The sequence below is a fragment of the Anomaloglossus baeobatrachus genome, chromosome 5 (assembly GCF_048569485.1).
Source record: "Anomaloglossus baeobatrachus isolate aAnoBae1 chromosome 5, aAnoBae1.hap1, whole genome shotgun sequence".
NCBI classification, from domain to species: Eukaryota; Metazoa; Chordata; class Amphibia; order Anura; family Aromobatidae; genus Anomaloglossus; species Anomaloglossus baeobatrachus.
In genome coordinates, this window is record NC_134357.1 from 84,201,956 (window position 1) to 84,274,044 (window position 72,089).

Below are 72,089 nucleotides of genomic sequence, written 5' to 3' on the forward strand. Positions count from 1 at the left end.
AGGTCATTCGCCTGCTCAGCCTCAGGCCCTGTCCCCAGAAGTAACCACATGACATTCCAGGAGGGATTTTCCGGTCGTTGATTCCTGTATTATTCCCAATTACCACTACCCCGTATAAATAATACACAGACACTGATTATGACTTGGTTGAATTGGCCAAAGCAGCCCTTTATTGCTTATTGTTAACACACTAACACAAGGGGGCGCCGTCCAACAGGCTAACAATAGGTAATATCATAATAATACAGTACATAATACAATACGTAACCCTGGGTAGGCCCGGCCAGAAACCACCTTCCACCACCAAAACATGATCCCTGGCCGCAACACACACCGGGCCGGAGATGAGGTATTAATCACCTACGGATCAATACCCCAACCTTGCAGAACCCCATGCATACAAGATCCCTCTAACCGGAGCCACAATATCCTACAAGTGACTCTCCAATCAAATAACATTATCCGTTAAACCGCCTCTGGACCAGACCTACCATCACCATAAGTCCGGTCCAGAAGCCATATTCCACCACCAGAATATGATCCCTGGCTGCAACACAGCGACCCAGAGAAAAGAGGCATTAATCACCTACGGATCAATACCCCCAACCTTGCAGGACCCCATGCCTGCAAGATCCTTGTAAACCGGAGCTATTATATTCTACAAGTGACTCTCTAATTAAATAACATTGTCCTTTAAACCGCCTCTGCACCAGACCTACCCCTGCCATAAGTCCGGTCCAGAAGCCATATTTCACCACCAGAACACGATCCCTGGCCGCAATACACTGACCACACTGACCCAGAGATACGAGGTATTAATCATCTACGAATTAAAGTCCCAAGTAGCATCAACCATTATATGCCTCCACCCCTACACCTTACTATTTACCTCCATCCCAACATCATCCTTGGCCGCAAACCACCAGCCCAGAGATATGAGGCATCAATCACCTACTGATCAATCCCCATGTGCATACAGTAACTGTGAACTCAAAACCTTAAAGCCCGTTAGCGACTTTAATCTAATTAACATCCCCGGCCGCAACCACCAGCCCGGAGATAAGAGGTATTGATCACCCACGGACCAAAACCCCCATACCGTGCAGAACCCCATGCCTACCATGTTAACTGACACCAGGGCCACGATACCCAACCTGTAACTCCCCGGCAACCACCAGCACTTTAATATAACCTTTGGCCACAACACTGACCCATACATGAGGTATTGAACACCAAAGGAGAAATACCTCCTCCCTGCAGAAACCTTGTCCCTGCATGTTACTAGTAATTGGAACCACTGAACCTTCCCAGTGGTTCTCCATCCAACCACCGGTAACCATTAGAGCTCCTCTGGACCAGACCTACCCCCGCTGCTGTGACAAAAAGGGGGCATAATCCCCATTATATATGCTGACCATACACATATACCTCATATACATATACATATACTCCCACGTGACCACCCATTTTGTTCACCCACTGACATGAATCCCAAAATGACAATATAACAACATAACCACAGAGCAAGATTCTCTCTTTTCTTTAATTTTTTTTTTGTTTTGTTTTACAATGCCCTTTTAAAAAATTGAATAATTATACATGAATATAAACACAACAATAATAACAATAGAAGGGAGGGTGGGTGGGAAGCTGTTGTCCAGGAAGTGCAAGTGGAGGTAACTGACCCCGCCTCCTCTTATATACCCCATGCCGCTTCCCCTTTTTCCTCCCGTGACGCCCCTGGACTATCAGGTCGTCACAGGGTACTGCACAAACTGCCCTTCTGTGCGGTATTCCACCTCCCTCTTGGTTCTGGGTCCCTATCTTAGTGGTGTTGCCTCCAACAGCAAATCAAATCCTAGATACACCCTGCACCACACCCACCAGGCACACCAGTGGACAGCTTGAGTGGAATAGAGTCGCCCACCTGGGGGGTCAGGGAGGGGAGGTGAGGTGTATAGTTGGAAAAAAGTAGGAGTAGGGAGAGGAAGTCGGGAGCGGTGGCTCCTGGAGAAGTTATCTAGGTTGCAGACGGTGGTCTGGGCCTAGAGGAGTCGGACCCCCAGTCGCAGGGGATTGTGGCGAGGTGTCTGGATCTGTTTAGGAGGACAGCCAGCAGCCTAGCCCTGTCACCGGTCTGGGACCGAAGGCACGACCGGGTACACGGAGTCTAGGTCGGGGAGTAGCTTCAGGCACCCCGACAATTCACCTGAGGAGAACGGAGCATTTATGATCTGTTTCCACCTGCTCCAGAATCGGGGCACTAGCGCAACGAGGGGGATAGGACTTTCCAACCCAAAACGGTCCAGAAAATCCCAAGCGTGAGCCCTGACAGCAAGCTCCTACACTTAGCCACAGTGGGGAGCAGGGACCGGCAAGTTCCATACTACCGGGCCATCAAGTTGAAGTTAAACTTAGTGCCAGGAGGCAGGTCACGGATCACCAGGCAACACCACAGGGGACGGGACCCGACGAGCTCCCCTCAGCGGCAGTGGTACTTAGAGAATTGGTTTGCCCAGTTGTCAGCATCTGCTTATGGACTGAGTGAGTACGAGAGTGACCCCTGCATCAAACGGCACTATCACCATCCCACACCGAGTCCCGGGGCATTCTCCCCTAACCGTGGAGGGCTACGACACCTTGCTGCCCCACTTCATCACCCCGGGTACTCCCAACGGCAGCGGCGGAACTCCCAAATTACCGTACACCACGGGTGACCCTCAAGCCACAGCAAACCCGGATCTGAGCAGTTCGGCTGCTCCCACGGGGGCGGCACACTCCCACCATACTTCACTCCCTAACCAATCATCTTCTGCTTCCACCTTCCTATAATAAATATCACCATTTAACCCCATCAACTACCTACCTTCCAGACTGTCATGCCGCCCCTACACCCTATGGGTTCCATGGGTTTCTTGACATTCCAGGAGGGATTCTCCGGTCGTTTATTCCTGTATTATTCCCAATTACCACTACCCTATATAAATAATACACGGACACTACTTATGACTTTGTTGAATTGGCCACAGCAGCCCTTTATTGCCTATTATTTACACACTAACACAAGTGGACGCCGTCCAACGGGCGTTCCCAACATTTAACAATAGGTAATACCATATAATACAGTACGTAACACAATACGTAACCATGGGTAGGCCCGGTCCAGAAACCACCTTCCACCACCAAACATGTTTCCCGGCCACAACACACACCGGGCCGGAGATAAGGTATTAATCACCTATGGATCAATACCCGAACCTTGCAGAACCCCATGCCTGCAAGATCCCTGTATCCGGAGCCACTATATCCTACAAGTGACTCTCCAATCAAATAACATTATCCATTAAACCGCCTCTGGACCAGACATACCCCACCACAGGACAGGCTACGTGACACCTTGCGTGGCCTGGACCCCCCCACAACCAACGCTTGCTCCTCCAACCTGCAAGCCAAACCAACCATTAAACCCTTCCATCCATCAACTTAAACTCTGAGCATCCCATATACGCACCAGCCAACGTTCCCAGCTCACCTTACTGCACCGCACTCCCCTCATCCTTTGGGCACCACACGCCACCCCAAATCCCTTTGAACCTAACCGTGTCGCAATCTGTTTATTTATTTTTTAAATATGGGCCATGCTGAACGACACACCATGACCACCCCATAACATGGTGACCACCTAGTACCAAAAACACCCTTGATACCACGATTCGGCTCCTGTTATGATCCGGAACCATGGAAGATCACAATAGATCATTGGCAAAAGGTGACAAGAGCATTGGCAACTAATCTGGCCGCCATCCCCTTACTAACCATCAACACTAGAAGTAGCTGAGGGGTGAACCAACATCCTATGCACCGCAAACCAAGCCGGAGAACTAGCTATCCTAAAGGAAGGAAGGATGAATAACTGTCTGCCTCAGAAATAGACCGCAAAAGGTATAGCAAGCCCTCCACATACAAAGACTATGGTGATATAGCAAAATACAAAACACAGATGGATGATAGGATCAGCAAAGGTGAGGTCCCACTGACTAAATAGGAAAGGATAGGAAAGGGACTGATGGTGGCCAGAGAAAAACTCTACAAAAACCCAAATACCTGATAGTACAAAAAGGTCCTCAGATCGCACGATCTGCACTCCGTCCTATATCAGGCGCTCTTGTCAAACCAATGAACAGAAAACAGGAACAATTACAAATTCAAAAAGCAACAAACACAAGGACTTATAGGAGCAAAACTCCAAACATAGCTGCAGGGAGCTTCCCAGCAAACCAACAGAGAGGGAAGATTCCTGCATGCAAATAAACTGAAAACAATCACAATAATTGACAACCCAGATAAGAACAAAAAGAACAAAAACAACATAAGAAAGAACCAAGCACTTATCTGGGGTAGATGTGGTCAGAAGCAAGATGAAGAGGCTGGAGAGCTACAGGACAATGATAACCGGCTCAGCCTGCCTGGAGGCCAGGGTTTAAATAGGCAGAGAGTTAGCAATGGAAACGCCCATTGCTTCAGCACACCTGGTCTCTGTCCAAACCATTCCTGGCCACAAGAGGGAGCCTCACAGCAGCAAAAGCATAACTGATATTCACAACAGGCGCCCAAGACAAACGTTCCAGAAACCCCCTTCTTGCTTTCCACACCATCATACTTAGAAGCTGGTGCCACCCCATAATACTAAACAACTTTTAAGTAGCTTTTAACTTTTAAGCAGCTCGACAGGGACCCAGCCACGTCACTGGCTCCCTCTGGCTCACTGACTACCTCTGACGGCCACTGTCTCCCTCTGCCGGCCTGACGGCCACTCAGGTACACCCCTGCACCATGTCACAAGCTCCCAAACCATTCCTAAATGCCCGCCATGCCCCACCAGCATCAGTTAAACCAATTAAATGCAGTACTGACCGTACCATCGGTCTCCCTATTACCAACCAAAGAAAAACTGTACAGTCACCCTGCCCCTCTTCCTGTCTCCAGCTGGACTCAACCGCAACTGGGGTTGAGATACAACTAACAGGATCACACTCACACTGCCTACTCGACTAGGCCACTTCATACCCTGAACCAAGTTCTCCCCAGGAAACGGCTAAATTGGCTCCCACTTGGAAATGATTGAGATCCATAGCCTTCAAATCTCCCCTAAAGACCTTGCAGCCTAACCAAGAGGGGAGGGAAATAGGGAGGCACCGTCCTTGCCCCCCCCCAGACTCATTAACACATGCATTAGACATGCCGCTTCCCCAGAGCAAAATATTACTACCGGTCTTCCCCGACCGATGTATTCCATCATCAAACACTCTGAAAACAACAGTGGCTCAAGCTGTCTTACCCAGAAAAATTCCAAGAACCTTCCCACGTACTCAACCACCACACTAACGGACATTCTTCATCCGAATTCAGGCCCACTTATTTTTCATGAAACCCACCCGGCCTAACGTAACCATGTCCACACCAAAGTTAACATGCCCTCAAAAACAAAACGCAATCACAACCATCACCCTGCACCCATTGCTGAGGCGAAGATGTCGAAACATTACTTTCGATCCCCAAGGTCCCCAGCAACACCTCCGAACCATAATTCACGGTCCGCCTCCCTCCGCAAACCGCACCAACAACAAGTTCCCTGTACGACAATTCACACCGGAAAATTGCCCCCACACCACTAGCCCGATTGACTCCATATGCAACTATGGGTATCAGGAGACACAAACTTTACCACATACCGTGTCCGGGCATTGTATTCTTAAAGGAAACCCTATAACACACAACCCCCTTTGAGCCCTCATATCACACCCCATGATAAATTAAAATATGGCAACACCGTAGTACCTGCTCAAAGCCGACCACCATAGAGTGCAATACTTTTTCCCGTAACGGACAACTACACCCTCCAAACCAACTACCCTTCTGCCGTGAGACCAAAGCACCACGACTCCCTAAGCAAACCCTTACCAAGATCCCCATACCTACCAACGGGCCGCTCATTTTTCACTTTTTTTTTTGTTAAATGTATATAAATATATAATAGAACTCCACCAGCCCAAATATGCCATGAGCTCAACCACACTAAACACATAATAATACCAGATGGCCTTAAGCCACACGACTTACACTTCATGCACCACAAGGACCCAATCCTGAAGTCCAAACCATAACTCGCATAGCCCCCCCCCCATAATCACGGATGTCCTAGAAACTCCATTGTTCCATCCGCAGCCCACCATTGCTGATTAACCGAGTTCACCCGCAGCAGCCCAAAGCTGCCCACCACCTATGGTAACACCAATTCAGGCCCACTAGACCCTCATTCCTCCCAGCACCAAACTCCATAATGGGATAACATGCTGACTACCCACGAATTAACCACCATGCTACCATCCACTAACACTATCACTCCAGCTCCCAGGACCAAGCCATGCTGCCCTCGTACTAACAATACCCCAAACCTTAACAAACAAGCCGCACCCAAGATGTGGTTTCAAACCCTCAAACCCATTACAGCAACCAACACCTCACCTTCTCCCAGATTTCCGCTCTCCTTTATTCAATTATGCACAGCAACCCTTACGCTATACCAGAACCCCGCACCCACACTCATCACTCGCGAAATCCCCTGAAAATCCCCTCGCACACTCCGTACTGCGGGACCCCTCGCCCCTTTACCTTACCCATCATAATTCATCCAATATGAACCACCATGCATTAGAAGATTCCCAATAAAAACACACCAGCGAACCTTCAAAATAAATGCTACGTCTCCTCCCGCTCGCGCGTGCCGCAAACGTCAGCATCCGTACCCAAGTCTCAAATTACCTAAAATGCAGCGAAAGCTGGACCTCTCCATCCCCCATCCTGAAACTGTGACCACCGGACCTGACGACCCCTGCACCTTCACGGCTATACTGCCATGACACCACCCCGTGCATAACTCTGCCCCCGGCCTCCAGGACATGAACCCACCCCACTACGAACTAACCACATGCCCTGTTTGGGCCGATTATTGCCTCCGCAATGCTGGGCTCTCCCCCTCCTGGGGGAAACTGCTGCTGGGAACTGCACCCAGTGCCTGCTCCAGGAGAGACAGCAGGCCTCCTGTCTCACCTCCTCACCACCGCCTGCTGAGCACCCACGGGAAGGGGTATGTATAGCCTCCACCGCCGCTGGGCGCACTCCCGGCTGGGAGCCGCCGCTTCGCTCCTAAATCCAGCGAAAGGCCTCAAACCGGAAGTAGGCCCCCGGTCTGTAGACGCCCCCTTTTCAGCCGCTGCGGCCCGGCAGGAGATTCCTCCCGGTAGCCTGAGCGGGCGCACCAGGCTACTGCCACCCGCCCTGCCGCGAAGGCTCCCCACGGGGGGGCTCTCAAGTTTGCCTCCTCACCCCCACCACCTCCAAAAGACCCCCGGCGGGGTCTAAAAAAACAACCACCACCACTGCAGCTTAGAAGGGGGGGAGAAGGGATGGTACCTAGGAGACACCCAGGCAGCCTAGATCTGGGACTGCGCTGCCTGGGCACCATGCACTGCCATGCTGAGCAAATCTGCGATGTCCACGGATCTATCAAGCTGTCGTCCAGGAAGTGCAAGAGGAGGTCACTGACCCCCGCCTCCAATTATATACCCCATGCCGCTCTCCCTTTTTCCTCCCATCATACTCCACTCCCTAACCAATCATCTTCTGCTTCCACCTTCCTATAATAAATATCACCATTTAACCCCATCAATGCCCTACCCTCCAGACTGTCATGTCGCCCCTACAAACTATGGGTTCAATAGCTTTCTGGACACCTTTAAATCTCTCCCTGCCTGGGAAAAAGCTCTCCCTATATTACACACTGCAATAACAGACCATATGCAGCACTAATAAGAGGATTTATTTTTTTTTGCCAGTTTAAAACAGGAACGGCTTTCACCTAACAAAGTAATGCACGAACACAATAGCTGGTTCTGTGATTTCTTCAGCTGCTAGCAGCTAATGCACACTATCTTCAGCCCTTACAAGGACTATTTAGGATTTTGCAGCAGGAATGCTATCTCATAGAACACACTGCACTGTCCCTATACCTGGTTCTACGATTCACACAGCCGCTAGTCTGACGCCATGGACTATCAGGTCGTCACAGTTTATTGTGCAATCTGCCCTTGTGTTCAATATCCATCTCCTCCTTGGTTATGGGTCACCAACTACGTGGTGTTGCCAACATCAGCCAAATAAAGTCCTAGGTACACTCTGCACCATACCCACCAGACACACCAGTAGACGGCCTGAGTGGAATAAGGTCGCCCACTTGGGGGGTTTGTTAAGGGGAGGTCAGGAGTGTCAGGAGTAGGTTAGTTGGAGAGTGGAGACTGAAGTGTAATAGGGACGCCTACTTGGGAGTGTTGGTTGGGAGGTTCAGTGAGTGAGTTAGTGGAAGGCGAGGTTGAATTTGGAGTTGGGAAGTGTAGGAAGTGAAGGAAAGAGGAGGTCAGGAGCCGGACTCCTTGGAAGTAATTAGGTGGCAGACGGTGGTTTGGGCCTAGAGTTGGACCTCCGGTCACAGGGGATCGTGATAAGGAGCACGGAACTGTCGAGGAGGACAGCCGGCGACCTTGTATTATCACCAGGCTGGGGTCAGGGCACGACGGGGTACGTGGACTCTAGGTCAGGGAGTAGCTTTAGGCAACCTGACAATTGACCCGACGAGAACGGAGCCTTCAAGATCCGCTCTCCACCCTCTCCAAAAGCGGGGTACTAGCGCAACGAGGGGGATAGGGTTTTCCACTAAAATGGTCCAGAAAATCCCAAGCATGAACCCTGAGAGCAAGCTCCTACAGTTAGCCACACTGGGGAGCGGGACCCAACTAGTTTCATGATACCGGGGCCAACCAAGAAGTGAAGTAAGTGCCAGGAGAAAGGTCACAGATCACCAGGCAACACCATCGGGGACGGGACCCAAACTACCTCCCCTCAGCGGCAGTGGTGTCCAGAACTTTGGTTTATCCAGTTGTCGGTGTCAGCTTTATGGACTGTGTGAGTATGACAGTGTCCCTCTTGGCTCCCCATGGCACCCCCCTACTCCCGTCACCGAGTCCTGGGGCATTCCCCATACCCGTGGAGGTTTCTAATACCTGGCTGCCCCATTCCATCACCCTCGGGTATTCCTAACTGCAGCGGTGGTACTCCAAATTACCACATACCATGGGTGGCATCAAGAACTCTACAACTCCCCTTGTAAATAACCCCCCTTCATTTGAGTGGCCGCACGACCCCCGGGTCCGGACGCCCCTCGAGCTACCGTGGATCCGGATCCGAGCAGCCCAGCTGCTGACACGGGGGCGGCACACCTCAAATTCCTGGCGTCACGAACAGGATACGAGCAGGACCCACTTACCTGGGTGCCGTGTGCCTTAGAAGTCGAAACCGTGAGTCAAGATCCTGTTTCCCGCCAATTCCGCCATTTTCCGCCATCTTTTGGCGCCAAAATGCTGTCCTCCCCGTGAAAGCACTCAAAGCCGAAGCCCCGCCCTTCATCCTGAGAGTGAGCCCGGAACCGGAAGTTCCCAGAGGGTCACAGCATCAAAGAGAGTGATGATTGAAATCCGAGGGGGCATGACGGCATGTAGCAGCAGTGGAAGAGAAGCAGGGATGCCAGGACTCTGCCATAATGTTCCTGGACAGCGCAGAGGCAAGATGACGGAGCGGAGCTGGTCACCGGAACGTGCCGTTCCCGGGACCGCAACCTGGACGCGAACGCAATTCCTGTTTATACTGGACCACTGGAGGGAAGAGATGAGGAGCCTTGCGATGGCGGTGCGAGCCCGTGAGATTGGAATCCCACGTGAAGAGAGGGTAAGCGGTTACCCAGTCCCTACTGATTGCCCTAATCCGGCCGATGCGGCTGAGGGATCCGCACCGCCTCCGCTCCCGGTGAGCACTCCGCCGCCACCAACCCCATCCTCGGCGGATGCCGAGCTGCCTGCTCCCACCATGGCAGCGGAATCTTCAGCTTCTGTATATGAAGCTACAGCTGCAGAACCCCCGCTTCCATCCCTCGACCCGGTCACGACAGTGGTCACCCCGACACCGGCCCGACCAGACCTGGCCGCATCACCGGGCCCGTCCTTCGAGGTGGAGCACCTGGACTCTGCAACCCCGGCTGCGGAGCAGTCGGTACATCTACCCGATGTAGAGGAGGTGGAGCCTGAAGAGCTGCCGGTTCCACCGCCGCGCGGCATCCCAACGTCTGTTGGGGCCCCAAGAGTGCACCTAAAGCCTATGCCAGCTAGGGAGCTGAGGCCGGACGCTGACGCCCCCTACTGGGAACGACACCACCAGAAGTTACAGATGGAGATAACAACCCAAGACCGGCGATGACGGGAGCTTGCCACCCGTACACATCAACAGAAGGAGCAGGTGAGGAGCGCTGCTTTCCGAGTCCGTGGGCCACTGTGTCGTGGTCTGGTGGATCAGTTTGACCCTGTGCAGGGATGGGGGTTTATCCGGGAGGCAGCCCTCACAGCCGGGGTGTTCGTGTCCCGACGGGATGTCGCACAGCAACTCCCCAGGGGACATCCCGAGCAGAATTTAGAGCCTGAAGACATGGTTACCTACAATCGGCATTATGGAGAGCAGGACTGGTATGCCCTGGTGGTGACCAAGCATGTCATGTTTGAAGAAGAGTTTGTGACGGCGTCTGTGGTGCGTAGACGCAAAGAAGCATGGCTACGGGACCCTGTGATTTAAAATGTATAATGTCCTCATAGTATATTAGGTATCTGTGTTTTCGTTTGTTGTTTTTCAAAGTTTATTTTTTTTCATATAGAAAATGTAGAAGATAGGCACTTAATCAACAAGGTTTAAATGAACGGAAGAAGTTACCAGATTATCGAGAACATTTGTTATAGTGTGTACGCCGGTACATGGACTTCGTTATATCTATATAGTAAAAATGGACCATAACCATGGGACTGGTTGTGACCAACACAAACTTGTGTTCTTGTAAATAATTGCACCTCCTGTGCCCACCAGAGTCATCTATTACAACACCCGGGACCTTAACCTGGTCACGGACCCACAGTAGGTATGCAGCGGGAGTGGAAGAAGTGGCCGACACTGCAGAAGACTAAAGCGGGCTTTACATGCTGCGATATCGGTTCCGATATCACTAGCGTGCGTACCCACCCCCATCGTTTATGCGACACGGGCAAATTGCTGCCCATCGGGCACAAAATCGCTTACCCCCGGCACACGGACTTACCTGTCCTGCGACGTCGCTCTGGCAGGTGATCCACCTCCTTTCTAAGGGAGCTGGTCATGCGGTGTCACATCGACGTCACACGACAGCCGTCCAATAGAAGCGGAGGGGCGGAGATGAGCGGGACGTAAACATCCCGCCCACCTCTTCCTTCCGCATTGCCGGTGGAGGCAGGTAAGGAGATTTTCCTCGCTCCTGCGGTGTCACACACAGCGATGTGTGCTGCCGCAGGAACGAGGAGCAGGAACAACATCGTTAATTAGAAGAGAACTTTTTTTGTTTTAGGATGACCTCTCCGCGGCAAACAATTTTGGCCGCTTTTGCGATCGTTTAAAGTTACACAAAAGTGTCACACGCTGCGATATCGTTAATGACGCCGGATGTGCGTCACTAACGATGTGTCCCCGACGATAACACATTAACGATATCGTAGCGTGTAAAGCCCCTTAAGGAGCAGGAGCAGCCTCAGATCTTTCCTGGTTTTTCAGGTGTCTTCTCCACTGCAGCTCGTGCTTTGCATACAGATGCCTTGTCATGCAAGTGGGGCTCAGGTTAGGAACACTTATGCCTAACTTCAGGCTTCTATGGCACAGCATGCAACCTACCCCTGTCTTGTCGTCAACACATTGGCTGAAAAAATGCCATGCCAGTGAGCTCTTTTGAGCTGGCTTTGGTGTTGCCAGTTCATCAACGTGGTAAGCATTAGCAGCCGAAGTACTGGTTAGGGGCTGGTCGCTGTGCTTTTGCACCCTGTTCCCTCTTTTGCTGTACAGCTGGTGCAGCGTGACCACCTCCTCATCACTCGGATGGCCTTCACTCCATCTAGGGTCTGGGACCTCATCATCCCCTACATCATCTTCTACCCAACTCTCATCCCTGCCCTCCTGTGCACTAGCCCTCCCTCGTACTGATCGTCAAACACAACAAGTTTTTGGGCATCAGCGCACTTCATCTCTTACACTTCTGGGACAGGGCCAGGTGGATGTGTCGCGGGCAGGGGCGCAGACCACCTCAGGGAGGCTACTCGAGGCACTCGGATCCGGGCTGAGGGCTGCTGCTGCCCACAACAACAGTAAAAAGGGGGTATTTACAGGGGAGAAAGTCTGTCAGTGACGACACCTGTGGGTCGCGGTGATGGTTGGTGGCACCGCCGCTGCCTTGGTATAGGGCGCCCGGGGCTGATGGAGGTGCGCAGCAAGATGGTATCCCCTCCACAGGTAGGGGAGGTGTTGTCCCGGGGCCCGGTTGCGCTGAGAAGGGAAATGCTGCGGAGAGTGTTCTGCAGGGCTGGACCGGGTGATGGTGGTGTACTCACCGTTCCAGAGAAATTCACACAGAGTCCAATGGTAAACCAAATTGCCAGTAACTGGTAGCCTTTGGCAGGTGTATTCGGGTCCCACACCCTGGTACAGCAAGCAGGGTTCCCTTCCTCCTGTACTTAAAGTTTGTGTTCTTGGTTTGACTACTCCGCTTGGAACGGGGAAGTCCACTCCCGGTGATTCTATGTGTTGGGAGCTGTGGCCCGCAAGATCTGACCCTTGGGATTTCTGTTGCGGACACCCTATCCCCTGCGTTGGGCTTCCGTCTCACTCTCTGGGCTTACTGGTGGAACAAGGCCTGAAACCTTGTCCCTGGCTGGCAAATTGCAAGGGGCTTGAAGCTGTCCTCGCCCTAGGGTCCAGGCACCCCGACTGTGCACAGCCTCCGGACTGGATTCCCGCTGTCGGCACCAGCAGGCTACAACCCTGCCCGGGTCCACTCTAGGTCTCCCGCGACCGGATCTCCGTCGCTTGTGGTCCTCCTTGCCGCCTGCCAGCTAGTCACTAGTCCGGCAGTCCAGGGTCCCCAACCCCTGACTCCGCTGTCACTCCACGCTCCTCTCACTTCAACTGTCTAGACTTGTCTGTCTTGTTCCCTCCCCTGACACCTCAGAACCCCTAGGTGGGCGTTCACATCTGCCTGATCCCGCCCTCTGGTGTGTCCCTATTGTCATGGGGGGTGACTAGGCTTTGCTGGCTGGTGTGATGTACCATGGATGTGGGTTGTGTTGGTATACCAAAGAGGATGGAGTACTGCACCTAGTGGATTTGTGCAGCATCTGTGACAACCTGGTTTTGCCAGGGTGTCACAGATGGTCTACAGAACCCCAATCAGTAGAGTCGTCAATAAGATGAAGTGACTAATGCATGACTTGTGGCTCAGACAGCTTGGTTGATTTACAAGGGGGTGAGGTGGAAGACTGATGGCCATGGGCCACAAGCACAAACTCTCCCCTTTCAGCAGGGAACTGGGTGGAAGTGTGTCGCCCAGGGGAGGGGGTACTCGGTCCCGGGCAGTAATAAATGGGAATGTCACTCTGGTGTCCGTTGCCCGGTCCAGTGCCCTGGGCCCCATTTGGTAATGGGGGTATTTACAGGGAGATAAGAGCTTTTGTCATGTGACGCCACCTGCGGGTTGCGGTTAAGGATGAAGAACCTCGGCTGCTGAATGTGGGTACTCCCAGAGCTGGTGGTAGTGGCAGCTGTGATGGTAGGCCCTCCGCAGGTAGGGCTGTGACTGGGAGATGTAAGAGGGGTAATGCAGTTCCCTGTAGTGCCCTGAGGGTCTCAGGGGCGCTACAGAAGACCAGTCTAAAAAATTGAAGGCACCCTAGCCATCCAATCTAAAACCTCTTCTGCTTGTTTTGGCCTGACCATTTGTGCAGCAGTACCTACAAAATCCCCTGGAACATCTTGTCGTCAGCATGCACCAGAGGAAGGTGTTTCATTTGAGCGCATAGCAGGTACATATTGACCATGTCCTCTCCTTGTGGCAGCTACACCACCACCAGCAGCCCCACAGCCACATCCCCTATTTAATGCTCTCTTCATCCTTTGCACAACAAAAAGTGCACACTAGAGAAGAGAGAGTTCAGAGCAGATTATTGCACTCTTTCGGTACCAGGCTCTGTTAGGACACCTTGCACCAGGCTCTATTAGAGTACTGTGAACCAGGCTCTGTTAGGGCACCCTACAAAATTCTCTATTAGAGTACTGTGCACCAGGCTGTGTTAGGATACTCTGCACCAGGTTCTATTAGGGTGCTGTGCACCAGGTTCTATTAGGGTGCTATGGACCAGGCTTTGTTAGGGCACACTACAAAATTCTCTATTAGAGTACTGTGCACCAGGCTGTGTTAGGACACTCTGCACCAGGTTCTATTAGAGTACTGTGCACCAGGCTCTGTTAGGGCACTCTGTACAAGGTTCTATTTGGATACTCTGATTTGAACAGAGAATTGAACTTTTAGATTTATTTTTTTTCATATCTTTTTAAAATATATTTCCCTACTTTTTACTGTATTTTGTCAATATAAACTGAACAAATATGGTGTCAAAATGAGAGCTGGAAGCAACAGCAGAGGCAGTGTCACGAGGGGAACCATGACAGAGAATAGTCCCTCCGACTTCTGGTGTTAGGAGAGCACAGTGCAGGACTTCATACATACTTGCTCAGGTTACTACTGCTGGCTGTGTATATTCTCCTTTAGGCTACTTTCACACTTCAGTCGTTTCAAAACCGTCAGGTCAATCGTTGTGATGGAACGACAGATCCGTCATTTTATAGCTGTCAACGGACGCAACGGATGAGTTATTTCACAGGATTCAGTTCACAGGAATCCTGTGAAATAACTGATCCGTCACATCCGTTACATCCGTTGTGCGTCTGTTTTACGACGGATCCGTCATGATCCGTTTGTTTTTGGGACAGCCCAATGGGAGTGCTAGACATTTTGGTGACTTATTACTGTGTTTTCATAGGCTATCTCTGACAGTTTGTAGAGAAAGGGGCAGAATAAATGTTGTTATAGCTAAAATTGTGTGTGAATTATTCCTATCAAGCCTATCCTTTCCAATTTCCTCAACCTCCTGGCTCTTACTGAGACCTGGATTCAGCAGTCAGACACCACCACTGCTGCTGCTCTCTCACATGGTGGCCTACAATTTTCACACACCCCTAGACTTTACAACAGATCAGGTGGAGGTGTTGGTCTCCTGCTTTCCCCAAACTGCACTTTTCAGGTCATGCCTCCTGTTCCCTCACTTATGTTTCCTTCTTTTGAGGTCCACACTGTCAGGCTTTACAGACCCTTCTCCTTGCAAGTAGCAGTTGTGTATCGCCCTCCAGGCCCAACCAATCAGTTCTTGGATCATTTCGCCACCTGGCTTCCACATTTTCTAGCCTGTGACCTCTCCACTCTTGTCATGGGGGACTTTAATATCCCTATTGATGATCCCCCCTCCCCAGCTGCCACTCATCTTTTATCTCTAACCTCCTCTCTTGACCTTTCACAACTAACTAACTATCCTACACATGAAGGTGGGAATACGCTGGACCTGGTCTTCTCCCGTCTCTGCTCAGTGCTTGATTTCACTAACGCCCCTCTCCCACTCTCTGACCACAACCTTCTTTCATTCTTGGTCAAGAGCTGTCAACCCACTCATGAGACCCCCACTTACCTCCCATATAGGAATGTGACGCCCTGGCCAAGCCAGGGGTCACAGGTAATGACACCACCACACCCTACACCCCGGTTAGGTACACCTTAGCTAAACCAGAAATCCTTGTTGCCTTCCTCCAGGGGCTGATGTCCACACCAGGGGGTGGGCCAGGCGGTTGGCTCCGCCCACCGAGGAGTTCACAGTCCTGGAGGTGGGAAAACAAGGCAGTTGAAGGGAGATAGAGTTTGAAGTGAGAGGGAAGTGGTAGAGGAGCAAGTGAGAGGAGTTGAAGTGAAGGAGAAAGTGACAGCTTGGAAAGCCTGAAGTTGGTCTGGGTGTGTGCCCCGGACTGAGACAGCAAGGTTAGCAGACGGTGGTGACCGTCTGCAGGAGAGGCTGATCGGAGGTTGCCGAAAGGACCGTGGACGGGTGGTGGCCCGGCGGTACCGGACCGGTATACAAGGAGAAGCCAGCACCATTGGCAGGGGTCTTTCGGATCCCGGCAAGGCTAGGAGTCGCCGTGAATTTGCCAAATCCATCAGTGAAGGGGACCTCCGGGTCTCCAAACAACAAAGTCCCGATTGAAGGCAACAATCCAACCGTAGGAGAGAAACACCGCCACCGCCAAGGCACCAGTTTCTCAGGGCCAGCGCCTGCGGGCAAAGAGGGGCTCCTCCGGCCCATATCCAAGTCGGGGAGCGGGTAACCGGTAGGAACCCATCGCTACCAACATTGAACATAGGTGCAGGGAAAAGTGACAGTCACCGCTAACTACCGGGGAAAAGCAACAGCAGCCGTCCGTGGGAACCGTCTTTCCAGCCGTGTGTTTTACCGAGAACTGTGTCAACGTCTCAGGCTGAGTGAGTACCACCGTGCCGTACGGCACAGCGCTGCCCCCGCGACCCTGCACCTCACCATGCCCCGCACCGGCCTGCCATCCACCCCTACCCCATCACCGGGCCCCGGGACAACCAACCCCCTACCCACGGAGGGGAGAAATAACAACAAAGCTGCTCCCTGTCACCGCTCCCGGGATCCCCATACAGAGCAGCGGTGGTGTTACCAAAAATCACCACAACCGTGGGTGGCGTCACGGACAATAAATCCCCAAAACCAATCCCCTTTTCACTCACGGGCGAGAAGCGCCGCTCGAGTCCCCGGGATCCGGCCCATCGCTCGAGCCACCGAGCAGCAGCGGCCACGGCAGCAGCGGCAGCCGGACCCGAGCAGTGGGAGAGCGCAGCGTCCCCTCCTCCGCCTGCAACAGGAATATACATGCCATTAACACCCAGAAATTTCTGAAGAAGTTGCAGTCATCACTGGCCCCAATATCCTTCCTCTCATGTCCTGTCTCTGCTGAAAAACATTACAATGAAACCCTACAGAGCGCCCTAGATGAAGCTGCACCTGCTACACGCAGAGCACTCGGCGCAGACGGCAGCAGCCCTAGCACATGTTGCAAACACACTTTCTCCAGCGGTGTTCCGGGTGCGCTGAACGTCTGTGAGAAAATCTAATCTAGCTGAAGATTTCATCCACTATAAGTTTATGCTCAAAACATACAATGCTGCCCTTCACCTCTCCAAACAAGCATGTTTTAACACCCTCATCACCTCTCTAGCCAACAATCCTAAACGACTCTTTGATACTTTCCATTCACTCCTCGGACCAAGAGTTCTGGCCCCAACCACCAACCTCAGCGCAGATTACCTGGCCAATTATTTTAAAGAAAAAATTGACAATATACGCAAGGAAATTTCCTGCCAGCCTCATAACACCACACATTGTCTGCCCTCCTACACTACATCTAGCTCACTTTCACTCGTTGATCCAGTCACAGAAGAAGAAGTCACCAGGCTCCTCGCATCTTCTCGCCCTTCTACCTGCACCAGTGACCCTATTCCCTCACATCTCCTTAAATCTGTCACCCCAGATGTCACCACTCACCTAACTAAAATATTCAATCTCTCTCTCTCCTCTGGTGTCTTTCCTTCCTCCTTCAAACATGCCAGCATACACCCATTACTTAAAAAACCATCCCTGGACGAAAATTGTGCTGTTAACTATAGACCTGTCTCTAATCTCCCATTCATCTCAAAACTCCTGGAGCGACTGGTGCACTCCCGTCTAATTCGCTATCTGTCAGATAACTCTCTCCTTGACCCTCTACAATCCGGTTTCCACTCCTTACATTCTACTGAAACTGCTCATACTAAAGTCTCTAATGATCTACTTACAGCTAAATCTAATGGTCACTACTCCATGGTGTTCCTCTTGGATCTCTCTGCTGCATTCGATACTGTGGATCACCAGCTCCTCCTCACTATGCTCCGCTCTATCGGGCTCAAGGACACCGTTCTTTCTTGGTTCTCCTCTTACCTCTCTGACCGCTCATTCACTGTATCCTTTGCCGGCTCCTCTTCCTCTCCTCTTCCCCTTACGGTCGGGGTTCCTCAGGGTTCAGTCCTAGGCCCCCTCCTGTTCTCTCTATACATAGCGCCTATTGGACAAACGATCAGCAGATTTGGTTTCCAGTACCATCTCTATGCTGATGACACCCAACTGTACACATCTTCTCCTGACATCACCCCTGCACTATTACAAAATACTACCGATTGTCTGTCCGCTGTCTCCAACATCATGTCCTCCCTCTATCTAAAACTTAACCTATTAAAAACTGAACTTCTTCTGTTTCCTCCGTCTCCTGACCTTCCAAAACCCAATATTACCATATCTGTGTATGGCCTACCATTACGCCTCAGTAGCACGCCCGCTGTCTTGGGGTTATATTTGACTCCGATCTCTCCTTCACTCCCCACATTCCTTCACTTGCTCATTCTTGTCACTTCCACCGCAAAAACATCTCTAGAATTTGACATTTTCTTAAACTTGACTCTGCAAAAACTCTTACTGTCGTTCTCATTCATTCTCGCCTGGATTATTGTAATTCTTTATTAATTGGTCTCCCTGTTACTAAACTCTCCCCTCTCCAATCCATTCTGAATGCCGCAGCCAGGATCATTTTCCTCTGTAACCGCTTCACTGATGCCTCTGCTCTGTTTCAGCCATTGCACTGGTTGCCTATCCGCTACAGAATCCAACATAAACTTATCACTCTCACTCACAAAGCTCTCCATGGTTCTGCACCCCCCTACATTTCCTCCCTCATCTCTGTCTATCACCCCACTCGTGCCATCCGCTCTGCTAATGACCTAAGACTGACATCCTCAACAATTCGAACTTCCCACTTCCGTCTTCAAGATTTCTCCCGAGCTGCGCCTATGCTCTGGAACACACTACCAAGAGAAATCCGATTAATTCCCAACATCTACACCTTTAAGCGGGCCCTAAAAACGCATTTCTTTAGACTAGCCTATCACCTCCCTGCCCTGATCTAATCAAGACCCTTTCTGCCCTTCATAACAAAAAATGTACTTACAGTTTTCGTCCCCTGTACCTGTATAAATTCTGGCCGATGACAGGTTCATGCAGCTGGTCTTGAATCCCCTATTAAATCGATGGCTGGACCATATATAACAAGCTTTTTTCCCCCTCCATTCACCTTTTGTGCCTCCCCTATTTCCTCTTAGACTGTAAGCTTACAAGCAGGGCCCTCACTCCTCCTGGTATCTTAATTTTGTTTTTTTGTATTGTCTCAAATTGTCTGCACATGCCCCCTCTGAATTGTAAAGCGCTGCGGAATATGTTGGCGCTATAGAAATAAAACTTTATTATTATAAATTATTATTATCTGGAGCCTTGCAATGGGATTGTGTACATACTGAGCATGCTCAGTAGCACTGGATTCCGTCATGCGATGGATTACGGTGGAATCCAGCACCATAGACAACCATTATACCTCTAGACGGATTGTGACGGAATCCTGCGCAGTGAGTTTTTTTGACGCTACAAAAAACGTTACAGTGTCAGTTCCTTCCGCCCTACGGTCAGTCATTCCATGACTGATCCGTCGCGTAGCGGATGCAACGCAAGGCCATCAGTCGTTAATACAAGTCTTTGGGGGAAAAACTGAATCCTGCAAAATATTTTGCAGGATACCGTATTTTCTCAAGGCAACGGATTGTGACTGATGCAAAAAGACTGAAGTGTGAAAGTAGCCGTGTTCAGCGCTGCTAGGGTTAAGTAGATCCTCTGGTTCCTGAAACTCTGAATGAACGGTATGGGCAGCTGTTCTCTATTGCTAATTAGCTCTGCTATAAAGACTTTCCGCCTTGTCCAGGAAAATTGCCAGTGATAGTTTCTGCTTAGCTTGCCTCTAGATGGAACCTGTGAGCTGAGGACCTGGAAGCCATTCAAAGAACATTTGCTGAGTGAAATTTGTGTTCTTTTTCCCATCCTTAGTCCTTTTGGGTTTTTCACCTGGTCCATTCCTCATTATTATCTCTTGTTGTTTGGAGTGCTTTGTATGATTGCGGCTTATTTTACCCCTGTCTGTCTTATCCTCTATGTGTTTTTAATCTAGAGCGAGACTAGTGTTCCTGCCGCCCTGCTCACTATACAGGGCTGAGTCTAGGGAAGGACAGGGATAGGCATGTAATCGGTGATTGGGTGAAAGAACCCATATAGGGATGTTAGGGAGTGCAGGGATGATCATCAGGTGAGTTTAGGAGTAGACCCTGCTTCTCTTTCTCTAGCAAGAGGTATCGTGTACCCTGTGTGTAGCGATGCTCGCTGGGGGTTCCCATGTACCTGGAGGAACTGGAACCCTGGCAGTTACTGTGTGACAGGCAGAGACAGCAGCGCTAGAGACAGGTAAGTATAAACATTCTTTATTTTTATGTGACTTGTGTTTTGTCTGGTATGTGTCACACTGATGTCAAACGAATCACATCAATGTACAGTCCGTGTAACATCAGTACCGCCGGCATAAAATGGACATGTCACTGTATAGTGCACACGGACAAGCATGTGCGATCCACACCGACACACGATCTGTGTGAAAGCACGGATGGGTGACCAAGTTCATTGATTTTAATGGGTCTATGTGAGTCTGTGTCTCCGGTATGTGTGAAAATGGACGTCACACACTAGAGACACGGATGTGTGAAGGAGGCCTTAGGGGTAATTTTGCAACATGCAATCTTTTCAGCCACCCAATCACACTCATTCTGAAACAAAGTCGTCAATGTTTGAATTTTTCATCCAAGAGTTGAACAAAATATCTTTCATCCACAATCTTTGTTCAGAGGAACATTCTCAGAAAGATTATTAGTCCTTCAAACTTAACTTAGACATACAATGAGATTAGTTCAATGACTATAACGGCCAATATTAACTAAAATGTGTATCGCTGCCCCAGTGTAACAATCATCCATCAGAAAGAAAATGACTTCTATCTAATGTATATGGCCACCGTCCATGACTCTAAGTAGTAGATACTGTTCACATAAAATCATTACACATCATTAGTCTTGTGAGCACTTTTATTTGTTTTGCTGTATATTGCCATTTATTCAGAATTTACCAGTTAAGCCTTATTTGCCATTCTACAGCTACAGTATGTCTAACCTTGCATCAAAAAATGTTGTGTAGGCACATGGCTTTTGGTTGATGATAGCCGATACATGTCCTAATATATGCCTAAAGACTACGACTATTAATACGTTGTCCACCTCTACTGCAGTAACTAAGCACACCATGCTCTATGGTTTGGAAATTTCTTTGCAAAAATTATCTAGAATGGTTTGGACAATGTTTTATAAATCTAGATCTAATGCTTGCTACTGTATTCGAGACATATATCATCTACTTATGATCAAATGGTGGAACGGGACCCCCACAGATCATCGTTCAGTATCTAGTTATATATGGTCCTATTATAAAGCAGCTAACTAGGATACAGCATATTGATTTTAAGCGAGTGCAGCCTCTTCTACTTTATCCTCCAATAGATCTTCTTTTTACTTCTCATCTTCGTCTTCTTTACTTTCTTTTGATTGTGACTTGAGCTCATTACTTTCCAATAATACTTTGCTTTTCTCTAGCTCTATATTGATGAACTCTTCATTATCTGTCACTGGATGATTTTTTAGATCCCCAAAACCAGGAAATAATATTGGAAAATCCATGATTTCCTTGATTTCCTCTTTTCCATGTGCTACAAAACAAAAATAAGCATTAAAGGTTTGGGTAGAATTAACATTAGTGACTAGACACCTGAGTGCTGGGGTGTGGGCGCTCCTGCCATCATTGAAGGTCGTCACTCAGCCAGTTTCAATCAAACTTCATATTTGAGGGGAAAAAATACAAAATAAAAAGAAATTTGGAGTTAAGTTGCAGCTACCTTTGGCTCAAGCAGCTCCCCAGTGTTCAGCTCAGGGACTGAACATCAACCAGACATCATCTCCCACCTGCTCTTAAATGCACCATATGCCATTACTCAGAAACACTTGTTGCAAATGATAAAAAATAAAAATGTAACCCCTTACCAGCCCATGATGTATTATGTCTGTCATGGGATGTCTCCTTGCCTCTTATGCGGGCTCACACACCGAGCCTGCATCTTTCCCTTCACATGTCAGCTGATCTGATCAGCCGACATGTACATCTAACGGACGAGGGTGGATTGCAGATCCGCATGCAGCTGTTAACCAGCTGAATACCGCTCTCAATCTCTGACAGTGGGATTTAACATATGTTAGCAGGGGGGGGTGTCATTCCCTGCTCCCATGATGTGATTGCGGGGTGCCTATAGGTTGTCATGACAGCCACTGGTCAGATGATGACTCCTGTGTCTGTCATGACGCTTTTCCTGCGAAGTAGAACAAGGTTTATGGCACACTTGGAAATATGGGTGCTGAAGAAGGGTTCAAACCAGTCATTAAATACAAGAGAACTTGGCACACAAAAATGAAAATAAGGACTTTATTATACAGGCAATCCAAAAAAATGTATAAAAATGTAACGTTTTAGCCCCTATATTTGGGTCTTCATCAGACACAACAGATTCTTGTGTAGGAATATGCCTTTAAGATGGTGATACTGTCAAAATCACTGTAATATTTATAGATAAAACATATTGCTGTTCTGTATAGATGTGATGGTGCGGTAGAGCAGAGCGTCTTACATGCAGGAGAAGGGCGCACAGATCAGTGTGAGATGCAAGTGTTATAAGTAGAGCTGACCGGACCTGGCCTGTAAAAGTCCGGATACGCGCGGTTCCAAAGTTGCCCAGGTGCTGGACCCGGGCCCAGGATTCTGGCTGTTTGATCCAGATCTCTTAATAAAAAAAAATAAAGGGAAAATAAAAAAAATAAGAATGAAGTGCTAGCTTCATACTTATCGAGGCTCCGGCCGGCTGTACGATGCTCCCGCGCTGCTGTACGCTGCTCCTACGGCCTCCCTGTGCCACTCTTTTCCCTGCCCACCAGCCAGTCTGGTCTCTGTGATTGGTTGCAGTCGGACGCGCCTCCAGCCTTTGTGACGCGTCTCCCTGCATCCAGTTGTGGCGCCCCTGAGGCTTCAGTCGCCACAGGGTACTGCACCTCACTTAAGGTGCGGTACTCATCCCGGGTAAGGAAGAGGTTAATTGCTATTGTTTCTCACATTCACAACCACACACAGTCAGGTGCTTTCCCACTAGGGGGTTAGCCTGGAGTAGATAGGGGGGGGGCCATAACAAGACATGGGACTTTCCCAGTCACTAGGAAAACCACCTGGTGGGCAAGCACCACTTGGGCAAAAGGAAGGAGCATCTCCGCACAGACAGTTAGCCCCGAGCACAGCTTGGGGTGAGGAGCACAGTCGGGACTTCGGTACAGGCACGTTCTCTCTACCTTCACACTTCTGAGAGCACTACAAGGCCCGTGGCTTGGAGCAGGTAGCTCAGCCCGGGTTCTCTACAGCTACTGGGGATTCTAGGGTCTGCAGCGAGTGCAGGAAACACCCGCAGCCCATTCCAGATTCTATCCACAGGACTGGAGGAACCCCGACCAGAAAGGACACACAGTGGGAACACTGGTGGGGACCTCTGAATTATCCGGGAGCAGCTGGGGCCCATCACGGCAGAGACCGGTACCCTGAGGCTGCACTTAAATTGTGAGTAAAAAGACCTGCAGCTGACTCAGCCTCTTATTGCCAGCGCCGGCACCCCGCGCTTCGGCGACAACGACCACTACAGCCCTCACAATCCATCCCGGGGCCCACTCCACCTGTGGGGAGCAGAAACATCCTTGCTGCAACACCATCAGCCCTGGAGGACAGCGACCGTAGTGGCAGCTAATCCCTGGCCGCGTACCACAGGTGGCGTCAAAAGACAACTACCCCTATGATCTCATCCACCGTCCTACCCCTTTTATTGTACGCCTCGGGGCCACGAAGCCGGGCAGGGCCACCTGTGACATCCCAGACCCGACACCACCAGCCCAGCGACGAGTAAAGTTAACTCCTTGCCCCATGGGAGTTACACAGTCACCTCTCATCGCGGCTCATCCATTCGGCACTCACAACGTGCAGCCATGCTGCTTGCTGTGATATTCAGATGCAGCATAGCTGAATCGTTGTGGGACCTGTTTTTTTGTATTTTATTCCAAATAAAGGATTTTTTTTGTGTTTTGTTTAATTTCACTTACAGATTAATGATGGGGGGTGTCTCATAGCTAATAATAATATTTATTCATTTATATAGCGCTATTAATTTCACAGCGCTTTACATACATCAGCAATACTGTCCCCATTGGGGCTCACAATCTAAGGTCCCTATCAGTATATTTTTGAATTGTGGGAGGAAACCGGAGTACGGAGGAAACCCATGCAAACACGGGGAGAACATACAGATGGTGGTCTTGGTGGGATTTGAACCGAGGACCCCAGCACTGCAAGACTGCAGTGCTAACCACTGAGCCACAGTGCCACCCATAGATACCTGACATCACTAATCTAGGGTTTAGTAGCAGCTGTGCACTGTTATTAACCCCTGCTATTACCCCAATTGCCAAAGCATCAGGGCATTCGGGGAGAGCTGGTAAAGCTCCGAGCTTGTCACATCTAATGGTTGCGGCAATTCCGGGCAGCTGGAGGTTGATATTTTAAGGCTGGGTCTCTCCAGCCTGAGAATACCAGCCCCCAGCTGGCTTTATCTTGACTGGATATCACAATTGTGGGGAACCGCACGTCATTTTTTTAAAATTATTTCAATTAAAAAAAAAGCCGCATGCGGTTCCTCTTAGGCTGTAGTCACACTTGCAAAGAACTTGCACGAGTCTCACATCGCATCACCCAGCACAGCCGCACACACTCTCCTGACAGGAGCGGGTCGGCAGCATGTAGTCCTATGCAGATGCACGCTCCTGTCAGGAGAGTGTGCGGCTGCTGGGTGATGCGATGTGAGACTCTCACAAGTGTGTGACTCCAGGCTTAATATAATACACAGCCATGATAAAGACCGACAGCTGGGGGTTGCAGCGGTGCACTTTATCTGTGCTGGTATCAGAATACGGAGGGACCCTATGCCGATTGTTTTATTTATTAATTTATTTTTATACCACCATACTGACCCGCAGACAGTTGCACTGCATTCCCCGCCCACCAGCCGTCCTGGTGTGACGCCCTGGCCTATCAGGTCGTCACAGGATATTGTGCAATCTGCCCTTCTGCATGATATCCATCTCCTCCTTGGTTACGGGTCCCTGACCTTTGGTGTTGCTAAGAACAAGCTAATCAAAATCCTAAGAACACTGCACCACACCCACCAGACACACCAATGGGTAGCCTGAAGGGAATAGGGCCGCCCACTTGGTGGTTGGTTAGGGAGGGTCATGAGTGTCAGGAGCAGTCAGTCAGAGAGTGGAGTGGTGACTAGAGTTGAGCGCGGTTCGCGGTTCGAGGTTCTCCAGTTCTAAGCTCGAGTGATTTTTGGGGCTGTTCGAGATCGAACTAGAACTCGAGCTTTTTGCAAAAGCTCAATAGTTCTAGATACGTTCGAGAACGGTTCTAGCAGCAAAAAGCAGGGCTTTTTACAGCTACAGTGTGCAGGAGCCATCGCTGGCAGCTTGCCAGAAGCTGGTAACCAAGATAAACATCGGGTATCCAAGCAAAACGCTTTGGTTAGTAACCCGATGTTTATCTTAGTTACGTGCAGGAAGCCCACACTTTCCCGCTCAGCTCGCTCCGCCCCCTCCTGCACGCGGCATGTACACATACATACATACACACACACACACACACACACACACACATACACACACAAACACAAACACAAACCCCCCCCCCCGCTCGGCTTACCTGCGGTGATGAAGTCCCGCCATCCCGACCTCAGCGCTGTCACTGTCCTCCATGGCCGCCGCTTGTCACATCACCTCTCGCTTCCGACCCGAGACTGACTAGCGGTGACGTCACGGACCTCTCGCGATACTTGAGGGGAAGACGCCGGTCATTGAACTCAGTGACAGGGGCTATCGGCAGTGCTGGAGATCAGCGCAGGTAATGTACCTCGCTGACAGCAGCACTTGTCATGCCCTGCAGTGACCTGGGCTGACCCATTGATGTTAGCTCAGGTCACTGCATTGCTCTCCCAGCCAATGGGGAACATCCTGCTCTTCATTGACTGGGACAGTGTGGATCGTCATGGCAACCCCTTGGATTACACCAGACCTGGATTTGTTTTTCAATCTAATAAATTGGTTAAAGAGGGAATGTATTGGGGAGTGTTTTTTCAAATAAAAATGTGTTTGTCGTCTATTTTCTTTTATTACTGACTGGGTTGGTGATGTCGGGTATCTGATAGACGCCTGACCTCACCAACCCCAGGGCTTGATGCCAGGTGACATTACACATCTGGTATTAACCCCATATATTACCCCGTTTGCCACCGCACCAGGGCGCGGGATGAGCTGGGGCGAAGCACCAGGATTGGCGCATCTAATGGATGCGCCACTTCTGGGGCGGCTGCGGCCTGCTATTTTTAGGCTGGGGAGATTCCAATAACCATGGACCTCCCTAGTCTGAGAATATCAGGCCCCAGCTGTCTGCTTTACCTTGGCTGGTGATCCAATTTTGGGGGACCCCTACGTGTTTTTTTTTTAAATTATTTATTTAATTTAAAATAACAGCGTGGGGTGCCCTCAGTTTTGGATTACCAGCCAAGGTGAGGTTGCCAGCTGTGGTCTGCAGGCTGCAGCCGTCTGCTTTACCCTAGCTGGCTACAAAACTAGGGGGAACCCTACGTCATTTTTTTTTCATTTTTTTGGCTAAATACAAAGATAAGCACCCCTTAGTGCCACATGAAAGGTACCAAAGGGTGCTCCACTTTTTCTCCATTTTTTTCTCCACTTTTTCTCCACTTTTTCTCCATTTTTTTTCTCCACTTATTCTCCACTTTTTCTCCTCTTATTCTCCACTTTTTCTCCACTTTTTCTCCACTTTTTATCCACTTTTTATCCACTTTTTCTCCACTTTTTTCTCCACTTTTCCTCCACTTTTTCTCCACTTTTTCTCCACTTTTTCTCCACTTTTTCTCCACTTTTTTCTCCACTTTTTTCTCCACTTTTTTCTCCTCTTATTCTCCACTTTTTCTCCACTTTTTTCTCCACTTTTTCTCCTCTTATGCTCCACTTTTTCTCCTCTTAATCTCCACTTTTTCTCCACTTTTTCTCCACTTTTTTCTCCACTTTTTCTCCTCTTATGCTCCACTTTTTCTCCACTTTTTCTCCACTTTTTCTCCACTTTTTCTCCACTTTTTCTCCACTTTTTCTCCACTTTTTCTCCACTTTTTCTCCACTTATTCTCCACTTATTCTCCACTTATTCTCCACTTTTTCTCCACTTATTCTCCGTTCTTTTTCTATGGTCGGTCTACCCATTAGCTCTGCCATGCATACTGTAGCTCTACACCTACTGCACATGTTACTTTATGATTGACATCTCTTTCGTACTAGAGCTGTCTAAGTCTACTCTGACCCCATATTTGTCATTACTATATTGTCCTTGTACTGTATTATGACATTTGTATCATGTGTTTCATTTCTTGCTGTGTTGCAATTTTTTTGCTGCATCCCAATTGTACCTCTACATTGTTCGAGTTTATGTTATTGTTCTCTCACTCTTATGTGATACTGATTATTGTCATTTTTCATGATTACATGCAGATAAGTCCAATCTGACGAAGGCTCAGGCCGAAACGTCATTTGTAACTTGTTTTGGACAAAAACATATATGCTTATGAAAAAAAATTTTTCTTAATACGGACCAATAAAGAGTGATTTTGCATTACTATCCGTTGTGACTTACTGACTTAGTATGGGAGATTTAGAGTGCCGAGGTTACTCACTAATTTTATCTATTATTACCTTTGAGCACCTATATACCAGTGAGCAGAGCTTCCTCTACAGTAGTTCTCCTGATTAGGCATGCCCTTACCTCATGAGCAGGGCATTGCAGCTTTGGTAGCAACCATTACGACATGGACTCTGCTGCTGTGGACCCGGGGAGAGTGAGTGCAGATTCATTGCACCCACACTCCTCACATGAAGGGTCCGCACTCCTAGAAAATGGGGGATACGTTCCCTGAGTGTCTCCCCCCATATTCTAGACGGTCCAGAGTCGTCGTGGGACCCCTTTATTTTTTTTCTTACAATAAATTGGTGAAAGAGGAAATGTTTTGGGGACTGTTTTTTCAAATAAATTTCTTTTGTCGATTTTTTTTTTTGTTAGTACTGACAGTTTATGATGTTGGGTATCTAATAGACGCCATGACATCACAAACTGCTGGGCTTGATCTCAGGTGACTTTACAGTTAGTATCAACCCGATTTATTACCCCGTTTGCCACTGCACCAGGGCACGGGATGAGCTGGGGTGAAGCGCCAGGATTGGCGCATCTAGTGGATGCGCCACGTCTGGGGTGCCTGCGGCCTGCTATTTTTAGGCTGTGAAGGCCCAATAACTATGGACCTTTCCACCCTGAGAATACCAGACCACAGCTGTCCGCTTTACCTTGGCTGGTGATCCAATTTGGGGGGGACCCTACTTTTATTGTGTAATTATTAATATTTATAAAATAATTATAAAAAAGAGCCTGAGGGGACCTCCACATTGGATCCCCAACCACGGTAAAGCTGCCAGCTGTGGTTTTCAGGCTACAGCCGTCTGCTTTACCCTAGCTGGCTATCAAAAATGAGAGGACCCAACGTCATTTTTTTTTTTAACTATTTTTTAAATAGAAAAAATTAATGGGCTTCCCTGTATTTTGATTGCCAACCAAGGTAACGGCAGGCAGATGGGGGTGGCAACCCATAGCTGTCTGCTTTATCTGCGCTGAGAATCAAAAATACCGCGGAGCGCTACGTCATTTTTTTAAAGATTTATTTTTACAGCACTGTGATGTCCAGCAATCAAAATACAGGGAAGCCCATTTTATTTTTAGTTATTTAAATAAATAATTAAAAAAAATATATATGGGCTCCCGCTGCATTTTTTGTATTGCTAGCTAAGGGTAATCCAAGCAGCTACTGGCTGCTAACCCCCACTGCTTGGTGTTACCTTCACTGGCAATGGAAAATCCAGGGAAGCATTTTTTATTTTTTTTGCCAAAAAACTACAAAAAAAGGACGTGAGCTTCGCCATATTTTTGTATGCTAGCCAGGTATAGCAGGCAGGTGCTGGAAGAGTTGAATACAGCGCTAGAATATGGCGCTTCTATGAAAATGCCATTTTCTGAGGCGGCTGCAGACTGCAATTCGCAGCAGTGGGGCCCAGAAAGCTCAGGCCAACCTGTGCTGCGGATTCCAATCCCCAGCTGCCCAGTTGTACCTGGCTGGACACAAAAATGGGGCGAAGCCTACGTCATTTGTTTTCTAATTATTTCATGAAATTCATGAAATAATAAAAAAAGGGCTTCCCTTTATTTTTGGTTCCCAGCCGGGTACAAATAGGCAACTGGGGGTTGGGGGCAGCCGTACCTGCCTGCTGTACCTGGCTAGCATAGAAAAATATGGCGAAGCCCACATAATTTTTTCAGGGGGCAAAAAACTTCTGCATACAGTCCTGGATGGAGTATGCTGAGCCTTGTAGTTCTGCAGCTGCTGTCTATCTGTATGGAGAAGAGCAGACAGCAGCTGCAGAACTACAAGGCTCAGCATACTCCATCCAGGACTGTATGCAGAATTTTTTTGCCCGCCAAAAAAATGACGTGGGCTTCGCCATATTTTTGTATGCTAGCCAGGTACAGCAGGCAGCCACGGGCCGCCTCCAACCCCCATTTGCTTATTTGTACCCGGCTGGGAACCAAAAATATAGGGAAGCCCGTTTTTTTTAATTATTTCACTTATTTCATGAAATAATTAAAAAACAAATGACGTGGGCTTCGCCCCATTTTTGTGTCCAGCCGGGTACAACTAGGCAGCTGGGGATTGGAATCCGCAGCACAGGTTAGCCTGAGGTTTCTGGGCGCCTCTACTGCGGATTTTAGTCCGCAGCCGTCCCAGAAAATGGCGCTCTCATAGAAGCGCCATCATCTGGCGCTGTATCCAACTCTTCCAACAGCCCTGGAGCCGGGTGGCTTGTTGGGTAATCATGAGTTAATACTGGCTTTGTTTTACTAGCCAGTATTAAGCCAGAGATTCTTAATGTCAGGCACGTTTGACCCGGCCATTAAGAATCTCCAATAAAGGGTTAAAAAAAACACCACACAGAGAAAAAATACTTTAATAGAAAAAAATACACAGACACATTAGAGACTCCATCTTTATTACCCCCTGTCAGCCCTCCACGATCCTGCTCTTCTGTCTTCTTTCTTTCTAGTGTAGTAGTAGTGACGATTGTAGTGAGGATGAGGTTCACCAGCTCATCACTTGGGGCTGGGGAACCTCCATCCTCACTACAATCCTCACTAGTGTAGTAGTAGTGACGATTGTAGTGAGGATGAGGTGCACCAGCTCATCACTTGGGGCTGGGGAACCTCATCCTCACTACAATCCTCACTAGTGTAGTAGTAGTGACGATTGTAGTGAGGATGAGGTGCACCAGCTCATCACTTGGGGCTGGGGAACCTCCATCCTCACTACAATCCTCACTACAATCGTGAACCAGCGTGCAGCCTTCACTCCGTGAGTGATCAGGGCTGGCTGTCAGCGGTAACAGCGGTAACGCTGACAGACGCGTTACCATAGCAACGGTGCTCTTGGAGCCGCGGTTAGCTCCGTTGCTATGGCAACGGTGATCTCCGTTAATGACCGGCTGTGTCAGCCGGTCCCTAACGGAATGGGGAGTCGACCGTGTGCTAGAGCATGTCGCCGGTACACGGCGATACACATATGTGCACCGTGTACCGGAGAGATGCACTCGCAGGTCCTACATGACGTGTCATAGTCATGTGACCAGTCTGTAGCCAATGAGATAATAGCCACGTGACTGGTCACATGGCTATTTTGACGTCACGATAGGTCCTGCATCTCTGCTGGCAGTGCAGGTCACCGGGAGGATTAAGCGATCATCGGATGGAATAGCGGCAGGAGACAGAGTGCAGAAGGGATCGCGGGGACCGGTAAGTGTTATGGCAATGTTTATTAACTGTTTGTGTACATTTATAATACATTTTTATGTGTTTGTGATTGCCTCCCATTCTAGCCTATACGTTCGAGTTCGGTTCGTCGAACGTTCGACGAGCCGAACTCGAACGGGACCCCCGTTCGGCGAACCGGCCTCGAGCCGAACCGGGACCGGTTCGCTCATCTCTAGTGGTGACTCTCGAGAGGAGAGGTCACAAGTGAGTTGAGAGAGGTGTAGCGTTGGAGGAGGTTGGGAGCAGGGCTCCTTGAGACTACTAGGTGGCAGACGTTGGTCTGGGCCTGGTAGGATCTTGAACCCCGGTCACAGGGGATCGTGACAAGGGGCACGGAAGTGCCGAGGAGGGCAGCCGGTGGCCTTGTGCCATCTCCAGGCAGGGGCCAGGGCACGACAGGGTACGTGGACCCTAGGCCAGGAAGTAGCTTCAAGCGTCCTGGTAATTAACCTGATGACGACAAAGCCTTCAAGAGACGTTCTCCACCCGCTCCAAACTCGGGGTGCTAGCACAACGAGGGGGATAGGACTTTCCCAATCCGCAGTCCAGAAAATCCCAAGCATGAACCCTGAGAGCAAGCTCACCCAGTTAGCCACACTGGTGAGAGGGGCCCGACTAGTTTTACACTACAGGGGCCAATCAGTAGAAAGGTGCCAAGGAAAGGGTCACAGGCTAACAAGCAACACCAACGGGCACGGGATCCAGGCGTGCTCCCTCCCTGCTGCAGCGGTGCTCAGAACTTTGGTTTACAAGTTGTCGGTGTCAGCGTTATTGGACTGAGTGAGTACGCAGTGACCCTTACCTCCCCAACGGTATCCCACCACCAGCATCACCGAGCCCCGGGGCATCCCCCCTTCCCACGGAGGGGTTAAACACCTGGCTGCCATCCCATCGCCACCGGGTGCTCCGAACAGCAGTGGTGGTACTCCACCTTACCACACACCGTGGGTGGCATCACGACCTTTAAATATACAGTCCCCTGTAAATACCCACTTTAATTTCGAGTGGCCGCACGACCCCGGGGTCTGGAGACCCCTCGAGCCACCGCGGTCTGGATCCGAGCAGTTCCGGCTGCTGACACGGGGGCGGTACACTGGCGCCTGTGATTAGTTGCAGTCTGTTGACACTAAGGCGGGCTTTGCACACTGCGACATCGCAGCCCGATGCTGCGATGCCGAGTGCGATAGTGCCCGCCCCCGTCGCAGCAGCGATATGTGGTGATAGCTGGCGTAGCGAAAATTATCGCTACGCCAGCTTCACACACACACTCACCTGCCGTGCGACGTCCCTGTGGCCGGCGGCCCGCCTCCTTGTTAAGGGGGCGGGTCGTGCGGCGTCACTGTGACGTCACACGGCAGGCGGCCAATCGGAGCGGAGGGGCGGAGATGAGCAGGATGTAAACATCCTGCCCATCTCTTTCCTTCCGCATATCCTACGGAAGCCGCAGTGAGGCCGGTAGGAGATGTTCCTCGCTCCTGCGGCTTCACACACAGCGATGTGTGCTGCCGCAGGAGCGAGGAACGACATCGGACCGTCGTGTCAGCGTAATCATGGATTACGCCGACGCTGCACCGATGATACGATAACGACGCTTTTGCGCTCGTTAATCGTATCATCTAGGCTTTACACACTGCGATGTCGCATGCGATGCCGGAAGTGCGTCATTTTCAATTTGACCCCACCGACATCGCACCTGCGATGTCGCAGTGTGCAAAGCCCGCCTAAGGTTGGGGGTGCATCTAACTGCAACCAATTACACGCGCCGGTGGGCGAGGAAACCAGTGAATATTCAATGAGGGTTAATTGACGGCTTTGGTACTGAATGCGTGACCTGCCTTGATGGAGGCTCGGTGAGTACACCGCATGCGCCCCTCCCCCCCATCCCCCATCCCCCATCCCTTCTACCAACATTTTTAATCTCCGAATTCTGGTTCCCATAGACTTATATGGGTAACAGATTCCAGACTGGATCCGGTTTTTTTTTTTTAACTCCTTCACGACCATGGACGGATCTTTCCGTCATGGATCGTGTCCCGGTAAGCCCTGCCCCCTGCCGCGGGCAGGCGGCGTGGATCGGCACACATATCAGCTGTTTTCAACAGCTGACATGTGTGCCTACATGTTCCGAGTGGAATCGCATTCCACCCGGAACATTAACCCCTTAGATCTCGCTGCCAAAGTCTGGCAGCGAGATCTATATGCGCGTGGCCATGTTTTTTACTTACCGCCGCCCCCTCCGGACGTCAACTGAGTGATCACGTGACGTTCGGTGATTGCCATCGTAGCACAGGGTCATGTGATGACGCCTGCTGCTATGAAGTTTCACTTTCATTCTTCCTCGGCCGAGAGCAGAGGAAAAAAGAAAGTGACTATTTCTGCTGTTTACAGCGGTATAGCTGTGATCAGCAGATAGCGATCAGCAATCGGATTGCTGATCGCTATAGCCCCCTAGGGGAACTAGTAAAATAAAATAAAAAAAGTAAAAAAAAAGTTTTAAAAAATTAAAAAAAAAACAAAAAACCTAAAAGTTCAAATCACCCCCCTTTCCCCCAATTGAAAATTAAAGGGTTAAAAAATAAATAAATATACACATATTTGGTATCGCCACGTTCATAAATGCCCGATCTATCAAAATATAAAATCAATTAATCTGATTGGTAAACGGCGTAGTGGCAAAAAAATTCCAAACGCCAAAATTACGTTTTTTGGTCGCCGCAAGTTTTACGCAAAATGCAATAACAGGCGATCAAAACGTAGCATCTGCGCAAAAATGCTACCATTAGAAACATCAGCTCGAGACGCAAAAAATAAGCCATCACTGAGCCATAGATCCCAAAAAATAAGAACGCTACGTGTTTCGGAAAATGGCGCAAAACGCGCGCCACTTTTATTGGACAAATTTGTGAATTTTTTTTAACCCCTTAGATACAGGTAAATCTATACATGTTTGGTGTCTACAAACTCGCACCGACCTCAGGCATCATACTTACACATCAGTTTTACCATATAGTGAACACCGTGAATAAAACATCCCAAAAACTATTTTGCCATCATACTTTTTTTGCAATTTTTCCACACTTGGAATTATTTTGCTGCTTTCCAGTACACCATATGGTAAAACTTATGGTTTCATTTAAAAGAACAACTTGTCCCGCAAAAAACAAGCCCTCATATGGCAAGATTGACGGAAAAATAAAAAAGTTACGGCTCTCGGAAGAAGGGGAGCAAAAAACAAAAACGCAAAAACGGAAAGTGCCCCGGGGCGGAAGGGGTTAAATTTAGCAGGGACCCGCCGGTCTCAGTTTTTCTGCGAGTCTGCGCAGCTCTAGTTATAAGAGGGCTCCACAGAAGCAGAGTCTCGGCATGGCTACGATTTGGCGTTCATGATGAGTGTGCTGGGTGGTGCTGAAGCACCCGCACCACTCAGCACACTGTTTCTGTGACTGATATGTTTATTACTGGTCCCAGCTATTTGCAGTTGCCTTCTGCTTCACATAAGCGCTAGTTCTGTATTACTCATGGATCTCTGGCACCATCTAGTGGTTTCTTTGTGTAATGCAGGTTAAAGGTTATCTGCTGCTGTGGACATATTCATTGTTATTGACGTATATATTCTCAGGGTACTGCTCTGTTTATGGGTGTGCTGACTGTGTGATTTCTATACACTTGTGGATATTATTCTTCTTGCTTGTTATTTATGGACTTTTTAATCTTCTTTGTGATACTACTGTCTGATAAAGATTTTCTATTCTACTAAAGAGGATTCTCTTTTTGAATTATTCCCCAATGTGTATGGGTCTGTATATGCTCCAATTTCTTTTGATGGTATTCTAATTATGCGCAGGAGTGGCCCTAGCTATTTACCTTTCCATAATATGGTGTCTTTATATGTCCACTTTTGTGTTTTATATATCCAGTCTAGGAGTATACAGTATATCACAAAACTGTGTACAAACCTCACATTTTTGTAAATATTTTATTATATCTTTGCATGGAACAACACTGATAATATGACACTGTGATGCAATGTACAGTAGTCAGTGTACAGCTTATATAACAGTGTAAATGTGGTGTCTTCTAAATAACTCAACACACAGCCACTAATGTTTAAACAGCTGGCAAAAAGTAAGTACACCCTGTGTCCATGTCCTGTGGTCTGATAAAATCAAGATAAACTTATTTGGTTAAGATAGTGTCAACCAGGTGAGGAGGACAAAAATAAGTGTGTTCTGCCTACAGTCAATCATGGTGGTGGGAGTCTCATGGTCTGGGGCTTCATGACTGCTGCCGGCTGTGTGTAGCTACAGTTCATTGAGGGAACCATGAATGTCAATATGTACTGTGACATACTGAAGTAGAGCTTGATCCCCTCCCTTCAGAAACTGCGCCACAGGGCAGTATTCCAACACAATAACACTCTAAACACACTTCCAAGACGACCACTGCCTTGCTAAAGAAACTGAGGGTAAAGGTGCTGGACTGGCCAAGCATGTCTCCAGACCTAAACCCTATTGAGCATCTGTTAGGCCTCCTCAAATGGAAGGTGAAGGAGAACAAGGTCTCTAACATCCTCCAGCTCCATGATGCCATCATGGAGGATGGAAGAGGACTCCAGCGGCTCCTGTGAAGCTCCAGTGAACTCCGTGCCCAAAGAGAGCTAATTCAGTGCTTGAAAATAAATGGTGGCCACACAAAGTATTGACACTTTGGGCACAATTTCACTTAGAGGTGTACTCACTTTTGTTGTCATATCTTCAGTGTTATCCCATGAAAAGATATAAAAAATACTTACAAAAATGTGAGGGGCGTACTTACTTTTATGATATACTGTATGTAGCATAATATACCAGCCACATTGTTATAAAAATATTCCAAAGATGAAACAGATAATGTCTGTGTATAAAGAAGATGCCTTTATAAAAGTGGTAGAAAAGGTGACTACTTACCAAAAAACACAGATATGCAGCCGACGTCGTCGTCATCCACCTCTTTGCAGTAGAAGTAGGCGCGGCACTCCCTTGTGCTGCACGCTCTCATTTTATGAGTACTGTAGTCTAACAATGATTCACTCCTTATAGCAAACATTTCATCTTCATCAAATATATACCCATCTTTAAAAACTACAGGATTTCTTGTTATGTTCAGCTCTTCAGCAAGGGATTGTGTAAAATTGCCTGCAATTAAATGTTTAATTTCGAAAGTTAAATTTATTGAACTGGTCAATGAATATCGGGGTACTAATGTCTGTGCATATATGCACCAGTACTAAGCAACAATACATACACTACATCAGAGCTTCTCACATTTTCTGATTAGATCTCACTAGCGAATACACAGTGATGCCCGGCTTCACCAGTGAGCAAACATCACAAGGGTGACCCCGTATAGCCTCTTATTCCAAACCAATGCCACCATGAAGCTTGCACAATACATTTTAGCAGGGGTGGCCAATTAATACCCAAAAGGGGCCACATGCAAGGACGTGACTGTTGTGGAGGGCCAAACCAATAGGCTGAAATTAATTCTGCTCAATATTAATAATAGCATAATAATTATAATTATTTTATACTAATATTAATTGTATCACTGAATATTGAGCAGAATCAAGTATGCTGTCATTCGCCTATATACTGTATGAGCACACACCCCTCCCTATATACAGTATGAGCCTCCACACAGTTCCATATACAGGATGACCCCTCACATAGCTCATCTATATACAGTATCAGTCCCCCACATAGCCTCTCTAAATACATTTTGTACCCTCACACAGCCCCCCATATACATTATGTGCCCTACATAGCCTCATACATATATTATAAGCTCCACATAGCGTGACATAAACAGCATAAGGCCCTATATAGCCTCCTATATACAGTTTGAGCCCACACATAGCCTTCTACATATATTATGAGCCCCACATAACCTACCTATATACAGAATGAGCCTCACAGCCTCCTAAATATAGCATGAGCCATCACATGGCCTCCTAAATATAACATGAGCCCTATGTAGCGCCCCTAAACCCATCAGGGAGTTATAAGGTACTGATCTTGTCAAAGATGCAGTGCCTACCCCATGGGACCTGGAAGACCAGTGCCGGTAACACCAAAACACATTTTAATCCCAGTTTTTCTCCATCCACAGACTTGTGACAGACTAGAGTTGGAGCCAATGGATGGCCACCCAGGGGTGCAGCCGATCCAGTCCACTAGATGACAACCAGGTGAGAGGGGACAGACAGTTAGTTAGTGGGAGTGAGAGGAGACAGACGTAACCGCACTGACACAGGAGTGTAATGGTGACCTGAGGGCCCAGGCGTGTGGTTGCCGGTGGAATACGGTGGATACTCCCGGAACCATAGCACCGATGGGGTACAGAACCCTAGGTCAGGCAAACGCTCCAGGCAGACCTGATAAAATCTGCATAGTGAGGGAACCATCCAGGACCTCACTGACCTTAGATGTCTGGGGGCACCAGCAGTAACGGGAGAACCAGGGAACAGAACAGAACACCGACCCTAAAGGGTTCACACTGCCCGCCATATGGACCAGAGACTGAGAGACTACCAGGAGAGGACCCCCAGACGCTCCAAGCCACGGGGACCCACAAACTTGAGAAAGGTGCAGGGGAAAGAAGCCACCAGGTCACCAAACCGGCACTGGGACTAAGGGGACCAGTGGTGAGTGTGATGACCTGGACCCCAGGGGTCACAGGTAACAACACCTACCACATTACACACACACCCCCATCCCCTGTGAGGACACACCCATCACCCGAAAGGGAGACCTGATGCCTCCCTCAGGGCCAGTAGGACACACCAGGTGGGCGGAGTCAGGCAGAAAGGCACGCCCACCGAGGAGACTACTGTCCTGAGGCAGGAAATACAAACAGTTCAAGTTTAAGTTGGGAGTTGTAGAGTGACAGTGAGAGGAGTGGAGTGGCAGAGCTGTCAGGGACCCGGGTAGGAGCCTGGGACCCTTGAAACGTCAGGCAGGCAGATGGTGGTGGCGGTCTGCAGGAGTACCAGTACAGCAACCGGCGGAACCGTAGGGACCGGGCCAGGGTTGGAGCCCGTCGGCCTTGAACCGGGGAGTCAACCGTGTACCGGAGCACCAGAAACCGCTTACTCAGACCCCGTCCTAGCTTAGAAGCCACTGAGTTTAGGCAAATTGACTGATTGCTGGCTGGACCTCACGGGTTCATCCACACCCAAAGTCCCAAAAGAAGGCAAAAGGCCACCGATACCGGGTGAGAGCCACCGCCAAGGGCCAAACATCCGACGGGCCAGCGCCTGCGGGCAACCGAGGGCTCCTCCGGCAGCTCAACGCCGGGGAGCGGGCTACCACTGTCCAGGCAGGGGAGCCGAAAAACCACAACAAGAGGTGCAAGGGAAAGTGGCCACCATCAACCTCACAGGTGACACAAGCTGTCGGCTGCGGGACCCGACCATATCCGAACTTTGGTTTACCAGTGACTCTGAGTGTGAATTAATAGTGAGTACACCAGTGCCATCCGGGCACAACACTGCACCGCAGAATGGCACCCTGCACCCCGACAACAACCCCGTCGCCAGCAGTCTCCCCCACCGGGCCCCGGGACACACCGCCCCTACCCACAGAGGGGCTAACATCTAGGCTGCGGCCGCAACACCGATCCCAGACGAGCCCACCTTCACTCCAGCCGCAGCGGTGGTGCATCCCGTCAACACGACCCGTGGGTGGCGTCACGACCCGTAGGACGACAACGCGGCCCACCCGGCTGCGCGCCTCGTTCCACACCACCACCACCCCATTGCCTCCCCTCTAACAGAGCGACGTGGCCCCCGGTCCGGAGGCGCTCGTGCCACCGACAACCCGAGCTCGGACCTCGAGCTGCTCGGCCCGAGCAGCGGAGAGCGGCCGGGCCCCTCTCAGGGCGGTACAGTGAGGACCAGCCTTCCTCCGGGTACCAGCCATCCAACTGCTGTGAGTAAAGAGAACCAGTTACACTGCAATCCCTTGTGTGGCCTACCTTCTTTCCGCACCTAACTCCATCACTTACCCCCTGGGGCCCCAGCCCTACTTGCGAAGGGCCCAACATCCAGGCTGCCATCAACATCAGCCCAGTGGAGATACTGTGCAGCGCCGGTTCTATCTCCATAACCACAACCCGCAACTGGCGTCACAACATAAATTTTATTAAATATTCCACTGGACATAACCCCTTTTAAAGCGACCCCTAGGGTCACAGAACCGGACCGGGCAACGGCTACCCAGTTACACATCTCAGTAGTATACCGCCCGGGACCGAGTACCCCATAGCTCTGGGGCAAGTCACCTACATAACCTACTATATACTTTAGGAGCCCCCCATAGCTTTATAAATAAGTAAATGGGAATATAGGGATGCACAGCACAAAATCAACACAGTTGAGTGCAACCTATGTGTAAACCAATGATGCAAACAAAAGGGAGAAAACAGTACACATAATAGAGGCGCACATCAAAGTCATGCAGTATTCAAATGTAATAAATTTTATTGGGTCAAAAAAGAAAAGACAAGGACATCATAAAAACCTTTAAAATACACATATGACATATGACCTCACTGATACTCCAATTGAAATAAATAGCAAATGTAGATAAACAAATAGTAGTTCAATCAACAATGTATAGCATACCAAACACCTTTTAAATCAAAGATGGGGACACATACCTAGTAAGACAATTAATACTAAGGTAGTATATAGCATGAAAGAAGCCCCCAAATTGGCAGTTGCACAGTTATAACAAGACTGAAGACTACGCCCATATTAATGGTATTACATCCGGTCCCTCCAATGCTACCCTGGTACTATAGCAATATTAATATAGATTATATGTGACAGTATAAGACACAATGATCAATCACAAAATGTCCCAATACTAGGTAAACTGGATATAATTGCATGAGGAGAGACACATAGCATCAGATAAAATATGTGGAACAACAAGTCCCAGCCAGGAAATTTCACTATGCTCATGCAGCCAGGGACCACGGATCACACTGGTTGTTTCAGTGATCTATGGCCAAATTGCCAGAAATGCCTGGACTGGCAAAATTGTGAATATAAGGAAAGTGCACGGCTTTCCACCCATGCAAAGTGCAAGGAGAATCACAAAGACATATCCATGAATCATATAAGCAGTATGGGCGCAAGATAAGCGCGTTTACCAGCCGGGCCCGGCGCAGTCAAAGGAAGGTATGCATAAATCGTGCAAGGAGTAAAAGTGGGGTCAGGAAACGGCCCAACGCGTTACGCTGCCTAGCAGCTTCGTCAGGGGAGCCAATTATATCCAGTTTACCTAGTATTGGGACATTTTGTGATTGATCATTGTGTCTTATACTGTGTCCTCATCTTTGATTTAAAAGGTGTTTGGTATGCTATACATTGTTGATTGAACTACTATTTGTTTATCTACATTTGCTATTTATTTCAATTGGAGTATCAGTGAGGTCATATGTCATATGTGTATTTTAAAGGTTTTTATGATGTCCTTGTCTTTTCTTTTTTGACCCAATAAAATTTATTACATTTGAATACTGCATGACTTTGATGTGCGCCTCTATTATGTGTACTGTTTTCTCCCTTTTGTTAGCATTATAAATAAAGCATGAGCCCTCATATATCCTCATATATACATTGAGTCCCATATAACTTTATAGATAAAGCCTGAGCCCTCATATAATTTCCATTATACTTTATGAGCACCCACATAATGTCCTATTTACATTATAAGCCCCACGTAGCCTCGTATATAAAGCATGAGCTCCCAATTAGCCTCCTATAAACATTATAAGCCCCTGTATAGCCTCCTATATACTTTATTAACCCCCATATAACCCATTATATACTTTATGAGCCCTTACATAGCCCCCTATATATGGTACATTTCGAGCTTCTACGCAGCCTTTTACATACATAGAAACATCTCATTCACATGAAAAATAAAAAATAAAAAAAACACATACGGACCTCGCCATTCCACCCGGCGTTCTCCTCCGGTGCACAGACTCTCCACACAGCACACACACTGATGTGACATCATTGCATTTGCTGTGCCTTACACTGATTGCTGGAAGACGGAACCAGTGTCCCCTCCTCCACCAATGTATTCACCCCATCTGCATCCTAAGAAAGCAAATAGCGGGGATATCGGGACTCATGCGGCAAAGGGCGCCATATACAACAGTGCAGACAAAAATACTCTACGGCCTCTTTCACACATCCGTGCAAAACACAAACGTTTTGCACGGTCCGTGGCGTAGGTGTGTATGTGTGTGCGTGTGTCCGTGTGTGTATTCAACGTGTGCTGTTAGTATGCTAGCTATCTGACATCCGCATAGCACACGAATAGCATGAACCTCTATACTTACCTGTCCATGGTGCTGCTGTATCTGGCACTGCTGCTGCTTCCTGTCCAAGATGCAGTGAATATGCAATGAGCATAATGAGCAGGGGTCAGAAGCAAGTGACAGCAGCACCGAAGACATCAGCAATGAAGACAGGTAAGTATAGAAAATAATTTTATTCCACAGACACAGTGTTTTCTCTGGTACATGCCACACTGATGTCACACGGGAAATCCCCATGATGTATTTGATGCCTTATTGCTTTAGCTGAAATTCGCTGATTCTCCAGTATGAGGTTGTGCACAGCATCAACGATCTCAGGAACAAGGACGTTCCTCATCATTGGTGCTGAAGTGGCCCATTTTATATTTGGCAACCCAGTTCTTAACTGTGGAATATGAAGGGCATTGATCCCCCAATGTCTGCGACACATCACCATGAATATCCTTTGCAGACTTTTCATGCAGAAACAAGAATTTTATCCCTCCTCTGCTCTCAGTTGCTGTGAATATCGTAATAGACTCCGCCATTTTGTTTTTCCGCGTGCGTAGAACACTGTTGCCATAGGCAACAAACACAAAAAGTTGAAAACATATATTAGACACATAAGGCTTTCATGTGATGTAACATTCGTTACCATAGAAACAAAAAAAAGATCACAAAGCCAAAGACTTATCAGTAGCCCCCCGTATTTATTTTAGAAATGCATTATAATACATTTTTTTACTTGAAAAGCAGCATACATATGTGTCGCCCTGGGCAAGCCAGGGGACACAGGTCACACACCACCACACCCCACATCCCAGGTAGGCACATCTAAGCTGAACCAAAAATCCTTGTTGCCTTCCTCCAGAGGCTGGTGATTCACACCAGGGGGTGGGCCAGGCGGTTGGCTCCGCCCACCAAGGAGATCACAGCTCTGGAGGCGGGAGAAACCAGGCAGATTAGCCCGGGCAGGGCAAGAGTCAGCTCAGGGAAGAGCTTGAGAGTGGAGTCTAGTCAGGGAGGAGTAGCCCAGGCTGGGCTAAAGTAAACAGCAAGTGAGAGTAAGAAAAGTAAAGTGGTAAAGGAGGAAAGCAAGAGTGGTGACAGAGAGAGAGAAAAGCCTGAAGAGTCCAGCTAAGTGCAGGACAGGTCAGCAAGGTCAGCAACGGCGGTGACTGTCTGGAGGGGGACCGTTTGGAAGTTCCTGGAAGGACCCCGTAGGCTGTGTGCCCGGTGGTCTGGAGCAGTGTTCCGAAGGACAGTCAACACCAGGGCAGGGGCCTCTCGGACCCCGGCAAGGCTTGGAGTCGCCGTAAATTGCCGAATCCGTCAGTGAAGGGGACGCAGATCCCTCAACAACCAAGACCCGATAGAAGGCAACAGCCCAACCTGTACAACAGAGACACCGCCACCGCCAGGGCACCAGTTTCTGAGGGCCAGCGCCTGCGGGCAAAGAGTAGTGCTCCTCCGGCCCAGCTTGAAGCCGGGGAGCGGGTTACCGGTGGGGACCCATCGCAACCAATTAGTACACAAGGTGCAAGGAAGAGGGACATCACCGTCACCTACCGGGAGAGCAATTGCAGCCGTCCGTGGGACCGTCTTACCAGCCGTTTGGTTTACCGTACAAACTGTGTCATCATCTCAGGCTGAGTGAGTACCACAGTGCCGCAAGGCACAGCGCTGCCCCCGCGTCCCTGCGCCCACCAGGCCCTGCACCTCCCAAGCCATCACTGGGCCCCGGGATCACCAACCCCTACCCACGGAGGGGCAACACAACACCTGGCTGCTCCACATCACCATCCCCGGGATCCCCGTATTGAGCAGCGGTGGTGCTACAAATCACCACAACCGTGGGTGGCGTCACGGACATTAACCCAACACCCCAAATCCCCTTTCACTCACGGGCGAGGAGTGCCGCTCGAGAAACCCCCGGGATCCGGCCCACGGCTCGAGCCACCACTGAGCAGCGGCAGCCGCCGGACCCGAGCAGAAGGGGTGAGCGCGGTGTGCTGACACCCTCCTCCCCGCCCGCGACAACTTGGCGTCACGAACAGGATCTTACCGCTCTGCCGTCAGGTAGAGGTGCGCCTTGTTACCGCCGGAGGTATCCGGCAGAAAAATTTCAGAAGCCGCCATCTTTGGCGCGAAAAGTTCCCGCTCGAGCGTCTTCTCGAGCAGTAGAGGCGCGAAGGCCAAAACCCCGTCCTGAGAGAGGAGGGGCCGGAAAGAGCTAAGGGGGACGCGATCGCGGCTGGACGCATGTAGCTGCAGCTATAAGAGCAGGGACGCCAGGACTCTGCAGACATACTGGGTTCCTGGAAGGCACGATTGCCAAGATGTACAACCCAACTCCCAACGAGGAAGCCCCCGCGCCCGGCACGGCGACGTGGTTGAGGGACCGGACCGTCCCGCTGAGTAACCGTCTGCAGGCACATATGCAACTCCTCCTGGAGGAGTGGGAGACCGACATGGCGGACGTGGTGGCTGCTATGTGGAGACGCGAGGTTGAAGAGGAGTTGGAGGAGCGGGTAAGCGACCCACGCCCCTGTATTCCTGAAGGATCGGCCGCTGCGGCTGAGGGGCCCGGCCGGCTTCCGCTCACCCTGCCTCTCTCCCCGCTATCCGTAATAGCTGCTGCCGCCCCGCCATTAGGCCCGCTACCTGCCCCATCGGTAGCGATACCCTGCCCAGCCGCTTCGGCGGACCAGCCGGCTGCAGACGTTCAAGATGGCCCTGAAGTGCACCAAGGGGAACCGCTAGAACCACGGCCCCTTAACAGCGTGGTGCCTGAAGTCCCAGTAGAGACTGTGCCAGACCCTGAGCCCGGAACCGTGGCCTGGATGAAGGCCCGGGTGATTCAGTTCCACCGGCGTCAGCAGGGACAACTCCTCCGGATGATGGAGCAGTGGACCGACGAGGTGGAAATGCTGATTACAGCTGTCCCGATGTACAGAGAGGGAACCGATGTAGCAGAGTCGACTGGTGACCCACGTCCCTATGTCCTCCCAGGACCAGCCGCTGCGGCTGAGGGGCCCGGCCTAGTCTCGGCCTATGCATCACCCTTGCCGCTACTTATGGGGCGCCTCAGTGTAGACTCGCCTGGTCTGCTATTCCGCGTCACTGCCGAGGGATCTGAAGCGTTGGATGTTGGAGATCAGGAGGCTGCGGCAGCTGGCGGCAACCCGCCTGACGCAGGAACAAGAGATGACGACTCCTACCCCAGCTTCGGGTCCGCTGTTGCAGTTGAAGGAGCAAGTGAGCGTTCCCGCTATGTGGGAGACCCCGTGGTTTACCATACCCCGCGTACCGGTGGAAATGGGTACCGGGTACCTCTGTCACAGCAGGCATGTCAGTGCATGTTTGATGTGTTGGTGGCAGAGGATGGGTCCGCCTTAGCAGAGGAACCGGAGTAGGGCAATGGATGCCCGCAGCACCGTCCCCGTTGGGACCACCTGCTTGTTTGTTTGAAAAGTTTAGAAGTTTGACGAATGATAAGAAGTGAAATGATCCGAAGTTCACCTGATTCACCGTGTGATTTGCAACCGGCTGGAGCCGGCACCGTTGTCCCCGTGGGGACCGTTTAAAAATGCATGGGAACTATCCATGGACAAGCCCGTGAACTTGCAGGGCACCCACAAACGTTAGTGGCTTGTAAATATGTTGTTTGCAGTTACCGTTTTCCGCAATGCCGCCTCCGGAGAGGCAGGTTGGAGGGAGGGCCCTCAGCAGAGCAGGCTAGGGCCCAGCCACCAAAGGAACCGGTGGCTACCCTCTGGAGGGAAGGACAGATCCCGCTCGGGTACCGTGTGCTGGACTGTGGGTCAAGGGGTGCTGCCTGGGTTTTAGGGGCAGCATCAGGGCCAGGTTGCTTGGGTGGGAGAGAGCGGAAACCGTAACCGTAAACCGTTGCAACGTTAAAGTAAATGTGCCTCCCGTTTGGGGAAGAGTTATTAAAAATGTGAATATGTTATGTTTAACCCTGTTATCCCCTTTTTACAGAAAAATAAAACCGGTGTAGGACGGCAGCCCGCGGACGGTCTGCATTTTGCTAAGGGGGAATGTGTCGCCCTTGGCAAGCCAGGGGACACAGGTCACACACCACCACACCCCACATCCCAGGTAGGCACATCTAAGCTGAACCAAAAATCCTTGTTGCCTTCCTCCAGAGGCTGGTGATTCACACCAGGGGGTGGGCCAGGCGGTTGGCTCCGCCCACCAAGGAGATCACAGCTCTGGAGGTGGGAGAAACCAGGCAGATTAGCCCGGGCAGGGCAAGAGTCAGCTCAGGGAAGAGCTTGAGAGTGGAGTCTAGTCAGGGAGGAGTAGCCCGGGCTGGGCTAAAGTAAACAGCAAGTGAGAGTAAGAAAAGTAAAGTGGTAAAAGAGGAAAGCAAGAGTGGTGACAGAGAGAGAGAAAAGCCTGAAGAGTCCAGCTAAGTGCAGGACAGGTCAGCAAGGTCAGCAACGGCGGTGACTGTCTGGAGGGGGACCGTTTGGAAGTTCCTGGAAGGACCCCGTAGGCTGTGTGCCCGGTGGTCTGGAGCAGTGTTCCGAAGGACAGTCAGCACCAGGGCAGGGGCCTCTCGGACCCCGGCAAGGCTTGGAGTCGCCGTAAATTGCCGAATCCGTCAGTGAAGGGGACGCAGATCCCTCAACAACCAAGACCCGATAGAAGGCAACAGCCCAACCTGTACAACAGAGACACCACCACCGCCAGGGCACCAGTTTCTGAGGGCCAGCGCCTGCGGGCAAAGAGTAGTGCTCCTCCGGCCCAGCTTGAAGCCGGGGAGCGGGTTACCGGTGGGGACCCATCGCAACCAATTAGTACACAAGGTGCAAGGAAGAGGGACATCACCGTCACCTACCGGGAGAGCAATTGCAGCCGTCCGTGGGACCGTCTTACCAGCCGTTTGGTTTACCGTACAAACTGTGTCATCGTCTCAGGCTGAGTGAGTACCACAGTGCCGCAAGGCACAGCACTGCCCTCGCGTCCCTGCGCCCACCAGGCCCTGCACCTCCCAAGCCATCACTGGGCCCCGGGATCACCAACCCCTACCCACGGAGGGGCAACACAACACCTGGCTGCTCCACATCACCATCCCCGGGATCCCCGTATTGAGCAGCGGTGGTGCTACAAATCACAACAACCGTGGGTGGCGTCACGGACATTAACCCAACACCCCAAATCCCCTTTCACTCACGGGCGAGGAGTGCCGCTCGAGAAACCCCCGGGATCTGGCCCACGGCTCGAGCCACCACTGAGCAGCGGCAGCCGCCGGACCCGAGCAGAAGGGGTGAGCGCGGTGTGCTGACACCCTCCTCCCCGCCCGCGACACATACCGTTCAGGACCAATACACACAGGCATATTTGTTTATGACAAATGGGGCAGAAATTAAGCCACAAATTTGCAGGAAAATTTTCAATTCTTACAAGAGGGTTTGCTAAAAAATTTGGTTATAGACTTTACCTTATACAATGCATTGGTAAAGGCTGCCATTAATTCCACAAAATAAATTTTAATCTCAGAATATGTATAATTTACACAATTTGGAAAGTGAGAAGTCATAGCATTTGTATCTGGATATATTACACAGTGATTACGCAAGAGCGAAATATTTTACCAACGGTTTTTTAAAAGATGATACTTACTGAGCCGTATACTTAAGCAAACAATGTTGTAACCCACTTTGGTGCAGTACGTGTAGTATCGGCAATCTTCGGTCTTGCAGTCCCTCGTGACAAGGGCACTATACACTAGCAGTGTATTCACGTCTCCAGCAAAGGTTAAGTTCTCATTATATGTGTATCTGTCAGAAAATGCCGGGCGGGATACCAAAGATTCAAGGTCTCGTAAATCTTCTGCAAAGTGTGTTGAGTTGGCTAGAAAAATAAATGTTTTACAATAGTTTCATTAAAAACAGCTTGATGATTATACATTACTAGTTAGGGGCAGACATACTAAAAGTCTGATGGGCAATAAGAGCCACTGCTTTCTTCACCAGTTTGACTACTTTAAACCCTTTACGACAAAGGACATACCGGTACATCCTTGGTCGTCTCCCTCCGGTTACCACAGGCTCTGGCGGCGAGATCGCAGTAATCCCCACACATCTCTGCTGATCTGATCAGCAGACATGTGTGGCTAACAGGCGCAGGTGGATCAGAGATCTGTCTGCACCTGTTAACCCTTTAGATTGCGCTGTTAAACACAGACAGCACGATTTAAATTGCCACAGTGGGGTGTGCGCTGTTCCCTGCCGCCATCAGCAGACCCGTGACATGATCACAGGGTGCCAATGAGTTGTCATTGTAGCGTGGGGCCAGCTGATGATCCCTGAAACTGCCATGCCAAACTCCCTGTGAGAACCGACAGAGCGGCGGCTCTCACAGGAAAGAGACATTTCTGCTGATCAGAGCGATGCTGCTCTGATCGGCAGAGAGGTGCAGGTGATCACAGTGTGCAGTGATAAAGTCCCCAAGGGGGACTTGTAAAATAAATAAAAATGTAAATAAAAATGTTTTATCAAAAATAAAAAAACTAAAAGTTCAAATCACCCCCTTTAGCCCCTTTGAAAATAAAACAGTTAAAAAATTTAAAAAAAATACACATATATAGGTATTGCTGCATTCAGAAATGCCCACTCTATCAAAGTATAAAATCAATTCATCTGATTGGTCAACGGCGTGGCAAGAAAAAATACTCCAAACGCCAAAATTAGGTTTTTTGGTCGCCGCAAAAATATTTAAAATGCAATAACAGGCGATCAAAACAGCACATCTACACAAGGATGATACAATTAAAAATGCCAGCTCAAGACACAAAAATAAGCCGTCACTGAGCCCCAGATCTTGAAAAATCAGAATGTTACGGGTCTCGGAAAATGGCGACATAAGTGCAATTCTTTTTTTGGACAAATTTCTGATTTTTATTTTTCACCCCTATAAATTATGCATGTTTGGTGTCTACGAACTTGTACCGACGTGAGGCATCACACTGATATGTCAGGTTACCATATAGGGAACACGAAACAAAAATTAAAAGCGGAAAATTGCCCGGGGTTAAAGGGGTTAATAAAATGCTTCCATGATTATAGAAATTCAGCATATGCTCTAAATTGGGACCGGAATGATGTACCAAATGGAGTTCAAGTTTTATGGTAGAGCTACATTTCCATTTAGTACCTAGACTTGCGACTGCATGATGCCCCCTTGAGGAAGAGACTCCAAATACAAGTGCGTAAGTGTGGGAAAAAAATGATTGAGATCTTCAAATATAAGTGTGGTTCAAGGTTCCATCAACTCTATCTTTGGCACATCCCAATGCATAGACCGAGAAGGAGGCTGGCTTAGTTATCGAAATGAGCCACTCTGCCAGATCCCTTCACACAAAGCTACCAACTGTACAAACTAATTAAATAAATATATATATATTTATTTATTTATTTATTTTTTAAAGTAAGTACAACAGTCTTATTAGGTCTAAGAAATCTGGGTAGTAGCTGTAGTTTATATTGTAAAATCTGGTAACGGCTCCACATGACCTGTTACTTGATATAACTACACAAGTAAATTCTATATTTTTAATTAAAACCACAAGTAAGCATTTTTTTAGGGACAATTCTATTAATGGGATTTTTTTGTTTGTGGCTTTTTTTAGCAGAACAAAAAGCAGTCACTAAGCACAAGGTCACAGACATCTTATTGATAGTGTGGCGCTTTCTCTGTGAGTGGCAAAAGTATGTGACCCTTTAAAAAAATAGTAGATAATTTGAATTTGAAGAGGTTTTCAGTAAATGGGACGGCAATCAGGTGTGAGTGAGTGACCTGTATTTATTCCAATAACAAGGATCTATCGAAGTCTGATCTTCACAACATATGTTTGTGCAAGTATATCATGGCACAAAAAAACAAGATTTCTGATGACCTCTGAAGAGTTTTTTATGCTAGTAAGGCTGGAAACGGTTACAAAACAATCTCTAAAGAATTTGAAATAAACTAATTCACATTCAGACAGACTGTGTACAAATAGAGAAAATTCAATGCCATTATTACTTTACACAGGAGTGGTTGACCAACAAAGATCACTTAAAGAGCAAGTCATATAGTAGTCCACAAAGTTACAAAGCATCCCAAGGTCACCTTTAAGCAACCTTTCATTAGCTAGTGTTAAGGCCACGTCACACTAAGCAACATCGCTAGCAACATCGCTGCTAAGGAACAACTTTTGTGACGTAGCAGCGATGTTGCTAGTGATGTCGCTGTGTGTGACATCCAGCAACAACCTGGCCCTTGCTGTGAGGTCGTTGGTTGTTGCTGAATGTCCTGGGCCATTTTTTAGTTGTTGCTGTCCCGCTGTGAAGCACAGATCGCTGTGTGTGACAGCGAGACAGCAACAACTACATGTGCAGGCAGCGGGGAGCCGGCTTCTGCGGACACTGGTAACCACGGTAAACATCGGGTAACCTAGAAGCCCTTACCTTGGGTACCCGATATTTACTTTCGTTACCAGCATCCGCCGCTCTCACGCTGTCTCCCTGTTCTCTGCACACGTAGCCACAGTACACATCGGGTAATTAACCCCATGTGTACTGTGGATAGGAGTGCAGGTAACAGGGAGCCGGCACTGGAAGTGTGAGAGCGGCGGACACTGGTAACGAAGGTAAATATCGGGTAACCAAGGGAAGGGCTTCTTGGTTACCCGATGTTTACCGTGGTTACCAGTGTCCGCAGAAGCCGGCTCCTGTTGCCTGCACACGTAGCAGAGTACACATCGGGTAATTAACCAGTTGTGTACTGTGGCTAGGTGTGCAGGGAGCCAGCGCTAAGCGGTGTGCGCTGGTAACTGGTTGGTTACCCGATATTTACCTTAGTTACTAAGCGCAGCATCGCTTCCACGCGGCGATGCTGGCTGGGGGCTGGTCACTGGTTGCTGGTGAGATCTGCCTGTGAGACAGATCACCAGCAACCCGTGTAGCGACGCTCCAGCGATCCCTGCCAGGTCAGGTTGCTGGTGGGATCGCTGGAGCGTCGCTTAGTGTGACATCTCACCAGCGACCTCCTAGCAACTTACCAGCGATCCCTATCAGGTTGTATCGTGGGCCTTTAATGTTCACTGAGTTCAGGAAGTCAATAAATAACAATGATATGTATGGTAGGATTGCAAGATAAAAAAACACTACTCTCCAAAAAGGACATTTCTGACCATCTTCAGTTTACTAAAGATCACCTGAAATAGCCAGAAGGCTATTGAAACAACAGTTTGTGAATTGATGTTACTGGCTTAAGTGGGAAACATTTTGTTTGTCAAAAGAAAATCACTAGTGATGAGCGAACCCGTGGATATTCGGGTTTGTTGAAAGTAGAACAGACTTAAAAAAAAAATTGGGTTTGGCAGCCGAACTTTACCCCCGAACTTTACCCCCCATCATCATTCATGATTACTTTTTTCCCTGAAGAAGGAGACGGTCCTTGTCTCTGAAACTTGTTGGATTGACTAAAATAAAAAAGAGATTTTTATCTTACTGATATCAGTGATCCTTTAGCGCGGCATTAAACCCGTTTTTTCCTATATGACATTTTTCTGCTGTTTCCTGAACGGGGCCGCTGCTGGGACCACGCGGACACTCACATGCTGACTAAGGAGTTGTGACTGTCACAACCCGACCAGGTGAGTGTACCTATCCTTACCTCTTGTACGCTTTATACCGGGTAAGACCCTATTGCGCCTTCTGTTTCCCCATTTTAGTATTGGTCTAGTCCTTTGCACACCACTGATAAGCAGCTTTCTTTTGTACACTGTATGTAAGTAAGAAGCTGCCAGTCAATGATAGGGGTGGGGTTGGACTACCTGGCAGCAGGTTTACTAGTCCTGTAGTAGTGATCTCCTTCTCCTACTAGAAAAAAAAAAATTTTATTATTAAAAATAAATACACTTTCTGCCCATATGTTATTTTGCTCTCATGTTAGTCAGCAAAAATAAAATCTGGTGACAGATTCCCTTTAATAGGAAACTATCAGCAGGTTTTTGCTATGCAATCTGAAGACAGCATGCTGTAGGGGTTAAAACACAGATTTTAGTGATGCCTCTCTTATCAAGGTCCATGGTCTTGTTTACCTGCAATGTTTGCTTTAGGTTCAAGAGATTATCACTGCTCCTACTACATAAGTTACAGAGTTACAGCAGCATGTGACCTCTAGTCCAGATGCCCCTTGCTGTTAGAAGCAGCTCACTATAGACATTGTACATAGAGAGCCTGGTGTGGGCAGGGGTAGCTTTCTCAGCTCTACTACATTGCTAAATCTAAAAATTCTTATTGTGTCAGAACGGCTGCAGCCAGTAATCTAAGTGATAAATCATTGCATTCAGGATCTCTTTGCCTACAACATGCTGCTCTCAGATAAGGTAGCAAAAACCTGCTGACAGATTCCATTAAAGTGTTGTTTTGCAAGTTTTGCCTGATGTGTGTCTCAAAAAGTTGGTAAGTATAGTTAACAGATGACAATTGAGTAGGGTGAAATCAACAGTACTTTGACCTAAATATATTAAATATCTAAGGGACTCACTAATGACCCTGCCTTTCTGAAGAGTATTTAAAACTTACATTTTATGTATAATATGGATAAATATTCAGTATATCAAGAGAAAAAGTGTGATACTTACTGACCCTTATATCGATACAAATACCATGTGAATTAATTTTGGTACAATACATGAAGTACCGGCACTCTCTTGTCAAGCAAAATTTCATCACTTCTGCGCTGTATTTTATTACTGGATCAGCAAGATAATCAAAGACGACATCGCCATCAAATATATTTCCATTTTTATACACAACCTCATCTGCCAGTTTTGTTGGCTCTTCATCCGTTGAGTTGCCTGGAATAGCAAGTTGTATATAAATAATTTCAAACTGTGATTTCTCAATAATTGAGGAACAGACTAAAATTGTCCTTAGAGTGCGTTATATCATCTGAATCCCTCTCAGCCTCGTGTATTTCTGGATGATCAGTACTTGGAACTGCAAATGAATTCATGGCATTGTATCACAGTACAGAAATACTGAGAGAAGTATACAAGGCACTCCCAAGATGATTTGAAGAAATATTTATTCATGTGCGTAACAAAAACGTTTTCGGTCCTATGTGGACCTTCCTCAGTAGCACTATACAAAAATAAATAAATACAAAATAAATGGTGTACAACAAAGAGGAAAAAAGAACATACAAACAGTGGTAATAAATGACATACATGTGCCAATTATGTATTATTCACAATATTAAAAATTCATATTGGGTCAAGAAAATGGATCAAAAATACAAAACAAAACTTAAAATAATGAATATAAAAAATATATATATATATATATATATATATATATATATATATATATATATATATAAAAGAGGCAGGAGAGGAGGTTAAAGGAGAAAAAAATGAGGGAAAGGAGAAGATACATGTCAAAAGAAAAGAGTGGAGAAATGAGTGAAAAAAAAGAAGCAAAGAGGGATTCTGTTAGTGTCATGTATTTGAATGAAAAAGATGTTCAGCATATACACTTAGGACTAAAGGGTTAATAGAAAGGGGGTGGAAAGGGAAGGAAAGAGTTAAGAAGGTCACGTGTGTATGAGCAGTATGGGATGATGTTATAAAATGGGATTAACAGAATGAGGTGAGTATGATAAGGATGTGAGTGTTGGAGATACTGTGGAGTATGGAAAAAATGATGCAGTAATCTATGTGTGCAGAAATACTGCACACATACTGTACATTATTTGTAGTGAAGGAAGCAGTATATCCATATTTCTTGAGGATTACAACTCTTTTACGCTTTTTTCAGAAAAAGGGGGTATTAAAACGTGCATTCATAAAATAGAAATACTGACGCGTTTCTGACATGTTGCACTCAAAACAAACTAATCAAATGTAAATGTGTCTAAGGCCCCATTCACACGCACGTGAAAAAAACAAACTGTTTTTTCACAGACGTATTAAAGGGGTGGTTTGCTCCCGTGTGCTGTGTTTGTGGCACATGTGTATTCTCCGTGTGTTATACGTAATAACACACGGAGAACGGAAAGCCCCGCCTTACCTGTTGACGCTGCTTCCGGCCCCCAGTGAAGAAGATGCGTTGTTTAAATTCACTGGGGATTGGATGTAGGTGATGGCCGCGGCAGAGACTGCAGGGCTGGTGGAGGTGACTATGTGTTTTTTTTAATTTTTAAAATGACACGTGTGTTTCACCGGCGCGTGTCACGTGGGCCCGCATGCATACTACATCCGAGTGGTACGTGTACGGGCCGCTTGACACCCGTGCTGCCGGAGCAAAATGGATATGCCTCCATATGGAGCACAGGGGTTCACGTGTGCTCCACACGGAGGCACGGGCCAATGGCTGAACACGTGCGTGCACATAAACCCGGGCACGGACCTAACACGTACCGGAGACACGGGCGTGTGAAGGGGGCCTAAAGGGTACTTTACACGCTGTGATATCGGTACCGATATCGCTAGCGAGTGTACCCACCCCCATCGGTTGTGCAACACGGGCAAATCGCCGCCTGTGGCGCACAACATTGCTTACACCCGTCAGACAGACTTACCTTCCTTGCGACGTCACTCTGGCCGGCGAACCGCCTCCTTTCTAAGGGGGGCGGTTCATTTGGCGTCACAGCGACATCACACGGCAGCCGTCCAATAGCAGAGGGGCGGAGATGAGCAGCCGGAACATGCCGCCCACCTCCTTCCTTCCTCATTGCCGGTGGACGCAGGTAAGGGGATGTTCGTCGTTCCTGCGGTGTCACACAGGAATGACGAACAACATCGTACCCGCAGCAGCAATAATATTAAGGAAATGAACAACGTGTCAATGAGCAACGATTTTTCACGTTTTTGCGATCGTTGATCGTCGCTCATTGGTTGTCACACGCTGCGATGTCGCTAATGGCGCCGGATGTGCGTCACTAACGACGTGACCCCGACGATATATCGTTAGCGATGTCGCAGCGTGTAAAGCACCCTTTAGGATATCGGCATCCAAGAAAAACGGTCCGAATATGTTCATCAGAGTTTGATCAAAGTGGAGTGAATTTATTTTGGAGATGGAGAGAAAAACAAAACACATTTCTGTAATTTCTCCATGTCAGTCCATGAAAATCTGACTGCACCCAGATGTCGTCCAGTTGTGGTCCAATGTTTTCCATGGACCCATAGACTTGCATTGTTCATTTTGATCACTTAGATCAAAGTCAGACAAGTCATCTATTTTTTTTTTGCTCAGACTACTTAGTCCGCAAAAAAAAAATCAGGCATGAGCACATCTCCAGAGAATAAGATAGGTTGTAGTACTGTAAGGGAGTGTAAAGGGTGCTTTACACGAGACAACGGATCGTGTGATGCATCGTCGGGGTCACGGTTTTCGTGACGCACATCCAGCATCATACACGACGTCGTCTCGTGTGAAACCTCTGAGCGACGCAGTATCGCTCACAAATCGTGAGTCCTGTACTCGTCGCTCAGTTTCATAATATCATTTATTTTTACTTGTGCCGGTTGTTCATTGTTCCCGTGGCAGCACACGTCGCTCCGTGTGACACCACGGGAGCGATGAACTCTGCTTACCTGCGTCCCACGGCTCCCGCCGGCAATGCGGATGAAGGAGGTGGGCGGGATGTTTACATCCCGCTCATCTCCGCCCCTCCGCTTCTATTGGCCGGCCGCTGTGTGACGTTGCTGTGACGCCGAACGTCCCTCCCCATTCAGGAAGTGGATGTTCGCCGCCCACAGTGAGGTCGCTCAGAAAGTACGTGTGACGGGGGTTTCACGACTTTGTGCGACACGGGCAGCGATTTGCCCGTGATGCACAAACGACGGGGGCAAGTATGATCGATCGTGAAATCGCACGATCGGTCGTCCCATGTAAAGCAGGCTCAAGGCTCAACCACCCCTGACCTGCAATCTATTGTTTGTAAAGTAAATGTGCTTTATAATATGTTTCAGTAGAAAATGGTTATTGATGTTACAGTGGAACCTTGGTTTAAGAGTAACTTGGTTTGAGAGCGTTTTGCAAGACAAGAAAAGCTTTTTAAAAATTCGTAACTTGGTTTGAGAGCAATGCTTTGCAATAAGAACAAATACTCACCGTGGACACTTCTGGCTCTGTCCTTTCATCGTGCTCGGACACGCTCTGGCGTGCTCTGTGTAAACCTACTGGAGGTAACTTTCTGTACATATGTACTATATACAGTATACCATTGCACAGTACAGTATATACTATATAGCACATCTATCAGTTTGTATTTGTGGATACAGTATTGTACTTTCTTTCTGCTAACCAGTGCAGCACATTGCTTGTACTGTAATCTGCCTGTGCAGTATTCCTCCCTACATTTGACTTAGTTCTGCCCTTATTTTGGGGAGAATAGATTTGGGTTTTTTTTTTGTGTACTGTACTAGAATAAAGGTTGTCATATTTATACATAATTTTTCTCTCTATACTGTACCTCCCGCACACCAACAATTCTATTGTAAGCTAACATGCAGTTTAATTTCTTATGTTTTTTTCTGTACTGTACAGTATTTTGTGTTAGTGTACTGTAATAATTTTATATGAATACAGTACATTACGTTGTATTACTGTAATAAATTTGTATAAATACAGAAAATATTTTTGGGTTGTGAAACGAATTATCTGAGTTTCAATTATTTCCTATGGGAAAATTTGCTTTGATATAAGAGTAACTTGGTTTAAAATCACACTCTCGGAACCAATTATGCTCGTAATTCAAGGTTCCACTGTATTTGATTAAAATTTGTGTAACGTGGCCACCTAGTGGCTGGATTTTGAATAACTGTTCCCTGGTTCCTTGTAGGTATGGACAGGGTTAAGGGTTTAGTAGACACCTTCTCGGGGGGTAGTCTATAGAAGATAGGTAGCAGCCATGTTTTAGTAGTTGTGGAGGAGAGTCAAGACAGAAAACAAAAAGACAGCTGCATCTGTGGGAGGTTCAGCGAGTTGAAGAGACCAAAGTGAATTCAGATGGACCTCTGGGTCAACCACAGGCCCTGAATGCAAAGTAAAGAAACAGGCAAACTGGCCCATTTCTCCACGTATACTCGGTGAGAGCTTTTAGGAGTCTATTCCTAGGGAAAGCAGCTGCTGCTCCTGGAATAAGTCCCCAGCAACGAAGGGTCAGACGAAATAGGACCCACACCACACCGCAAACGATCACTGTCCCACAGCTGAACCAATAGTGTCTGTAGTGACCCAGTCCAGATTGTGTCTGTCCCTTTAAGTACCCCTGGACCGTGAGTAGCTCCTGCAGGATACAACTCACTGCCTAGCTGCCACATGTAGTAACTTCCATTTGTAAACTTTAGAATATGCACTTCCAATTATACTGAATGTATGTCTCATTTGTTGTGTTGCAGCACCATCTACTGGTGAAAATGTATAGTTTATATTTACATTACATTGTACTGAAGGCTGAAGTATAAATTGGGTTTGTCCTATCGACCAGTGACTTGGTCACATGGCTCAATAGGTGGAGCTATTTCCAGCCTCTGTCTCTTTAGAGAGAGCTGGAATTTTCCAGTTCTGGTTAAGGCCTCTTTCACACATCAGTTTTTTTTGCATCTGTCACAATCCGTTTTGTGACTGATACGTCGCAGATTGTGGTAAAACTGATGCAACAGAGTCAGGAGTGTCAGGAGTCAGACAAAGAAGAGGAGAGTGTAGTGTTGGAAGTGAAGGAGAGAGGAGATCAGTAGCTGGGCTCCTTTGAGGTACTAGGTAGCAGACGTTGTTCTGGGCCTGGTAGAAGGGGCACAGCATTGTCGTGGAGGACAGCCACCGGCCTTGTACCATCACCGGGCTGGGACCATGGCACGACGGGGTATGTGGACCCTAGGTCGGGAGCAGCTTAAGGCAACCTGACAAGTTACCCAACGAGAACGGAGCCTTCAAGATCCGCTCTCCACCCGCTCCAATATCGGGGTACTAGCGCAACGAGGGGGATAGGACTTTCCACACATACGGTCCAGAAAATCCCAAGACTGAACCCTGAGAGCAAGCTTCCTCAGTTAGCCACACTGGGGAGCGGGACCCGACTAGTTTCAAGCTACAGGGGCCAACCATGAAAAGAACAAGGTGCCAAGGGGAAAGGTCACAGATCAACAAGCAACACCAGCAGAAATGGACCCAAACGTGCTCCCTCTCAGCGGCAGCGTTGTCCGGAACTTTGGTTTACTAAGTTGTCGGTGTTTGCGTCATTGGACTGAGTGAGTACACAAGTGACCCTTACCTCCCTAACTGCACACCCCTGTCCCCATCACTGAGTCCCGGGGCATTCCCCCGACCCGTGGAGGGGTTAAACACCTGGCTGCCCACTAGGTACTCCCCAGCTGCAGTGGTGGTACTCCACCTTACCACACACCATGGGTGGCGTCATGAACTACTCCATACAATATTCCCCTGTAAATACCCCCTTTTTCTATTCTAGTGGCCGCCAGACCCCCGGGTCCGCTAGTCTTCATTTTGACAGCTCGAAAAAAAGCTGCATGCACCATTTTTCGGGTCTTCAAAATGATGAGTCCCCATCAGAATTGTCTAATATATAAAGCTGAGTGTAAGTGTGTGTGTATACTGTATGTATGTGTGTATGTCCACTAAAGGAACCCACACCATCACATTTACATGATATTTATCACGATATTTTGCACAGACATCCTCTTTGACTCGCAAACAACCCCACACTGTACAAATATTAACCAAAAAACCACCTTACATTAAAGTCAAAGGAGTTGGAAGCTGCAGGTCATTAAAAGGAGCTGTGTTTAGTTGCTATAGGCAACGAAGGACATTATTAGTATAAGAAGCTTATGTGTGAGGTAATATGATTTCTGTGGAGAGACGGATAGAGAGAGACAGGGATAGAGACAGACAGACAAGGAAAGAGACAGACAGAGACAGGCAGACTTGGAAAGACATAGATAGAGTCAGGCAGAAAGAGACAGACAGAAAGACACAGAGAGACAGAGATAGGCAGACAGGAAATGAGACAGGGAAAGAGGCAGACAGGGAAAGAGGCAGACAGGGAAAGAGGCAGACAGAGAAAGAGACAGACAAGGAAAGAGACAGAAAGGGAAACAGACAGACAGACTACATACACATATACACACACAGCCCTACAACAGGCACATTTACTTACACACACTATACATTACCTCATCTTGCAGTTCCTGATTGGTGCAGAGCAGGAGAGAACCCACTGGTACCTGCACGGAGGCTTCAGCAGCTGAACAGGTACAGGACCTTTCAGTTCACCGGAAATGTGATCAGGCACATGATTAGTCAGATGACCTGGAAGGTCCTTCCCCTCCTCAACCTCCTTTCTGGTCCAGTACATTTCCTGTCCTGCTCTGCACTAATTACATAGATCAGTGCAGAGCAGGAAGAGAGAGGGCAGCTCTCTATGAGTGACCTAGGCCCCCCTCATTGCCCTGATGGTGGCCCCACCCCTTGGTGCCTGGTGAGCAGAGGAATGAAAGGGGAAGAGCTGGGGCTGTCAGTGGTCAGACCCCCCTCCTTTCTGCTCATGGGGCCCCTTACAGGAGTCATGGTTGTAATGCCCTGATGGTGGCCCTAGTCTTGCCAATGTGCTGCAGGGTGGGCGGCAGGCCAGGCGGACAACTCAGCATCTTTTAAATGTTTCATGCGGATTATAATAGGGGCAATTTACTTTTCAGAGCATGGGTGGGCCCCATGAAGCCTTGGGCAGTAGCCCAGATTGCCTTCCTTATTAAACTGCCTCTGATTGTTATTATGTACAGTATATAAACATATTTACCAGGATGGGGGACATATATATCAGGATGGAGAATATATATACCCATTTGGGGGACCTATATACTAGGATGGGAGACATATATACCAGGATGGGGCCCAGGATAGGAGACATGTATACCAGGATGGAGGACATAAGTACAGCATGGGAAACATTACTACTTAATGAAAGGGAGGGGGCAACTCAAATATCATTATAGGATTGAGAATGCTACAAGGGTCCATATATCTGACCAACATGCTGGGGCTCAGTTCCAAATTTTGCACCATAGTTACACCACGGGTCCACAATATCAGTTTCTCCAAGAACAAGTCTTAAGGCTGCTTTACAAGCAGCGACACCGCTAGAGATGTCACTCGTGAAAGCACCCTCCCCGTCGTTTGTGGTTCATGGGCAAATTGCTGCCCGTGGCGCACAATATCGCTAGCACCCATTACACTACTTACCTTCCTAGTGACGTCGCTGTGGGCGGCGAACAACCTCTTCGTTAAGGGGGGGGTTCGTGCGTCGTCACAGAGACGTCACACAGCGGCCGACCAATAGAAGCAGAGGGGCGGTGACCAGCTGCATTAACAACACGCCCACCTCGTTGCCGGAAGACGCAGGTAAGCTGTTGTTCGTCATTCCCGGGGTGTCACACGTAGCGATGTGTGCTGCCTCAGGAACGACGAACAACCTACGTCCACAACGACCAACGAGATTTTGAAAATGAACGACGTGTCAACGATCAACGATTTGGTGAGTATTTTACATCGTTAGTGGTCGCTCGTATGTGTCACACGCAACGACGTCGCTAACGAGGCCAGATGTGCGTCACAAATTCTGTGACCCCAACGACATCTCGTTAGCGATGTCGTTGCGTGTAAAGGGGGCTTTAGTCAAAGCTCTCACTTTCCCGAGCTGTGTGCTTATTCAAATGCCCTGTTACTACTATGTTTAAATATAGAAATAGTGGTGTAGACTTTGGGGCAAATCACTAATGGCTGATTGTGTTATAGCAGAACTTTTGCTGAGCTTTATAGTTCTAATAATACTACAGCTCTGCTGCTCACCAGGACTATCAAAGCTGTTTAGTCTGTGAGGAAGTCGATGTGAAGCCCCACAGGTGTTGTGTCGGTGCATTACCTTCAGGGACTCCACTCAGCTGGATCTGGTCACAGGTAGGAGATCTTCTTCTTGTCGTGACGCCACTCTCAGATTTGCGGTCAGTGGGGACCGCCACTGCAGGTTAAGGGCTGCCTGGGGCTGATGGTGGGTGCAGTCGGATGTAGTAGCCTCCTGAGAGTGAGGCAAGCCCCAGGGCCCTGTGTAGATGTGTAGAACTACAAGGCGCAGAATGACTCCACACAAGCAGGATGTCTTTCAGGGTTTTTACTCACAGTTGATGGCAGGGTGAGTGACCCGGGCGTAGCTGGGATGAACCAAGTGGGAACCAGGTGTCCTTCAGGCTGACTTGTGAGGGTGACTACTAACTCGCCTTCCTTAGCCCTTGGTGGTTTGGGGTAACCCCGACTTTTAGTCCCTATGGGGGTCACCCAGGGAAGATGCTGCAGCCTCTCTCCCCTTCGTTTGCCGTGTGCTTGTCGCCTGGACCAGGCCACTCCAGCTGCTTGCCTCCTGTGACCTATGGGCCCTAACTGTGGCTACGTGGCTGCGGCTTTTGGTAATGTTGTGGCGTGGGCTTTGAGAGCCCCACACCGGCAGGTTTAGCAAAAGAAAGTTGGATCTATCTCCGCTCCGGGATCTGCCGCCCGTTTGGGCCTGGTACTCTCTAGCAGTCTCCTTACTTCCCACTCCGTGCCCTCTCTTTAGCTGAAGATGGATTTCGGGTAGCACTCCTAGTTGACCGTTCTCCCCCGTCAGTAGCCACTGCGCGGGCGCTGTTAGACAGCAACAGCCCCACAGGTCTGCTCCTCACTGAGCCCTATGGAGTTCTGCTCTAACTGACTCACTGCCCCTCCTCTCCTGTTCTTGCCTACGCCACCTAGCAACCAGACTCTCTTACCACACCCCTTGAGAGGAGATGGAGGCCGTGCTCATGCTTCACCCCCTCCTGGAATCCCCAGGGGTCCTCTCATAGGTACATGTGTGAGACCTGATCACTATGCGCCTGTGTACCACACCCCGGTCAGCCTTCTGGATTACCTGTATTGTACTGTCCCCAGCATGGGTGCAGTACTCAGTGGTGCCTGACCAGGTCAGGGGCGCCACATTCCCCCTTAGTTATCACCAGCACGTCCTCGGGCTGCAAGTCAACATTTTAAAATGCATAAAACATTAAAACATGTAAAACATTTAAAAGCACCAGGTACCATACATCACCACCCTCCACCCACAAGTCCGTTAACCCACCCAAAAACCCTCTCAGAAGGCAGGTCACCGGTTTCTTTTGGTAACCAGGTCTGGGCCATCCACTTCTCCAGACCTTTCCTCCAATCTGCCTCTCCCGTTGGCCGCGACTTCAGCCACTTCTGGCAGGATGTAGAGGCGGCTTTCATGGGCTGGTGGTTTTCAGGGTATACCTGGCCTGGTGGATCCGCGCCTTCAGCCTCTTCTGGCAGGATGCAGAGGCGGCCTCCACAGTTGGTGCTGACCAGGTACCCTCTTTGTGGTGGAGAGCCAGGCCCCATAAACAGGCATGCTCTCTGGTCGCAGGCGAGCCAAGGCCCTATATACGGACGGACTCCTCCTGGTTGCAGACGAGCCAAGCCCCTAAACAGGCTGACTCTGGTGGTGGTGGTGCCCTCTGGTGTAACTATTTACACTGCGAGAGTTTGTGGCTATAGCAAGTTCATAGCCTTAAAGTTTATTTCTCACAATAGTTTTTGTGGGCACATGCTTAAACGTAAACGTTGCAAAACAAACTTTTCAAAACTTTAACTTTCTAACTGCTGAACTTCTTACTTTCCTTTACTCCTCCATACCAGGGCTTGGGCCTGTTGGGCTGCGGCACCTGCTGCTTTCTTGCTCTTTGTCGTCGTCTGAGGTAGTCTCATCTGTAGGTTCCTTGTCTTTTCTTTCTTGATCTTCATCTGTTTCCTTTGCTGCATCTGTTTCTTTATCTCTGTCTTTTCTTTCTTCTTTGGGACATGGTGCTACATCTAAGGCATACCAGCCTCTTTCTCCCTGATGCATAGTGAACTGTACTGAGTCTCCCATTTTTAAGTTTCTGCCAGGGTGTCCTCTGGGCAAGTGGGCTCTCACATCCCTCCTATTAACGAAAATGCCCTCTTTCATACCCGGTGCCACAATAAAGCCGTATCCGCTTTTCAAGTTAAAGTCTTCCACAACTCCTCTACAAAGGGGTCCTCTGACCTGTGCTTGGGCTCTTCTCAGGAACCTTTTTTCTTGTAGGTCTCTGGCCGTGACTTCTCTCTGCTCTGGAGATGGCGGTGCAGGGGACAGCGTTGTTCTGTTGCGACGCCTTGTCTTGCGGCCTGAACTCTGCGTGGTACAGCTTGCAAGCTCCCAGGTGAGACTTTTAGGCAGATCTTCGTCAGCGGACGGTGTCAGGTCTTCCTCATCCCAACGGGAATAGGGCAACATCTCCGGCTCTGAGTATGGATCCACTGCTGGTGGCTCCGGAGTCAGCTCCTCAGCTTCCTGGCCTCCTCTCCCCCTTAGTTCTTCGCTGCACTCTGGTTGTGGCAGCGCTGGGGATGAGTGTTCCTCAGCTGGCCCAGGCGGTGGACTCTTCAGCGTGGTTGCTGCAGGGGTTGCCTTAGGGGTGTGCGGAGGGAGCATGTATCTGTCCACCATCTCCTGTGGGAACTTGGCCTCCAGGTCAGCCTTCAGCTGCCAGTATGCGGAGTCTTCACCTATCAGGGATTTCCTAGTAGGGACTTCCTCAGACCAGGGAGCGGTATCTGCTCTGGCCTTGCAGGCCGGGGAAAATGATGAGGTAGTCTTTTCTTGGCGGGCCGCGCCTGTCATGGCGGCGGCCTGGTCTTGGCGGGCCGGGCAGGGCATCGTTGCGGCGGCCTGGTCTTGGCGGGCCGCGCCTGGCATGGCGGCGGCCTGGATCAGCGTCGCTGTTGCAGAGGGCTCTGTGCAGGCTGAGCTGGGCGTCGCTGCTGCGATCGGGGCTTGACGGGCCGCACCTGGCGGGGCTGCGGCCTGGTTCAGCATCTCACTTGCGGCGCGGACGAGCGTCGCTGCTGCGGTGGGGTCTTGGCGGACTGGGCTCAGCAGGGTGGCAGCCTGGGTCAGCGTCACACCTGCGGCACGGATCAGTATCGCAGTGGTGGTCGGACCTTTGCGGGCCAGGCGGGGCATGGCTGCGGCGGCCTGGATTTGGCAGGCCGCATCTAGCGTGGCTGCGGCCTGGTTCGGTGGCGCCGCGCCGGGCGCCTCTTCTGGGACCGCGGGCGTGGCAGCAGGGGTCGGGGCACTTGCGCTGGCCGGAGCATCTCTGGACTCACCCATCGGTGGCACCATCGGGGTCTGAGTCGTCGCCGCTCGGTCTGGCATGCGTCGCGCGGCTCCCTCCTCGTAGGTCCGAACCGCCGCCGCCATCTCCAGAAGCTCCGTGCGTTCTTCTCTGAGCCGTCTCCGGACGCTTCCGCTCTCTTCACAAGCGAGGTCAGAACTCTGCAGGGGATCTCTGGGTAGCCACACCTCTTCGTGGGCGGTAACTTCTTCCAGCGCGGGCTGCTGTTGTTTTTCAGCGCGCTTTTCATGGTGGCAATATGGCGGCGCTTCCAATTTTTCAAGCGGACCGCCCAGGCACATAGTCACCTGTCTGAACAGGTCTAGTCCTTATCCTGTTCGTGACGCCAGATGTGAAGCCCCACAGGTGTTGTGTCGGTGCATTACCTTCAGGGACTCCACTCAGCTGGATCTGGTCACAGGTAGGAGATCTTCTTCTTGTCGTGACGCCACTCTCAGATTTGCGGTCAGTGGGGACCGCCACTGCAGGTTAAGGGCTGCCTGGGGCTGATGGTGGGTGCAGTCGGATGTAGTAGCCTCCTGAGAGTGAGGCAAGCCCCAGGGCCCTGTGTAGATGTGTAGAACTACAAGGCGCAGAATGACTCCACACAAGCAGGATGTCTTTCAGGGTTTTTACTCACAGTTGATGGCAGGGTGAGTGACCCGGGCGTAGCTGGGATGAACCAAGTGGGAACCAGGTGTCCTTCAGGCTGACTTGTGAGGGTGACTACTAACTCGCCTTCCTTAACCCTTGGTGGTTTGGGGTAACCCCGACTTTTAGTCCCTATGGGGGTCACCCAGGGAAGATGCTGCAGCCTCTCTCCCCTTCGTTTGCCGTGTGCTTGTCGCCTGGACCAGGCCACTCCAGCTGCTTGCCTCCTGTGACCTATGGGCCCTAACTGTGGCTACGTGGCTGCGGCTTTTGGTAATGTTGTGGCGTGGGCTTTGAGAGCCCCACACCGGCAGGTTTAGCAAAAGAAAGTTGGATCTATCTCCGCTCCGGGATCTGCCGCCCGTTTGGGCCTGGTACTCTCTAGCAGTCTCCTTACTTCCCACTCCGTGCCCTCTCTTTAGCTGAAGATGGATTTCGGGTAGCACTCCTAGTTGACCGTTCTCCCCCGTCAGTAGCCACTGCGCGGGCGCTGTTAGACAGCAACAGCCCCACAGGTCTGCTCCTCACTGAGCCCTATGGAGTTCTGCTCTAACTGACTCACTGCCCCTCCTCTCCTGTTCTTGCCTACGCCACCTAGCAACCAGACTCTCTTACCACACCCCTTGAGAGGAGATGGAGGCCGTGCTCATGCTTCACCCCCTCCTGGAATCCCCAGGGGTCCTCTCATAGGTACATGTGTGAGACCTGATCACTATGCGCCTGTGTACCACACCCCGGTCAGCCTTCTGGATTACCTGTATTGTACTGTCCCCAGCATGGGTGCAGTACTCAGTGGTGCCTGACCAGGTCAGGGGCGCCACATCAGCACTAACAAGTCCAAGATGAGAACCTGTCATACAGTTATAGTAGTTTGTGCCTCATAATTATATCCTGATCACATGAGAAAATGAAGGTGCATTGGACAATCCCTTAAAGTCTGGGGATCTCAGATAGCCAATAATTCACTGTGTGATCTCAAATATACAATGACTCACTGTAACAGAATATATTCCTCCTCTACCTTTCACGCTTCACTCAGGCTGGTGGTCTCTGACTCATTGCTAGCATTTATTCTGCAGTTTCCTGACCGGAATCAATCCCATCCTTGGCCTTCCCAAGTCTCGGTGGGCTAGGCTAGGGAGGGTGATATAATCCACATAGTAAGTACCCTCACCTCATGTGATCTGTCTGAACATGCAAGTGCCAGTACTTACTAATTCTCATTAAAAATTGCCTAATTGCCTGTCCAAGTCCTAGTGTTGATACAGCCTGAGATGTTGGTTTATTTTCCCAGTATATTAAACACTCATGTAAAAAAAAAAAAGAAATACAAAGAGCTCTCAAGTCTTACCTGCCAAAGCGATATGTATCAATGCCAGGCCAAGGAGAAAAGTCATAAGTCCTGCCCTCATACTGCCAGGTAATACGGCCAGCCGATAATGCTCCACCAGCCTGATGTCTTATATACAATCCTACACTGGCTCAGCTCCAGCTCACCTTAATAAGTCCGACACTCCCACTCATAAGAACGCTAGAATTGCAGAACACCTTAATTTTCATTTGTGCACTTTCATTTTTTTTCACCATTCACATTTCTATTAGGTTTATATGGTTTATATATAGTTTGCTTTTTATTGATTTTTTTTATGAGGTGGGGACACCAAAACAAGGCAATTTGGGCATTATTGATGTTTTTTTCTTTATGTTGTTTTTCCAGAATGGTTAAACTATTTTATACTTCGTTTGTCTAACAATAGCTGCTGTTAGAAGCAGATGCCAGCTGAATAACACATCTTACCCCTCCAATGGGTTAGTTAACAAGCTCTGATGATCAATTTCACTAGAATTGTTACCTGTTTCACAAAAGAATTCTAGCAAAAGTTAAAAAGTGGTGTACTTTAGAGGTGAAGATTAACAGGGAGAGTGTTTTCATAATTAGATATGGAATTATTCATTGCTTGCAGACCATTTACACAATACCAGGGGAAATAGCTAGATCAATCCTGACATCTTATGTTTCACCAGAATCACTATCAGTACATGAATACTTCACAAGAACCACTGTCAGTAAATAAATACAACACCAGTACCATCATGAGTACATGAATAAGTCACCAGAACCACCATCAGTACATGAATATATAACTAGAATCACCATCAAACATAACTACATCACCAAACTTAGTATAGAAATTAATTGTAATGTCGAGACAGCCCAATATATAATTCGATCTCATGAACCTACAACTCCCAGTATGTCCTTAACAACTGTAAGGAGATACTGGAAATTGTTGTTATCAGTCACAATCAGACTGTAAACCATACAGGAACCACAGTACTAATGAGATGGGGTCAGTATGAACAAGTAAACATTTAAATCCAGGTACCTTATAGTCTCTGCAGACTTCCCTATCCTCCGATCTTCTGCAGAACATCCCAACAGAGTTCCCTTTAAAAATAAGAGTGTTATTAAAATGCCCTCTGCATAAAAATATCTGTTCATATTATGACCTAAATAAGCCTCCTATGCTATATAGTCTCCACACTTTCTGCCCTTATGAGCTACACCATCCCCACTGTCCATATTAATAAGGTATAACCACCACCCTGTGTGCCATTATCAGCTATAACCTGCCCCTATGAACCACGGCCTATAGCATGGCTGTCTGCTCTCCACTGATTTCCCTTACACTATGGCCTCAATACACAGTATAATGTCCTGCATAACCCCTTAGTCAGCATCTTACCCCCCATAGCCAATGTCTCTTGTAATGTCCCCATAGCCAGCTCCTTATGTCACCATAGCCAGCCCCTTATGTCCCCAGTGCCTCTTGTAATGTCTGCATAGCAAGCTCCTCTTGTAATGTCCCCATAGCCAGTTCCTTATTTCCCCAGCGCCTCTTGTAATGTCCCAATAGCCAGCCCTCTCTTGTAATGTCCCCAAAGCCAGCCTCTTATCTCCCTATAGCAGCCCCTTATGTCACCATAGCCAGCTCCTTATGCCCCTATAGACAGCTCCTCTTGTCATGTCCCCATAGACAGCCCCCTCTTGTAATGGCCACATAACCAGCCCCTTATGTCCCCATAGCCAGTCCCTCTTGTAATATCACCATAGTGGCACCTTATGTCCCCACAGCCAGTCCCCTCATTAAATGTCCCCATAGTGGCCCCTTATGGCTCAATAGCCAAACCCTTATGTCCCCAAAGCGTCCCTTTATGTCCCCATAGCCAGCCACCTCTTGTAATGTCCCCATAACTAGCTACTTATTTCCTCATAGCCAGTCCCCCCTTGTAATGTCCCCATAGCGGCCCCTTATGTCCCCATAGGCAGCAACTCTTGGAGTCTCCCCATAGGCCCTAGGTATAATAGACGCCGTTCTATTAAATGGAAAATAACAGAAAATAAAAAATCTTATACTCACCTAATGCAGGCTTCCTGTCCAGCGCAGCTCTGTCCACTCTTCAATCTGGTGCAGCAGTGAATGCTGGACGGCGTGATGATGTCACTGCATCTCAACATCTGACGTCTTCTGCGTGCTTTGGAGTTCCCAGCAAATCAGGGAGCTGATTACAGTTACTCTGCTCCCGTCTTAGGTGGCACCGACATCAATTGTATTCTAGTTTTACCGAAGCAAATACAACAGAGCAGGGAAGGATTATATCACAAAAAAAGGAAACATATACTTTCCCTTTAAAAAGGAGTACACAACGTCCTAATTAATTATAAATTTTTATTGTCATCAAAAAATTACATAAAACACCACACTATAAAAATGATAAATTGCAGTCAAAAGTTAGAATATATACGGGTTCAAGCGATAATATATTGCACATTAGCCTATAATAAAGTGACCACTGCATTACAAAGATCTAATTAATTGCTGAACTAAAAAATAAAAAATATAGGTCGCACTAACCATGCTAATAAAGTGACTATTGTAAGTGGAGACCTATGTCTATATCCACAACAGGCTGTGCAAAATGGTGCAAATATAATTCTTCCTCGGAAGATATTATTGCACAATCTCCCCTGGTCTCACTTATAACCTATACATATATAGTCACTTCCTATTGCCTATAGCCGTATCTCCGCAATACCGCCCCAACCGAATTTATAGTGTGGACAAGTCCATCAATCATGTGCTAAACTAATCACATTCAGTTACGGGCTGATCTGCAGAGAGCCGGATCCGGCAAAGGAATCAACATGGTGTTCAACATGAACTACAAAACTAATGCAAGCAGTTGTGGTCATTCAAAACATTCATGTGCTGAATCCCTAATGCTCCATAGGATGCCGTAAACTAACCATGTCCATAACCTGTTTGAACTGGAAGTGCGACAAGGGCAACGCATCAATGTGCTATAAGTTCAGGATATTAATATGGAGCACATTACCTGGGATGTATAAGCCGCGACCACCCGATTCCCCAGTTCCCAGCAAATCAGGGAGCTGATTACAGTTACTCTGCTCCCGTCTTAGGTGGCACCGACATCAATTGTATTCTAGTTTTACCGAAGCAAATACAACAGAGCAGGGAAGGAGCAACGGCCGCAGAGAGTGGGGTGAGCAGTGTCAGTGACTGACATAGCTCCCCTGAGTGCCTATGGCGGTCACTGTGCTGAGTGCCTGCTGGTGGAACGAGGTGACGGGCGGCCGCAGCCATTCAGCAATGCCAGAGTCCCCCCCCACTGAAATGCATCCCCCTCAGGTAGGCAGAAGGCAGCACCCTAGGCAGGTGCCTACCCCTCATCATTTTCCTGCAGCCAGGTGAATGGATGCAACAACAGAGACAATGACAATGGTCTCTAACAAATCTGCAGGGGTTGTGGATTTCATGTCCCATCACCCACCACCCACTTTCCTGGAGCACAGTGACATCGGTGATATAGGATCCGAGGTCAGGTTTACAGCCAGGCCCCTTGGTGAGAACCCGCGTCACCTGCATACGGGTAGGGACCAGAAATGTCTTGAAAGCTTGCTTTGTAACACCATTTTATTTTGTTTTAGTTAGCCATTAAAAGGTATCACAACTACAAAATTATAATTTTGTTACTCTCACTGAGAACAATCAATCAAGGTGTATTATGGCACATGGCAAGGTGTATTATGGCTTGATGTATAATGACACATGACATGATGTATTATGGAACGTGTATTTCAGGGCAATATCTTTCTTGGACAATGTTTGGCCTCTAACTAATATTTGCATGCCTAGATTTAAGAACACCTGCAGTTATTTAACATTTTTGAGGAAACGGGGTCCCATTCTTACTTTTGCAATGGCGCCCCATGACTTCTATGTATGCCCCTGGTATGCATTATGTGCAAGGGGTGTGAAAAATTATAAGGAGGAATTCCAACATACCGTGAAACACACATAGCATAGAGCAGGGGTCTCAAACACGCGGCCCGCGGGCCGCATGCGGCCCCTGAGGCTGTTTGTTGCGGCCCGCAGACCCCGTGACAAATCGCGGCTCTATGCTGAGGGTCGGCGCCGGCAGGAACTTTACTGCATTTGAATCCATCTGCGGTGCCGCGCAAGGAGCTGTCAGTTCTATCCCAGTTGCTGCTGCTGTCTGCCAATCAGATGCAAGGAGGTGACGTCATACAGCGACGTCACTTCCTTGCATCTGATTGGCAGGCAGCAGCCATTGGTCCAGACACAGCTCCTCTGCGCTGCACCGCAAATGGATTCAAATGCAGTGAAGTTCCTGCCAGCGCCGACCCTCAGCACAGAGCCGCGATCATCACGGGCCGCGACAAGCAGGTAAGGTACGTGCTCAAGTTCAGGACCCGCTGTGTGCTGGACACAGCGCGTCCTGATCGGCGGGGCCGCAAGTCTACTCCTTAGGAGACCGCAGCTGCCCGTGCCTGCGATCAGGGGTTCGGGCTGCTGCGGTCTCCTCGCTGTGCTCTGCCTAGGGAGGACGCTTCAGACGCCGCAGCATAAATTCACATGCTGCGGCCTCTGGAAGCCACACCGCAGTTCCGTTTTCACTGCGGGCCGTACACGCACAGTGGGCATGGGATTTTTAGAAATCCCATGCCCACTGTGCTTTTACCATACATAGCAGGGTTTTGGACGCAGCTGAAGCATGCTGCATCCAAAACTCTGCAAGTACTGATCGTGGGCACACAGGGAACGGAGGAAAGGTGAGGAGATTTTTTTTTTTTTGTTTGCGTATTACTAAAGGATGGGCAGAATACTACAGGGATGGCCACAATACTACAAGGGTGGGCAGAATACTACAGGGATGGCCACAATACTACAAGGGTGGGCAGAATACTACAGGGATGGCCACAATACTACAAGGGTGGGCAGAATACTACAGGGATGGCCACAATACTACAAGGGTGGGCAGAATACTACAGGGATGGCCACAATACTACAAGGGTGGGCAGAACACTACAGGGATGGCCACAATACTACAGGGATGGGCAGAATACTACAGGGATGGGCAGAATACTACAGGGATGGGCAGAATACTACAGGGATGGCCACAATACTACAGGGATGGCCACAATACTACAGGGATGGCCACAATACTACAAGGATGGGCAGAATATTACAGGGATGGCCACAATACTACAAGGGTGGGCAGAATACTACAGGGATGGCCACAATACTACAGGGATGGGCAGAATACTACAGGGATGGGCAGAATACTACAGGGATGGGCAGAATACTACAGGGATGGCCACAATACTACAGGGATGGCCACAATACTACAGGGATGGGCAGAATACTACAAGGATGGCCACAATACTACAGGGATGGCCACAATACTACAAGGATGGGCAGAATATTACAAGGGTGGGCAGAATACTACAGGGATGGCCACAATACTACAGGGATGGCCACAATACTACAGGGATGGGCAGAATAGTACAGGGATGGGCAGAATACTACAGGGATGGGCAGAATACTACAGGGATGGGCAAAATACTACAGGGATGGGCAGAATACTACAGGGATGGCCAGAATACTACAGGGATGGCCACAATACTACAGGGATAGGCTGAATACTACAGGGATGGGCTGAATACTACAGGGATGGCCACAATACTACGGGAATTGGCAGAATACTACAGAGCACAATACTACAAGGATGAGCACAATACTACAAGGATTGGAACAATATTACTGGGCACAATACTACAGGGCACAAGGATGGGCACTATACTACTGGGCACAATACCACAAGTATGAGCACCTTACTACAGGGCACACAGATGGGCACATTACTACAAGATTTTGGCTAAGATTACTATATGATGCTGCTAATTGTAAAACAATTACAAGAAGGTGATAAAATGTAAAAAAAAAAAAAATCCTAAAGCATGACTTTTTTTATTTACATTAAAAATGCTTTTCTGTATATAAACTTAACAAAAAAAGTGCACGTTTGTTATAATAAACAAGCGAAAAATGTTTACAAAAGTGATCCAAGATGTATAGAAAAAAAAACATGGATTCATTAAAAATGTTCACTTTGTCCTGCAAATAATGCGGCCCCCCTCATTTTTTTTTTCTATATGCGGCCCATACACCCAGCTGAGTTTGAGAC

General features: G+C 48.7%; 1 protein-coding gene across 1 annotated transcript; it reads right to left on the reverse strand.

Moving 5' to 3' along the window:
* Positions 1–21,179: 21,179 nt before the first annotated feature.
* Positions 21,180–47,643, reverse strand: LOC142312665 (uncharacterized). Its single transcript, XM_075351661.1, has 4 exons — positions 47,556–47,643; positions 47,246–47,476; positions 36,184–36,411; positions 21,180–21,840 (listed from the first exon to the last, which is right to left on the reverse strand). The coding sequence occupies exons 1-4, from the start codon at positions 47,641–47,643 to the stop codon at positions 21,644–21,646; spliced, it is 744 nt and encodes a 247-aa protein (XP_075207776.1). The 3' UTR covers positions 21,180–21,643.
* Positions 47,644–72,089: the final 24,446 nt, after the last annotated feature.

Excerpts from the sequence above, each read along its gene's own strand:
- LOC142312665 (XM_075351661.1), bottom strand. The coding sequence starts at position 47,643 with ATGTACCGGTATGTCCTTTGTCGTAAAGGGTTTAAAGTAGTCAAACTG. Across the intron at positions 47,477-47,555 it reads TATTGCCCATCAGACTTTTA|CCAACTCAACACACTTTGCA; the intron begins GTATGTCTGCCC and ends TTATTTTTCTAG. Across the intron at positions 21,841-36,183 it reads CTGCATATCTGTGTTTTTTG|CACATGGAAAAGAGGAAATC; the intron begins GTAAGTAGTCAC and ends TTTGTTTTGTAG.